At 35.5% G+C, this 58410-nt stretch overlaps 1 protein-coding gene and 1 non-coding gene across 2 annotated transcripts; both read right to left on the bottom strand.

Annotated features, from left to right (window-relative positions):
• Positions 1-2220: 2220 nt before the first annotated feature.
• On the bottom strand, positions 2221-52850 carry LOC126977926 (tyrosine-protein kinase receptor torso-like). Its single transcript, XM_050826618.1, has 16 exons — positions 52342-52850; positions 33988-34021; positions 33100-33236; positions 31393-31654; positions 29755-29831; positions 28305-28443; positions 27301-27455; positions 24023-24137; positions 19307-19443; positions 17673-17865; positions 14928-15093; positions 13896-14303; positions 12641-12778; positions 5424-5600; positions 3684-3780; positions 2221-2319 (listed from the first exon to the last, which is right to left on the bottom strand). Exons 1-15 carry the CDS (start codon positions 52492-52494, stop codon positions 3708-3710), a joined length of 2364 nt encoding a protein of 787 aa, XP_050682575.1. The 5' UTR covers positions 52495-52850; the 3' UTR covers positions 2221-2319; positions 3684-3707.
• Trnai-gau (transfer RNA isoleucine (anticodon GAU)) lies at positions 19509-19582 on the bottom strand. Its single transcript has one exon. It is a non-coding gene; the product is annotated as a tRNA-Ile (tRNA).
• Positions 52851-58410: the final 5560 nt, after the last annotated feature.

The raw sequence follows: 58410 nt of genomic DNA, 5'->3' as shown, positions 1-58410 counted from the left end.
ATTCTAATTAGAGGATCCGATGGCTGTCAAACTTAACAGGATCACTACCTGGGCTGGATTCGGAATCCACAGCGTGACGTCATAATATCGCGTGTAGGTATAAAATGCTATAGAGACGTGTAGTGAGGTCACAATGAACAGTAAAAAGAGACAGATATATAAATTCATAAGAATTAACGTAGGAGAAAATGAGATAGGAAGCATTATCCATTGTTTTGGTATCAGGCGATCATAGTTGAAGTTGAGATTGTGTTATGACGCGAGTATACCTTAATATATTCTGACGTCATGCGCACGACGTATTACAACATAGAGATCAGGAGAACATAAATATGGTAGCTATGATAGTAATGTCTTTCATAGCGGTTGAAATCATGTGTCATCATAGCAACATGTACCAGGATTTCATAGTATGCTGTTTAAAGGTTCATGCACAATGCAGGTTTCACTTCCGACATGTGTACTTTGTACGCACGCAATTTTTTACCTGTTCATTTTAGATTTAATGGTATTAATCATTGCACTTAAAATAATCTCGGTTTGTGAATCAATGTTTGAAGTTAGTCCACAGGACCTGATTAATTGGTCGAGGTGACTAGCTGCTTGTGTTTACGAGCGATGATGTTACCACACACACACGTTATACATCGAAATGAGGCAAAGCTTTTTATGGAAAACGAGGACAAACGAGCGTACGGGTCACCTGGTGTTAAGTGATCACCGCCGCCCACATTCTCTTGCAACACCAGAGTAATCACAGGAGCGTTGCCGGCCTTCAAGGCGTTCTTAAGCAAGGTGAACGCGCTTTTTTTGTAGGTACCCATGTCGAATCGTCCCGAAAAACCCCACACAAGGCAGCTATTTTGTGCGTGGGTCCTTGAAAACTGCAATGGAGGATATGTATTGTAGAGTATTATTATTTGTTTCTTGTCATATGAAATTGTTATGATTTCAAGGAAAAGAAAAAAAAAATATGTTGTCATCTTTAATTTATTAAACTTAAATTAGCATTACATGTTAGCTATGTACAAAATAAACTTACATATTTTTATCATTATATATACAATCAAATCAAATAATACATAAGAGCAGTGTCTGTCACTATCTTCACACTTGATGTTACAATCGATTCAAGTTTATTTAATTCTTATACCAATGTCGTCGTCTTATACTCGGCATTTAATTGTACTGAACAATCAATATGAATCATCAATAGTACTCATATCAGCTGGGCACTCTTTCTCTTCAGGCTGCTTATATTCTCTTTGTTATTTGCTAGTACGTTCAAATCATATCCGATATATCCGTCAAGATACCCAACTGTCATAGTTTTATATAGCACGATCTTTAAAGTAATACCAACTTAACTGTGAAGTGGCAAATAAGGAACTACGGTCGGTCATTTTGAAATGTCATTCGACTGTCAGTGTGTTTTATTGCGATACTTCTGAATTTTAAGCGTTAAATATGCCCCGACTTTTGTGCACATTGGAATTAATTAGCAACACTGAAACGACGATGGCAACACCCATCAGTTAAGTTGGTGACACTGTACTTGCCTTCTTAATGCAATACGTGCCACCATATTGGAAAAATTACAATCATATTTTGGAATTCATATTTGAAAAGGCAAAAATAATGTCTACTCTGTCTCCTTTGGCGATAAAATAATATCATTTAAAAACTATTTAGATTAAATAAAAACTACAAATAAACAATAATTGAAATGAAATCAACGGATAGCTTTTCTCATATCCTTAAATGTGACTTACAAATGTAGAAATTACAATAATTAAATTACTTATAGGATTACAATAACGCTTGAGGTAGATTTCAAGTTCGTCGATTGCACAGCTCAAATAATAAAATTCTCATGGCTGTATCAGACGATTCAGGAACCCTATGTATTAACGATGGATATATTATGTTCTCATAGAGAACATCAAAAAATAAAATGGACTTATTGCAATACATATAATAAAATTTTATATTTTGGACCCTTTACAGTGATGGTTTTAATTATTTTTTTAATTTTATTTTCAATTAGAATAAGCTAACTAGGGGCTGAAATAACTTGAAGTAAAGAATTCATATTATTATTTAGGGATAAAGTCAATGCGACTTCCGCAGAACACGTCAAAATTTCCACTAATTAAAGTAATATATCAGTTTATCACCGTAATATTCGCTGGGGAATTTAATAATCGCCGATATGTCCAAGATCAGTCCGTCGCTACTGTGTTTGCAAGTTTGTACTGTGTGTTGCTTAAGCAGTCGGTCGTGTGTGAACGATTGCGTCGCGACCATGGCCATTTTCCTCTGAAAAAAAGAAAAAATATGAACAATCTTATTACAAGGACACTATATAAAGTTTAATAATAATAAATAAATCGAATAAATTTGAAATTAAACAAATGAAAGAAAAATAATAAAAACGTAGGTACATATATGATCAATTATGTATTATCCCCTGCAAAACCCTTGCGGGTGAAATTTTGAAGATCCGATCTTAACTGACTTAACTCGATGAAAATAATATATAATCGATAGACCTACAGTATTTGAAACTGTATTCTACACAACCATAGCCATTGTCTCATCTGTCGCTATTTTTTTCACATTGTGAGTTGTGACATCATTGTTGAACTTGACAGTCTGCCTAATGAAAGATGTCTCTGAGAAACGGCGGCAATTTCATACAATCTGCTGCTGGAAATAATAAACGAAGTTGATGCTGTTAATTTTGGGAACACCCAAATACTCCGAAACAATTTATTCCGATTTTCAAAAGCCGGAATTTAATAATACTCAGGTACCTAAGAATGACAATGTTAATTATTAAAATTATGATGATTTCCGATGTTCATAAGTTTGAGAAGCAAATGTTCGATGGGTTCTCGGTCCAAAAAGCGACACTGCAATTTTCAATACGAATAAGATTTTTTTTCTAATAATAAAGGTTTAAATACATGGGACGTGTGTGAAATCATCCTGACTTATGAACGTATGCCCATAATAAATTATATTAGGTACATGTAATATGAATCAAAATAAAAGAGTTTTTAGACACGGACGAGTAAAAAAATAAGGACTCCGTGTCACCTTACATAACAGTGAGGCACCAAAACAAGCCGGTAAACGTGTAAATACAACGCATACATTTACACTAATACAAGCCGATCGGCCGCCATTATGAGATTTGCCATCGTCTGTGACAGATCAGTTTGCGTCGCAATAAAATATTTTTAAAATACTGTCGTGCGTTGTGAAGAAGGGTAAAAACAATAATATAAAAGTATTTGTGAATATATGATTATTTAACGGAGAAAAAATTGTGTATCTGGTATACCCCGTAACCGCACAGACACTAGCATAAAGGTGCTTCACTTGCTAATATCACGGTGCGGAGTCCTTTTTTTACTCGTCCGTGTTTTAGGTAAAGAAAGGTCAATTCGGACATACTTGTGAGAAATTATCCAAACAAAATGGTCATACTAAACAATCACGATATTGTTTGTCAAATTATCCATAACGTTGCATTAGAGATGTCAAAAGATTGTAAGTAATTCCCACTTCCACGGCCAACTTTCGCTTGCCAGACTCTAACAACACCTGTTATATTATAATATGTAAGGTATTTAAGTAATTAAAAATTTCGTGAGACACTATTAAATTTCACTCACGATTTATCTCCGTTGGTAGGTTTACTACTTTCGGCTCATTCGGAGAGCCTTCGTCAGTATACGTGTAGCATGTTCTATGTTCACGGTCCCGTCCCGTCTAGCAATGAAATGGGAAATTGACGTTGATATTTGCATTTAGTAATTACCATGTAAAAATATTTCTTATTTCTGGTAATAATAAAGGTATAAATACATTGAATGTGTGCGAAGAGGATGACTGGTAATAATCGTGATATAGAGATAATATGAAAATAGTTTTTAGGTAAAAAAGACAATAATACGGACATACTTGTAACAAAGTATCAAAACAAAACGGTCAAACTAAACAATCCTGACATTGTTTGTCACATTATCCTTGACGTTGCATTAGAGATGCCATGTCAAAAGTTGGTAAATATTTCCAGGGCCAACTTTCTGAAACCAGACTTAGAACAGAGTTTTTCTCGGATGTAAATTGATTTTCGTGATGAAGCACCATGATAGATGGCTAATATTATGTGTCTATATATTGAAACTTGAATTTCTTTGTTTTGGCCTTGAACAGACGTTCACTGCGTGTTCACTGGAGTGCTTCTGTTATAACGGAACCTACTTTTAGTTAACAAAATACCTAAATGATGAATTCATTAGATTCAAAGACAGAGTTCACTTAGATGTACCTTCATACTCCCAACTTTAAGGCCAACAACGCAACTTTTGACCCCTGGTGTTGCGGACGTCCATAGGCGGTTGCCTCTCCACGTTCCATCACGTGAGCCTCGTGTCCTTTTTCCCCCTTTTATATTAGGTCACATTTAGGTACGTAGGTACAGATCAGCCAGTAGCAGACCAGCCAACTCAGCCATCTTGCTTCATCACAAAAATCAATTTCAAGCCGAGCAAAAGTCTGCTCTAAGTCTGGCTTTCAAAAGTTTGCCCTGGAAATATTTACAGCCTTTTGACATGGCATTTACTAATGCAACGTCAAGGATAATTTGACAAGCAATGTCATGATTGTTTAGCATGACCATTTTGTTTTGATACTTTGTTACAAGTATTTGCGTGCATATTATTGTCTTTTTACCTAAAAACTGTTTTCATATAAATTCCATTTCACAATTGGAAGTAGTTCCTAAAAAAACGTTCCAAGCCACAAACATCACATTTTAAGGAATTCGTGTTTAAAGTTTAATAAATATTAGTGTATTCCATACATGTGGGTTGGACTACTAAGTCATGATGCCATTTAAAGAGTGACTGTAGGGCTGCCATTTTTTGTATTCATATTATGAATCACGTGACCAGTTTTGTCTTCTAACTCAATTTCGATGTGGTTGTGGTTTGGAACGTTTTTCTAGAATTACGGCGAATTTATAAAACAGCTGGCTGACCCGGCAAACGTTGTTTTGCCATATAAATTATATTTAGAATTAAACCGTTTCTTGGATATTGCAATATTAGGAACTTTATTTTTCTAAAATAAAAGATTTTTTCTGAAATAAACGTAGCCTAAGTTACTCTTTATTACATCAGCTACCTGCCAATAAAAGTACCGTCAAAATCGGTCCAGCCATTTCAGAGATTAGCCGGAACAAACAGACAATGTAAATATGATATTTTGGTGTATGTACCTTATATATATTGATATACATGTAGTAAAAAACGGTTATTTTAATATTACAAACAGACACTCCAATTTTATTTATATATATAGATGAGAGGTTGAATAGAGCAGTTCACCTGATCAGCATGCGCACGTACCGCTGCGAGCGCGAGTCGTACGGGGCGTGGTACAATCGCTCGCACTCGTCGGGCAGCAACAAGTCGAGGTAGTGGTGAGCACTGGCACACAGCATCTCGTCTAGCGCGCGGTGAAGCGCCGTGAAGGTGGGCCGAGAGCTGGGCCGCGCGTTCCAGCACGAGGACATGACCTCGTATCTGAGGGCACCATCATATTAGTATGATCAGTCTATCTTGACTTGAGCCACACATTAAGGCGCGGACTGACTAGGATTGTAAACGCTACAAACAACCCTACATTATTTGTGTTGGTCATATGGCTAAGCTAAGCAAATGGGCATTTATTTTACTGGTTTTCTTTTGTTTATTCAAAATTTATATACTTAATAAATTGAAAAATTGTTTGGTTTAAGTTTTAGAAAAGTACTAATTCTATTCAATTCTTTAAAAAAAGAATATTGTTATCGCTTAAAATTCGGAGTTTTTTGACTCCAAAGTTTTATTTTTGGGAAGCAACTTCCAAATTTTTTATTGGATATTTCAAATTATATATAAATATTCTATTCGGTTAAAAATTATCAGTGAATCCTTCTTTGTGCACTGTATTTTTTGCGTCGGAATATTTTCATTGCGTTATGTTGTAATCGACTCCCTAAGAAACCAATTTTTGTTGATATTAAGGTATGACCGCGCCTTAAGCATCTCTCATCTTTTCGATCCCATAGCTTGAACCCTAACAATAGCAACGTATAGATTTATTTATTTATTAAGGAAACAAACAGATACATCACTATAGTACAAATAAAGTTAAATAAATATACAAATTACAATATTAGATATATCCTAGAACAGTTTCACTGAGAACACAAAAGAATACAATTTTACATACATGACAACGAACGATAGGATAAGTAAACAATAGAATATTTAGGCGAATACACAGTATTATATAAATAAAGACACAGACAGGGATATAATAATGAATAAAGATACAAGGTTTAAGGTAAGGATAGTAATTGTTGTTTTAACTTAGTCTTAAATGCAGCAGTAGAGGAGTGCGAAAACAGGTCGACATTAATGTGAGAATCCAATGATGAACACATTTTGTAAAGAGGCGCGCGAAACCCAATATTGGTTCTAGGAGTCGGTAGTTTGAAAGTTCTGTGCGTGCGTAAAGACCTGGCAGGAACATTGAATGGCAAAATCTCGAGAAGTTCAGGACAAGCTAGTTCATTCACACATATTTTTCTTAAGGTGACACAGTCTATTAAGTGATGTCTTTGGCTAAGTGAAAGTAAATTGTATGTTTTTAAAAGTTCATTGTAGTTAGCCCTACCACAATTCATACGATAGTTTAAAAATGCGTAAGAATTTCTTTTGTACAGCCTCCAGCTGCGTAACATATATAGCATAATGGGGATTCCAGATTGGACAGGCATATTCCAACTGAGACTGTACGAGCGTTTTATAAAGATAAATATATGTGGCTTTATCTTTGAAAGGTCTGGTGACACGGGTTATGAAGCCTAACATTCGGTAAGCTTTATTAATAATTATGCCCACATGCTTGTCCAAGGTTAGTTTAGGGTCAAGTTTAAGGTCAAAGAAAAGTTTAGGGTCAATTCCAACATAGAATGGAGGAGGTACTATCAAAATTTAGCAAAACTAGCAAGTCAATTATAGTGTGTGGAGATTTTAATATAAACTTGCTTGAACCTTCGGCCAATTGTACTAGCCTTAAAAATTTATTTCAAAGTTTTAATTTGTTCAATGTATTTTGGGAACCTACTAGAATCACTTCTACAACAGCAACCTGTTTAGATAATATTTTTACAGATGTTACTATTACTAGTAAACTCATAATTAATAATCTTCAGTCCGACCATAGTGGGCAACTTATAAAAGTAAATACAAGATTGGACAATGTCAGACCAAAAAAGGTGACGATTATACCAGTTACGGGTAGCCGTCTTGAGGGGCTTAGAAATAATTTGGTAAATACGATACCATTTTTACACTGTGGTGAAACTGCTAATTTTCACTATAACTTAGTGTTCAATTCCTTCTGTGAGGAATTTGACAAGATTTTTACTCCAGTAACGGTGACAGTAAACAACAAACATAGTTTTAATGATTGGGCAACAATGGGTATCCACAAAAGTCGTAAACGCTTATATGACCTTTATTATGAGAAACATTACAATAATAGTGAAGAATTTAAAATATATGCAAAAAAATACTCCAAGCTCTTTAAAATAGTTTGTCATGAAGCGAAAACACGTTTCATTGCAGATAAAATTAAAAACAGTAATAATAAAGTAAAAGCGACTTGGAGTGTAATTAACAGTGAAACTGGTAGATCGAATTGCCGTAACACCTCTATCTGCTTAAATATTAATAATCGCGTTATAAATTCGGAAATAGAAATTGCAAATGAATTTGATAAATACTTCTCCGAAATCCCGATTGTCACGACCAAATACCTTAACTCTTCGCCAAAAGCAGCATATGATATGCTTAAATTACACGTACCAGTATCTTCTACTGACTTGAAATTTAAGTATGTTACAGGTAGCGATATAATAAAAATCTCCAAATTAATTAACCTAAAAAATACAAAAGACCTATGGGGCCATTCGACTAATATTGTTAAATACATACTTGACATTATAGCACCTGAATTAGCAATAATATTTAATGAATGCATAGATGAGGGTGTGTTCCCTGACCTCATGAAATAAAGCAAAGTTATACCTTTGTTTAAATCGGGCAGTTCTTTTGACCCTGCTAATTTCAGACCTATTTCAGTGCTGCCTGTTTTTAGTAAAATTTTTGAAAAATTTTTGCTTCAACAGCTACAAATGCATTTTTGTAAATTAATGAACAAAAATCAGTTTGGTTTCACTAGGGGTTTATCAACAATTAATGCGGGTACTAGACTCATTGAGCACATCTTTGACGCCTGGGAAGAGTCACAGGATGCATTGGGCATTTTTTGTGATTTGTCAAAAGCATTTGACTGCGTCCACCATGAAACTTTACTCCTCAAACTAAAGCATTATGGAGTGAAAAATAGAGCCCTAAATCTGTTAAAATCATATTTAAGCGAAAGAGTTCAGATAGTCGATGTAAATGGCAAACGGTCTTCGGGTAAACCTGTGGGAATAGGTGTTCCACAGGGTTCTATTCTCGGTCCTTTCTTGTTTCCTATATATATTAACGATCTACCGTTTGTGGTAGATGATAGCCATGAGATTGTATTGTTTGCTGATGATACTTCACTTATTTTTAAAGTGAAGCGACGTGCGGATATTGATGACGAGGTAAGCAATGCACTCAAAGATAGTGCGTTGGTTTGAGACGAATAATCTGCACTTAAACAGTAAAAAAACAAAGTGTTTACGGTTCATTACACCAAACACAGCGGAGGTACAAACCAACGTACTTATAAATGACCAGAGATTGGAACTTGTGGACACTACGGTCTTCCTGGGTATCACGTTAGATAAAAAGCTTCAGTGGGGTCCACATATTACCCATCTAGCAGATAGACTCAGCTCTGCGGCATATGCAGTTAGAAAGATTAGAGAGTACACGAATGTTGCGACCGCTAGATTAGTATACTTTAGTTATTTTCACAGCATCATGACGTACGGTATATTACTATGGGGTCATGCTGCTGACATTGATATAGTGTTTGCACTGCAAAAGAGAGCTGTTCGTGCTATATATCAGCTTGGTTATAGACAGTCTCTCAAAGAAAAATTTAAAGAAATAAATATTATGACTGTTTATTGTCAGTACATTTATGAAAATTTAATATATGTTCACAAAAATCGTCACCTTTTTGCTCTTAATAGTGATTTTCATTATTATAACACTAGAAATAAGGGATTGCTTGTAACTAATTCTAGTAGGCTTCATAAGATACATAATAGCTTTAAGGGTAAATGTATACACTTCTACAATAAAGTCCCAGCCACTGTTCAGGCATTATCTATAAATAAATTTAAATGCTTTATAAAAAAATGGCTCTGTCGTAAATCCTATTACTCCACTGCTGAATATCTAAATGATCGGACAGCCTGGGACTAGATTGTGATTATTTTATAGCAACTGTACAATATTGTATATTTTTATTGAAAAGAGCGCAAAAAAAAGAATGCTGGGAGAGTTTCTTGCGCCGCTTCTTCTCTCTCAGAGCGCCATTTGTTTCCGAAGCGGTAGTAGTATCTAGTAGTATAAGAAATGACATCAAAAAGAATTCTAAAGGAATCAATTTTGAGAAAATAAATGCCTTTTATGCCTTTTTATGCCTTTTATGCCTTTTATGCCTTTTTATGCCTTTATGCCTTTAAGAAGGACCCCAAGATCCCAAGACAGAGTGAACAGATTCAAGGGCATGGTCTCCAAGGGTGAGGTTGGACGTGATTATATTATGGGTGTTTCTAGTAAAGATGACATGCTGACACTTATTATAATTTAGAAATAATTTGTTTATTTTGCTATATATATTTATTAACTCGTAATCTGCAGTAAAGAAATTTTTTCGATTGATAGTAGCTGATGACATGATAGTTGTCTTATCAAAAGAACATAGAAAATCTAAAGGCATCAATGGAGAAATCTACTTTTCCGGGAAGTGTTGACAGTACTAGGTCTAAAAGCCTCGCATTGTTATTGTAAACAGCATTAATCTGTTTTAAATTCATAAAGGGCATGGTATGCAGCAATAATTTAGATGACTCAGTATTTGCAGACTGTAATAAAATTTCTGGAGTGGATGACCATATGAGATTGGGTAAATTAAAATTGCCCATAATTATGTAATTAGAAAAACGTGAGCTAGCATATATGTCATGTAATTTATCAAAGAATTTTAAGTATGCAGAGTAGTGAGAGGCAGGTGTAAAGTAACGAGTATTGAGAAGCAGACCAGAGTGAGATGGCAAATTAATATATATTTCCTCCAAATCCGGGGCTTCAAACTCAGTCAACCGTATAGCTATAATTTCTCTCCTCGCCATGACCATGACCCCACCGCCACCTTTTTTACGAGAGAGTTCAAGGTTTCTGTCTCATCGAAATATGTCATAATCCCCCGAATGCAGCTCTCCATCAAAAATAGAATCAACTAACCAGGTCTCTACCAGCACAATAATATCGTAGTTGCTAGAAAGAACACTTTGTCTGAATTTGTCAAGCTTACTCTTCATGCCTCCACAGTTTTGATAGTAAACAGATAAGGCATGTTGAACCATTAATCGTAGTCAAAAAAGATGAATAAGAAAAATATAGAAATTATAGTTAAAACCAGTTTCGCGCTCCGTACTGCAATAATAGAGTATAAATACAAAATTAAAATAATATGACATAAGTAAAAAAGACGAGTATTAGATATAGCAAAAACAGTTAAATGCCTGTTAAGGTAACAATAATAAATAACAAGTAATAAATATAGGTAATTTGGCTATAATATAATATACAAACAAATGGCAATATAGTCATACTAGTTTAGCTATATCATCATTGGATCTCACTTGAATGACTTTAGCTTCATCAGTTTTTCTAACAAAAATACTACAATTTTTTATCCATACATACTTATATCCTTTTTCCTTTGCAAGAAGCCTGACTTTACTGAAGAGTATTTTATTTTTCAGAGCTAGGTGCTCATTGACGTAGAATCGATTATTGTCATTAACACCAGGAGCAACTGCAGACCCGCTGAGCAATTGATCAATTTTCAGAGAGCCACGCACACGTGCGGCAGCAATAAAATCATCACGTTTTCTGCGAGTTGTTAATTGCAATATAATATTTTTCGGGTGATATGTGGGTACACCTGGCGCAACGCGATGAACAGTTTTTATGTCAGAGTCCTTTAGTTCAACGTTTAAGATCCTGCTAAGTGTATAAGAAAGCTGTATTAGTTTTTACCTTTTCTTTCGGGCACATTTTGGATCTCAATGTTGCAGGTTCTGGAGGCTTGATCGACGTCGTCGAATTTGTTGCGTAGGATTTCCAGCTCCTTACGCAGTGCCGCATTTTCCTCGAGAAAGTTGGACGGCAGGGAAGGGGAGTTTGTGACATTCGCCGATTCCACTTGAGCCAACCTTTCTTCCCATGTGCTCATGCGATTTTCTAGGGCACATATATCGTTCCTAAGTGTTCGTGAGACCTCCAAGATAGCAAAATTGAGATTATCACGCCACTGCTGCCTCAAGTCTGCAAGTTTTGTATCCATATATCTAGTTAAGGCCTCAGTATCTACGTTTAAGGATGCGGCTAAGTTAAGTGTGGGCGAGGTGGTCGTTGAATTTATAGCTTTCTTTTTTGCCTTACATGCAGATCACCTCCACTTTATTCTGTTCATAGGTAAAAATTTTTTAATGTCTGTTTCCGTCAAATCAGCACAGTAAAAATACAACCATGCTAAGCAAGAGGTACATTTAATGCCCTCTACATCAGATATACTTTTTAAACATTTACGGCAGTCCATTATTATAATTATCCCAATCAGAGTTTAATATAAGAACAATCCAAAGAGTATATTGTAGATTAGGCCAAAATCCTTGTATCCGTACCATATAGGTAAAGATCTTGATTCCAAAAAACCTAGGTAGAGCTTCCTGGTCAGGAAGTCAGTATCCTTAGCTATTTCTTGTAGGTGTATTCGTCGGGGCCAGAAATTTCCCAATATTGTTTCAAATTTGTTGACAAATAAATTTCTTGTGAGTCCTCTTTTCAGGTCCATGGTATTGGTATTTTGACTCTTAACCTTCGGCATGATAGTCATCCTTGCGTTAAAACTTTTTCAAATTCCATCACTTTGGCAAGAAATAATGACCGCAGAAAATACCATTGTAGAGTCAATACTGTCAATATTTGAATGCAGTCATTTAATACTGGTAAAGTGGGAGGCTCCTTTGCACTCGATGCCTAGATCATGGGTACCACAACGGCGCCTATTTCTGCCGTGAAGCAGTAATGTGTAAACATTACTGTTTCGGTCTGAAGGGCGCCGTGGCTAATGAAATTACTGGGCAAATGAGACTTAACTCAACTAAATCTTTTGTCTCAAGGTGACGAGCGCAATTGTAGTGTCGCTCAGAATTTTTGAGCTTTTCAAGAATCCGGAGCGGCACTGCATTTTAATGTTCAAGGCGTATCAATTACCATCAGCTGAACGTCCTGAAAAAGAACTGGGTGCGCGGAAATACTATATGTGTACTAACAGAGCGGGTGTGCAGTTGGCTGGCCGGGGCATGCGATACCCGGCGCGTAGAAGTCGTGGTAGTCTCGACACTCCTACCGCTGGGTAAGGGGTCGCACCAACAGTAACCACCTCCCACATGACCACGCCGAACGACCATCTGAATAAATGGAAAAATAGATTGAATTCAATAAACTGTGACAACTTTTATGTACTTGTTTGTGCATCATTTGAAATTAAGTCAATATTGTAATTAGTTCCGCCGCGCACACGATTCATGCAATTGGATCGAAATTTCGGCACCAAATTAATAAAATATATATCATGAGTATTCATCATAATAATTACAATGTTAAAGTTCCGCCATGATAAAAGTTTAAAAACTTATAAGTCAATATTTCTCATAATAAATAGGTAATCTAAAGTACACAAAAAGCCAATTTTATTGTATGCTTAACGATGTAAAAATTGTTTAACAGTCTGGACTATTTAGTGACACAAACTAGCTATTAGATACTATTTAATAGTTAACATTGTAAAGCTCGCAAGTTCAGGAATAGAGTTTTTTGGAAATAGGTTACACGATTTTTTGGGTTTTGATCAACATTATTATACAAATGTTTGTTTTCTTTAGTGTTACTCCCGCCAATATTTGTTTGTATTTTATGGGACGAGTCACGAGGGTATAAAAGAGCGGCTTCCGGCTCATTCAGTCTCGTGCCAGATTTTTGCGAGACAACACGTCCTGAGGATGCCTCGTATAGAGGCGAAACACGTGTCGAATTGTTTAAAAACAAATATTGGCGGAATTAACACTAAAGAAAACTTAAATTATTTGTATAATTATGGATTTCCGCAAAGTAACGCCTACTTCAATAAATTTTCAACATTATTATGACATTCAGTTAGTAAACTATTTAATCCGTTCGAGTGACGTATCGTCATAAAATCTTGTACGCTTTGTTAAAATCTTTAAACTCTCAGGTTGTGGCTTCATCTACAGGATCTATTTTACAGTTGATAACCTGCTCAACCCCAATATTTGCATATTAGGAAATTGACATGAGATGTCGCTCTTGTAAATCTAAACAATTTGTTATGTTTTAAAAGTGATAACCTTCACTTCTAGGATCGATTTTATGTCCCTAATCGTTCATAAAAATTTTTTTTGAATTTTTATTTGCGTATTAATCCTAGTAGTGAGGGATATCAGATTAAAAATATAAAAATTGTGTATCTAGTTGGTAAGCCTAAATAAATGAATACATATTACTCACACATCACTCTGCGTTGTATATATCCTGTGTGTCAGAGACTCCAAGGCCATCCACTTGACAGGCATCTTCCCATTACCCCTCTGCTTGTAGTGGTTCTCTTGGTAAATGTCTCTTGACAGTCCGAAGTCTGCGATCTTCAACGTGCCATCAGTGGACACGAGGACGTTTCTAGCGGCGAGGTCTCTGTGGACCACCCTGTTAGAAGCCAGGAACTCCATGCCCATAGCTATCTGTCTGCAGTACGACAGCAAGTCTAACAGCGTAAGTTCTGTGTCGCATACACCGTGAAGATCGTACAGTCTGTTTATGACCAAGGAGCCTTGATATTTGAGTTCATCACTGCTCTCTTCTTTATTATTGTTGTAATATCTGGCGTTACGACGAGATGCCATCAGATCCCATGAGGATCTGAAACAATTTAAGGGGATGTTTTAGTCACTCATGGATACTATATTATTCATTTATTTATATACAAGTTGATCAAAGGACCTTAAAAACATTTTGAGGCGTAAAGGTGCTTATGTACGGAAAAATTGTTGTTATATAATCATTATTATAGAAATAGAAGGTTATTTTATCAAATTACAATAACAACTTTACATGAAGCAAAAAAAAACTAAATTACAATTAAAATATTCTAATTATAAAAAAAGCGGCCAAGTGCGAATGAAATTAAGTTGGTTTTTAAACTACTTGTTCTTTTCTATTTGTAATGTTCATATGTTTTAGGTTTCGGAAACAAGTCGCTGTGACATACAGACAGACAGACAGACATGACGAATCCATAAGTGTTCTGTTTTTTGCCATTTGGCTACGGAACCCTAAAAACGCTATTTTATATAATAAATTAATAATTACAGAGATACCTACGTCTGCATTTACAGCATAATATTCAAATAAATCAATATGACTGTTTATTTACAATATGAAGTGGAGAATAGACGTACTTGTGTTTCACCAATATTGCTTATAAAAATAGCAAAAGATCGTAATAAATGGAATGTCCAAAAATAAGACATTTAACTAAGTTACCTCAGATAGGATAGTAGATCTCCTTTGCTGCAATACTCAGCCACTATGAGAGGTTTCCTGCCGCTGCAGCAGCCCACCAAACTGACAATATGCGGATGTGCTCCAACACTCTTCATCATTTCCATCTCCGCTCTAAACGCCCTGATCTCTTCCACTGAAGGAAAATCTGATAACGAATGATATATTTTTTATATTTCAATTAGGGACGAGACGAACAGGAGGTTCAGCTAATGGTAATTGTTACGCCTTGCCCATTACCATGCAGTGCCGCTCAGGGTTCTGGAAAAACCCAAAAAATCCGTACGTCTGCACTACAAATGGCCTCGTCACCTTGAGGCACGGTGTTAAGTCTCATTTGCCCAGTAATTTCACTCACTACGGCGCCCTTCAGACCGAAACAAAATAATGTTTACACTTTACTGCTTCACGGCAGTAATAGGCGCCGTTGTGGTACCCATAATCTAGCCGGCATCCTGTGCAAAGGAGCCTCCCACTACGTTACCAGTTACAACCACAATTAGGCTTCCGGTCGCTCAGCATTAGTGTTATAATAAACCATAGAATATAAGATCATTTATACGTCTAGATAGTTTGTCAGCTGTGAAAACGGCTAAAAAAATTGGGTTGGACTGTTAACCTCTATTTTGAGCAACGCACGCACACATAAATTATTACACACTAACATAAATTGATATACAAATCGCGAATGTAAACGTAGCTTATTACGCACAGTAAAGTAATAAACCTGGCCTGTTTTCATCAGTTGTCTAGCAGCAAGAGGCTCTATCTAGACGTATAAATTATGTAACCCATAGACTTATATAAACTAGCGTATAGATAAACAAACCGTGCGTGAGAGAAGAACCTCTATAGCGGAGATACAGATGTTGTTTAATATTGTTATAATTATTTAAATTAAGTATATATCTACCAGTTGGGGGCTCCTTTGCACAGGCTGCCGTTTAGGTTGTGGGTACCACAACGGCGCCTATTTCCGTCGTGAAGCAGTAATGTGTAAACATTACTGTGTTTCGGTCTGAAGGGTGCTGTAGCTGGTGAAATTACTGGGCAAATGAGACTTAACATCTTATGTCTCAAGGTGACGAGCGCATTTGTAGTGTCGCTCAGAAAATGTAGGTCACGGAAATGACACTTATGAATGTCAAAAAATAAAAATATTTTTTCTTATTTAATTTACCGCTACTTCGTAAAGGGTTGAGCTAATGAGAAGAAGTAGCAATAAACTCATTGCCACTCTTTTAAATCAAGATTTACATTTTAATTGTTTTACAAATCATTTCAATTACAATATGTATATGCAAAGTGACGCAACAAAAACACTCAAATGTCGAAAACTGAAAGGCTTACACGAGTAAGTCAAAAAAGAAAAAAAAAAAGTAAATTAATACTTATAAACACAAGAGTTATTGAGTATAGTAGATGCATATTGATGCATCCTTGACGCTATGTGTGGATTGCCACACATACCGTAAATAAATAGAGGAAATAGATTTTATATCTTCTATCCACCTTTTCCTAGGACGTCCTTTCCTCCTTTTTCCTATTGGCACTTCCCACATAGTTGAGATCGGTCAAATAGTTTAGGAGTTATTAGGGAACATACAAACAAACATTCTCTTTTATATATATAGATTTACGGTGTGTGTAGATGGAGCAGCTACTGTACTCAACAGTTTCTGTTTTGTATTAATTTACTTTTTTGACTTATGTACTTTCGTGTAAGGTATTGACTCTTTGACGTTTGAGTATCTATTTTGTATCACTTTACATATATTGTAATTGAAATGATTTGTAAAACGATACAGGTGAAAATGTTCATCTATTAAAGTAGCAATGAGCTTCTTGCCACTTCTTCTCATTAAAACTGAACCTCTTACGAAGGGGCGGTAAATTTAAAAAGAAAAGTAAACTTTTGACATTCAAAAGTGTCAATTCCGTGATAGGTCACGGAATTGACACTTTGCAAATAAAATCACTTTATGAATAAAGTGATTTTATTTGCTATATGCAGGGGCATATCATATAGGCAATTAGGCAGTGCCTACCTCCTTATATACCTAAATAAATATAGCACTAGTGTTAAAGTTAATTTACTACCTAAGGTAGGCAGTCTACATATTGCATATACGAAGGAAGCAGCGTTTCATAACTTATGTCGTACTGTCAGATCAAAGCTCAACTACAACTGGTTAGATCTACAGTGCCTACCTTGCTGGAAAACCAATGCACGCCCATGGCTATATGTCCAATTATAGGAATGTTAGAGACCCCGCAAACTGCAGACTTTTGATCGGCCGATAGTTTGGTTGGTTTCTTAATCAGTATGAAGATGTATGAGAGTGCGCATATTATAACGATTCGATTTTCGAAAAAGTTTGATGGGCTACACAATTGCCTTCAAACTGAACCGTCAGCAAACTATCGGCCGACTGTTAAATCAGTACAGCGCTCTTCTAGGCGCGCACACCACCGATTGTTTAGTCGGCCAGACTCATCAATAGCCGATTTAAAACTAATTGCGAATCGTCCCTAAAACTGTCGGCCGATAGTTGTCTAGTGTGCGCACTCATCACAGACCCAACTGTTTAGTCGGGCCAGTGTGCGCACTTAACAGCCGAACTCAACCAAACTGTCGGCCGATCGAAAGTCAGCAGTTTGCGGGCTCTCTTAAAGTTATGAAAATTGAATTTTATAACGATATCTTATAATAAAGGTTTATGTTACCTTTCAACATTTTTACAGCGACGTATTTGTTCAATGGCGCGAGTGTTCCTCTTCTAACGACACCGAAAGCTCCCTCCCCGATGATCTCATGCAGCAGCAGTCGTTCAGGTTTCACCTCCCATTGGTCCTCCGAGGCGGAATCCACGCTGCATATATCCATTTCACCATCCTTTGAAAACTTTTGTCCCATTTCCTAGAAAAATTAAAATTTCATCTTTATTATCAACACAAGTTGTCTATTAATTGAAAAAAATATTCCCCATATATAAATAACTCGACACGACTTTGTCCGCGACTTTGTACGCGTGAAGTAGTTTGGGAAGTATTTTTAAATTTTTTGACACACTGCGAATAATACACATTTAAAGCGCTCTTTCCGCTTCTGGCGGCGCTCTTTTTCTATAGAGCAAATATCCCTTGTCATTGTGGATAGTTTCTTTAGTATTTCCCTGTGAACTTTAATCTCCTATTTCATCCCCATGTAGGTCATAATTTCAAAAATTCTCGAACAAATACTTATGAATTACTTCTTATCAAATGCCTAAATACAAAGTTTTATAGTGTTATCTACGATAATGACGAACTTCCATCCCCTATCTCAACGCCTTCACTTATTTTTTCGCAACAAAAAGTAGTCTATGTCGTTTTCCAAGCTCTAGTCTATCCCTGTACTAAATTTCATCAAAATCGGTTCAGTTGTTTAAACGTGAAAGCGTAACAAACAAACTTACATTCACATTTATAATATTAGTAATGATTTACTGATATGATTGAAGTATTCACAGATTTTTTGAATATTAAAACGATTAGAATATACACTTTAAAGATTATAGACGGCGTGGCAGTCCGATAATTTATTTATTTATTAAGATTTACCAGTGGTCAAGAAAAGCAATGGTCAAAAACCACAGTATTACAATAATGCGTGACAAATATTGATTTGTCAGTGTGTCCAAGCGCGGCCGACTGTTAACGACTTGTCAAATCAAAATAGGTTACAGTAGATTCGGTTTCCTTTTCTATCTTGATTAGAGATGTTCCTCTGTGTCACGCTGTTTACATGCTTTTTATCAGCTTCACCTGTATGTATGTTTGTTTGTAACCGACTCATTTGGACGCGATTTTAACTCACTATAAACGGCCAGATTTCTTAGATTTATCGAAGTTATTCCATTTTTCAATTTGAAAAATAAGATTTTTGGTATTTTATGTATTTTTTTCATTTATCGTAGATACGGCAGGAATTGATGTTCATTTTAAATTTCAACCATTATCTTTTACGCTAGTTATAAAAATATAATAAAAATAGCTTGTAAAAATTGGAAGATAGTTGCCAAAGACAAATGGAAAAGTCTGGAGGAGGCTTTCACCCTAACATAAGAGGGGTTTTTGCATGTTAAATTTTAGGTACCATTCTAAATCGTATATCATATAATTTCTGTTTTCATATATAAACTAAGATTATACACATAACTATACTACCCAAAATCTAAATGTAAATAATCTAAGAAAATATGTCTGTATTTTTTATTTTTTTTTAATGCGAGAAATAAAGGACTTTTTATCATTATTATTTTTTGTTTTATTGTAATTCTATGATTTAAATTTTAAATACTATGACAAAGTCCGGTTACCGGAAAGAAGAGGTTCGGCCTGTCTTCATTGAGGCGTCTCCACCAGATGAACATAGCCGCCAGTACCACAACCACCACTGAAGCTAATACCCACAGCACGAGGTACGCAATCCTGAGTGACGTCATTTCCGAGCGCTCTGCACAGATACATAGGTAATTATTTGTTTTTATTACACAAATAAAACTTGAAAACAAAATTTTGTGATCGATGCGGGACTCGAACCCGCGACCTCTCGCGTATCCTGCGAGCGCTCTTACCAACTGAGCCAAACGTTCGAGTGACGTATCGTTTACAAAATCTTGTATGCTTTGTTCAACATTCAGGATGCTCGCACGGAACGCGCAGAGGTAGTGGTAGCTAGAGGTAGCTCGAGACTCGCATCGTTCAAAAAAATTTGTTTCCAAATTTTATTTGTGTAATAAATTTAATCTCAGAAGTGTGGGTTATCACTTTGATACATAACAAATTATTCATTATTTATTTTATTTATATTTAAACTAAAGTGAAAAAGAAATAGATGTGACAGTTGTGATGTGCGAAGTGAACGATGGCTGGTCCATGCGTCAATTCGTAAACGGGTGCTGCTTGTGGTGCCAGGTCAACCTGTTATAGATAATAAATAGTATTTGTTGGATGTTGTTACTAATTGGACGTAGTTCCAAAAAAACGTTCCAAACCACAGACATGCCGGAATTGAGTTAAGAACACAAAACTGGTCACGTGATTCATATTAACGGTCTGACAAAAAATGGCATCCCTACTGTCACTCTTTAAATGACATCATGACTTAGTAGCCCAGCCCACATGTATGGAATACACTAATATTTATTTAACTTCGAAACACGAATTCCTTAAAACATGTTTGTGGATTGGAACGTTTTTCAGGAACTATATCCAATTATGACCCTAATCACGACCATCATGTTCACGAAGCACTTAAACAAACAGAATTTTAACTCTAAAGGTTGATGCATCCAATATACGATAATTTATATTATTACAGTTTATTCCTTAGTACTTTTAATTGAATATCAGATATTTACTTTTAACACGATTACAGCATCTTACGAACTTATTTGTTATGCATATCAGAGTCATTGTAAAATACTCTATTTGATTGAAAAGAGTGGCTGTTGAGTTTCTTACATGTTCTTCTCCCGAGCTTTACTTTATCCTACTAGTAGCTGACCCGACAGACGTTGTTCTGTTCGGAATAAAAAAAACTCTTGCGGATGGAATTTTGGAAAATCCGTTCTTAGCTGACCTCTACTCGGTGAAAAGAATATTCCATATTTATACCAAATTTCAAGTCTTTAGCTCTAGTGGTTCCAGAGATATCGTGATGAGTGGAAATACGTGGAAATTTCTTATATATATATAGATTGAACTTCGGAAATGGATTGTCTTGATTCATACCACAAACTTTCAAGGATTGGCCTTAAGATTTGAATGGTTAGGGCGAATGCGAGACGGATCGGAAATTAAAGATTTGCGGGCTAACTCGTCATACAAAATGTTCATTAAGTAGTTGCTGCAGATCTGAAGAATTGCTATTATCATTGCTGCATTGATCTCTTGACATCGATCAAGTTATTTGTCCATGTTGCCCATGAAGTATAATTGTAAAAATTTAAACTGTGCATCTTCGAGAGGTTGCAGTGATCCAATACGATGGTGAATCTTTCCTTATATCTACAATATCAAAAGCAAAACCCGTATACTGATTTATAAACACTTTTTTTAGAATTAGCATACACAATACATAGGATTAAGTATAGTACGTATGTCATTCTTTTACTGTATTGTGTGTAAGTATGTAAATAAATAAATACCTTGAATGTCGAATTAAATCCTCGTTCTTAGATGTCTGCCTCAAACGAGGTCATTTAGAAACAAACATTGTATTTTTGAGTGTTTTCTAGAACATGGCAGCACAATTCTTGCGTTTCTCCGCAGAATACTCGCAAACAACGTCCATTGGCCCACTGCGAAAGCTAGTATGCAAGCAGTACTACAGTACAGTAAAGTACTGCAATCGTATCGAAACGCTGCTCGATTCAAATCAGTACTTCATAAACTTCTGCTTGTGCGTCGAAAATTATCTATAAGTTGTTGGTCTCTGAGGTTTTACTGGATGATATCGTATTGCCAGCCGATCCGTTTTACTGGCAGCTACGCTTTGCTCTTGTGATTCATAGCACAAAGACGATCCATACTAACGCGGTTCTTTTCACCTGCAATTTCTTGTTCTTCTTCAGTCCTTTCATTCGCAATATTTCGAATCCTAGTTGCATTACGTCTTTGTCGGGAATAATTTGATCGTCTTGGTCGTGACATTGTTAAAGATTATATCGGCACAATAAGCTAATAGAAACTCGAAACAAACACACCAACCGGTCAACTTGAATAACATGACGTGCACTGTCAGTTGTATTTTATAACTCATGTAGCGTGAAACTAACAAAAAACTTTATTGAATTATTTCTATTCTCGAGATGTCATCAAAATGTCAATCCATACAAAATGTATCAGAAAATATTTTTTTTTATAATAATATTTTATCGTAATTTTTTTGATATTTTATGACTTATTATATCCTATGTCCGTCTCCTGGCTCTAAGCTACCTCCTCACCAATTTTCAGACATATAGGTAAAGCCGTTCTTTATAAATAGTGTAACTAACACGACTTTCTTTTATATATACCTATAGATTAGATTCACAAATTCGAATTACTCAAATACTTTTATGACGATTCAGAAGCACTCAGCTTAAGCCAATTGAATAAATTTTTAAATTTATTTCACTTGACTTGCTGGTAAGTAGGTTGTCTTGAAAAAGAATTATTTTTATTTTTTGGTATGTATTTGTGAAAAAACATCCGGGTGTTTTTCACTTTTAATCCTTTAAAAAACACTCGGCATTTCTCTCTAATATAAAACTGTTTACCAAGGCTAACAATTATAGAGTTAAATCTTATTTTTTGACGAAATTCTTTGTCCACAGACTGTAATTTTTTGGATAGGATATAATTATGGATGAACTATTATGGATCAAGGTCGGGGTGGTCTAGACTCTAGCTGTTCAAGTATGGCCTTTGGTGAGATGTGAAAGGGTTCATTGTCTTAGTGTAAAAGAACTTTTTCCAGAAAATATGGTCGTTTTCTGTTATTCACCTTCACCTTTTGAAATAGCGATGCATGACATGCTTTGTTCTGTTGCTGAACAATCCGTTAAGGCTTAACTACATGACTAACATATAAAAACATTCTTCGAATATTTGCTAGCTGATATAATTGAAATATTTGCCTTTTCTTAAACCGACACCCATTCGAAGTTCCACTGTTTTGACTGAATTTTAGGTTGGGGCGTTTATTGGTGTGTCAATGATTCACTCCATCTGACATCCAGAAGTTTCTATGACAAAAGCAGAGGCTTGTAGTTTAGCACCACAGAGTCCTCAACAAGCAAAATGTTGAATCCCTTTTCCGCAATTTAAAATCCGGCGAAAAACTTAACGTCTTTTAAGTACCTAAAGGATAAGAAACGCTCTTGTGATTACTTTGGTGTTGCAAAAGAGTATGGGCCATTTCACACATTTGTCTCCGTGTTTAATAGGAATACGAATTGTTAGACTTAATATGAAGGCTTCCCTTCAAAAATGTAATAATCATTAGCAATATATAAAAGCCTTAGAAAAAGTGTTAAATAATTCTGTACTTTACCTATATTGTGGCGTATATTATTATCAAGTAGTGAGAACGAATAAATACTGATTTTCAGGAAATAAGCACATTAAGAAAAAGTGAAAAAAAAAAATAGTAGGTACCCAATTACTAAAGTTGAGGACCTCTGCCTGCGGCCATTTTCATTTTTCTCTGCCCACACACCCATTTCGTTCATGTACCCTGCGAAGGGCGTGCGAGCAGCGGGCGGGCGGCGGCAGTAACGAAAGTTTTGTATTAATAATAAACATCACCCGCCTTATTCGTATGAGCCGCCGCGCCGCGCAGCCGATATACGCCCTTGAACCGAGGTCAGGGTGATAACTTTAATTTACTGGTAGAGTAAATAAGTCAGGAGGAAATGTTCTTTTTACTGTAACATTTAATCTACTGGCTTTTGATTTTTATTTTAGATTTAGTGGTGTCCTCGCGTTCAACTTCATATCCGTGTCAATAATCGTAGAGGACTTTCTTAACATAGTGTATATTGTTATATTTAACAATAATTGAATCATCATCATTAGCCGGAAGACGTCCACTGCTGGACAAAGGCCTCCCCAAAGATTTCCACGACGACCGGTCCTGCGCTGCCCTCATCCAACGTATTCCGGCGATCTTGACCAGATCGTCGGTCCATCATGTGGGGGGCCTACCAACACTGCGTCTTCCGGTACGTGGTCGCCATTCGAGGAGTTTACTGCCCCAATGGCCATCTGTCCGTCGAACTATGTGCCCTGCCCACTGCCACTTCAGTTTCGCAATCTTTTAGACTATGTCGGTTACTTTGGTTCTCCTACGGATCTCCTCATTTCAGATAATAACAATAATTCAATAGCTGATGAAAAATATAATTTAATTCAATTCAATTCATACGAGTATGTAGATTACTCGTAGGTTGTTACGTAAAGTATTTTTAGTAAATTTTCAGCTATTTACGGTAAAGTCGATGTAAACTGATTATGTCATCTAATATTATTAACATTTACTTCACCTGGAAAAAATTCTGTCTCGCTAGAGACGGCCCTGCCGCGAGGGTTGATGGCGTCCACAGACACGCTGTACATGTCTGTACCGCGCACGCCATTGAATATGACTTCCGTAGAATTCTGTAAATATGTTTGTATATAATAGGTGGTACTACGGAACAGAAAAAAAGGCCGGCCACATATGGAGTATTGCTATCATCTCTGGTCTGGCGCATTCCAGTATCAGCTCGATCCATTTAACCGCGTGCAACGAAGAGCAGTTCGAATTGTCGTGAACCCAGTGCTCTGTGAACGGCTGGATCATTTGGCGTTACGAAAAGATGTCGTTTCATTGTGTGTCATGCATTTATCAGCTGATTCCTGCCGCCGAATTCCACCTTCGCACGACACGCAAAAACGGTAGGTACACAAATTAGGTAGCATCCCCACCATCTGGATGTGTGGCGGTCCTCCACAGTACGCTTTTCAAGGAGCTTTCTTCAACGTATTACAAAGCTGTGGAATGAGCTTCCTTAGCGGTGTTTCTGGGACTATACGACATGGGTTCCTTCAAAAAAAGCGGGTACCTTCCTCAGAGGCCAGCAACGCTCACGTGATTCCCCTTCTGTTGCTAGAGAATGTGGGTGCCGGTGATCTCTTAATACCAGGTGACCCGTACGCACGTTTGTCCTCCTTTTTCCATAAAAAAGAGGTTGGTTAGTCTTAGATATACTAGCCTAAAAACCACGTGACAGCCCCATAATGAGTGAACAGTTTTGATTGTGAATTAATATTTAAAATACAGGGTGGCGCAATAGAACGTGCATATTTAAAATATTGATTAAAAAATAAATACAAAAGGTATAGTTAAAATAAAACTGAGGTATTATTAAGAAATAACTGAAGTTTATTTTTTAAAAATAACATCGTCTATGTGATGACCCTCTCTACGACGACACTCCTCTAATCGCAAACGGAATTTATTGAAAACTTTCTTCAGTAATGCTGGTGTAATTACTGCCATTTCACCACGAATATTCTCCTTGAGCTGATCGATGTTTTTCGGATTATTGCTGTAGACTTTGTTCTTGAGGTATCCCCACAAAAAAAAGCCAGAAGGCGTCACGTCTGGACTACGTGGAGGCCATGGAATATCACCTCTTTTCAAAATCAGTCTGCCAGGGAACAACTGTTTCACAACCGCCATGGAGTCATCTAATGTGTGACAGGTAGCTCCGTCTTGTTGAAACCAAGTCCTAGAATTCACTATTCTTGAATTTTCAAGCTCTGGAGCCAAAAAACCTTCCAACATCGCAACATAGCGTTCTGTATTAACAGTGACGTTTTGCCCCCGCGCATTTTCAAAGAAAAACGGTCCAATTATTCTTCTACCAGAGATTGCTGCCCATACTGTCACTTTAGGACTATGCAGTGGTTTCTGGTGCTTGAGTTTGGGATTCTCACTGTTCCAGTAACGACAATTTTGACGTTTTACGAACCCATTGATATGTAAGTGGGCCTCATCTGAGAAAAGGATATTGTCAAAATTGGAAAATCGATTAAGCATTTCATTAGCAAATGCGAGCCTTGCTCCGAAGTCAGACTCTTTCAATTCTTGTGTTAACTGCAGCTTGTAAGGATGCAGTTTAAGATCCAAGTTTAAAATTCGTTGCAAACTTCGTCTCGATAAGTGTAAGACAGACGATCTCTTGCGAGTAGACATTTGTGGATCTCCTCGTACAGACTGCATAACTCTCTCAATATTGTCGTCGGTCCTAGATGTTCTTGGATGACCTTTTGCTTGTGGTTTAAACGTTGAACCAGTCTCTTCAAAACGCTGTACCCATATTTTAATTAAATTAGCACTTGGAGCTTCACTAATTTGCCGTAGTCCATATTAGAACAATATAAACGCCTAGTAACGATGTATGAACGAGAGTTCTCGTAAAATGCACGCACGCAAAATGCGCGACGCTTCCCGTCAAAGTGACTCATAGTGACTAAAACTCCATGAGCCCGCCTACCCAACGATGCAGACTCTTCCCGCCCGCGCACTTTCTACCCCGCGAAAAAAGATGATGCAATATGCACGTTCTATTGCGCCACCCTGTATTAAGTAGGTAATGCCAAGCATGGCTGACAATTTACGACTTGTCAATCAGAATCGGTTACAGTGACAAAAGATCCTTGCCTCTCCTATTTTGCTGTATCTCGTTAACATATATTCTTCTCTCTCGTGCGCTTTGTCTGTCTATACCCTAGAATATAGTAATCTATGGTCGGTACTAACTAACAACACAATATTTTGGGAAAGTTAATGGTTCCAAAGATTAAAAATGAAAAATTAATCATAAAATTGAATGAATATGTGGTGCCAGTCATATATAACGAGATAACGTGGCTGAGGAGTGTAACCAAACTAAATAAAAATTCAGTTAAATTTAAAATGAAAAATGCGCTGTTGAATAGCATTCTCAGCTCACTAAACGTTGTTCAATGTTATTCAACAATGCTATATGCTAATTTGGTATAGATTAGGTAAATCTTTTCTTTTGTATAATATTAATAATTCTAATAATGTTTAGTTGTAAGTGCTAATAGTTTAGTTTAAAGTAACTAGTAATTAAGTATGTACACCTAATTAAATGTTTTTTAAGCGCATTAACTTGCCAACAAACTGTTAAAGTTTGTCAAGATATATTAATAAGTTAAAAGTGTACTTATTTAATTAAAAAAAAAAAATAAAAATATTAGGTCTGGACTACAGAAGGCCTTGTTCACATACAACGAACAACGTCAAACGGTAGGATTTCATTATCTTTCATATTTTACCATGAGAATTTATGCTCTTTAATGTACTGAATACAAACACCAAAATCAGAAAAGTCTGGAACTGAGATTGATGCGTTACAGATTCATTTATTTCAAACAGTTTACCAACTACCAGTGAGAGGCTCCTTTGCACAGGATCCTGTCTAGATTATGGGTACCAAACGGCGCCTATTTCTGCCGTGAAGCAGTAATCTGTAAACATCCTTGTGTTTCGATCTGAAGGGCGCCGTAACTAGTGAAATTACTGGGTAAATGAGACTTAACTCCTTATGTCTCAAGGTGACGAGCGCAATTGTAGTGCCGCTAAGAATGTTTGGGTTTTTCAAGAATCCTGAGCGGCACTGCATTGTAATGGGCAGGGCGTAGCTTATTCTCATAAAAAAAACCGTATCATAAAAATCTCAAACCAGCAGTTTTTCTACTCGTTTCTTCCGATATGCCTTACTATTTATAACTATTCCTTTGCTCTTACCCCAGTTATGTTGGCAGTATAAAACTGGTCTGCATAAAGAGTGACGTTGTAATAGCTTGGTGGATGTTTGGGGTAGCTCCATCTCACTCGCACAGACCAAGAGTCCGGACTGTCTTCTATTGCCTCCAATGTCAACGGCTTCACGAGATCTGGTGCTGCAACAGATATACAACAGATTTCAACTGGCAAGTTAAGGTTCCATTTGGCCAAGTGATTCTACTTTAGCTTTTCAACAAAAAATTATTTGTACGAGTACCAATATTTTATTCATTAAGGCCGCTTTCGCAAGTAATCGCCAAAATAGCGCATAATGAAACCTTTCCTTAACGGCTTATATTAAGCTTTTATTTAAAAAAAAAAGACGTGTGGCACTCGGGGACTGCCGCGGTAAAGCTATTGCATAGCATTTTTTATCAACTTATGCAATTATAATTATTTATTTTATTTATTTATGCAGTATTTTTTTTGATAAAATTAATTTAAAAAAAGCAAACGGGAAGTGAGTAAAATTCAACTTGCAAGATTTGATTACAGACAGACAACGGGACAGGTGAAATTAAATAAAAATGCTTGTCATAATAATAAAAATTAAAAAACGTGATAAAAAAATAAAGAAATTAAAAAAAATCAAGACGTACCCCAGGCTCGAACCTGAGACCTTCTGCACAAAAAGACATAGAAATATATATATAGATCTAGTAAGTAAGTGTTAGGTTATTTTCGTTACGGAATTTCTGGATTCGGTCTCCACGCTCAAGGCCCGCGATAGAATCTATGCAATAGCTTAAAAATAATAATGTATCTATAGAATATGATAAGATTTTTTTTCCACCTCTTTTTCAGCACTTTTTCCAAGTAAAATATGGAACAAGATTCTTTTATTGATATGTCTCATTTATTTATTTATACTCTCATTTTAGGACGACGATGCCTTTGTACCTGAGTTACTGTGGTGCTGATTTAACCACAAGCTTAGTTCTACAGTGTCGTAAATAAATACTCACATGGTTCGCAGCCTGGCAAATCATCGCAAGATGGAGTCTTATACGGAAATTCAGTAATGCCAAACTTTCCAACAACTGTTGCGATGCAATTGTCGTCCAATGGCAAGTCCCTTACGATCACCCGCCGGTTCTGATTGGGCTAAGCATAAAATAGATGCCTTAGTTTAAAATTTCAAAAGAGAACAATTCAGAAAAGGGTTCCAAAAGAGTCCAACTCGAGTTGTTACTGCATGAAACGAAAATGTTCTAGAGTTATGAAGAAATATTGGAAATAACAAATAAGCTGTATTCACTTATCGACTTGTTTCTCTGTGGTATAGTGGTATTTTATCGTTTATGGAACAAATTCTCATACTTATATCTAAAACTTACTGAATTTCATACTTGTTACACTTTGGAACTAAGATATCGATATGGTTAGCAAAGACGAAGTTATCTACAGTAACTAATCTTGGAATAGGACTCAATGCAGTTTATTGGCATATAAAAACGAATTGAGCTATTCAAAAAATATTCAACTTCATGTAAATTCAAATGTAAGTCTTAATTCAGAATGACTATATCATTCATACTATTTATATATTTTTTATTCAAACAAAACATATCTTATAACTCTATTTATACTTAATACTATGATTAGGTACCTATATTCAATTAAAAATATAATTACGGGGAAGTGTACCAAGAATACTGGCAGCATTTCCGCGTTCGACAGCTAGGCCGATATGTTGACCGAAATAGCTGCCAGCGCTTGGGTTTCCAGCGCCCTATTGAGGCGCGAAGATAGTACTTTGTACATTGTTCGCGCCACTGGGCCCCACGGGCCAAGTATCTCGTCACCAAACAATACGAAGTTGTAAGACTCACTGAGACCGTCATATTTGCGACGCTTGCTGTCTTCGGCAGTCGAAGCAGCAACCCCAACACCAACTGACGTAACTTGGACAACAGATGGTGCCAGTGTCGACGCAAGTAACGTTTCACACCAGTGCCCTACCTCGTGCCCAAGCCACTAGGGTCATTCCATCAGGAAGCTTACCATCGCGGCAGGTAATATTTGGCTCTAAAACAGCGCGGCAAATGCCCTGCGGATGACTTCATTAATGCTGGAGTGACGACTGGTACGGCCTGACGATTTTAGGCAGAATAGCCCGTGACGCCCAGGCCTATCTACCTGAACGCCAAATCGGCATTGATGTGGTTCATTCAATTTAATACCTAGCCGGAGTGATATTTGTAAATTGTATTTATGTATACAAACCATTACTTTTTCTGATTAAGGTATATTGTGCTACCGGTCTAAAATGATATAAAACTATTCATTGCATTGTGGGTCAAACCACAGAACATATAAAATCTCTTTTAGCTCTTCTTTGGGTCAAACTAACATTTAAGATAGTATATTCAATAAAAGTATTGCGTGTACTTATTTAAAGTAAAATTTACTCACATAAACTTTCTTTCTAAACACAGTTCCAAGTGTATTGTCACTGCAACGATTGAAGATACTGAAGCAAGAATCCGTGGCTGAAATAAAAATAAAAATTTTAATTTTCCTGTTTTTGTTATTGTTGTTTGTTTGAAAAATATTTTTTAAGTTATACCTCTTATGGCGCGTTTTGGAAAAAATAGGAGTTATTTGTTTATTAAATCTAGAAGTGAGGGTTATCACTCTAAAAACAACAAACTGTTTAGATTTACAAGAGCGACATCTCAAGTCAATTTCCTAATATGCAAATTAATAAGGTTGAGCAGTTTTTCAACTGTAAAGTAGATCCTGTAGATGTAGCCAAAACCTGAGAGTTGAACAAAGCATACAAGATTGTATAACGATACGACACTCGAACGGTTAGCTGAGTTTTTTAGAGCACCGGCACGGATTGCCGGAGGTCTTGGATTCGAGTCCCGCATCGTTCATAAAAATTTTTGTTGGTTTTCAAATTTTATTTGTGTAAAAATAGGAGTGTGATTTAGACACGCGAAATTGGTAGATAAATTTCTCTCTAGTATCAAAGAGGATGTAAATACTGCGTAATAAGCGGCGGGACTGCCTTAGTAAAAATTGAAATTTAGTTTAGTATGAAACGTGCAGTCATTTGACATAAGTATAATTCGGCTAAGTTTGAAAGCGAACAGTTGCATAAAACGTAGTAGATTTCGGCTATCTCCGTTTTTTTACAAGATTATAGCCGTCATCTGTCAATCTATCAATGACTGCACGTTTCATACAATCGAGTGAATCGCTTTTTTCTTAGAGAGGTTCGCTAGGCTGGAATGAAGTGATATTATATTTACTTAGCAAGTGACACTGTCAATACATAACAACAGAAAATTACGGCAGCTAAGACGTCAGAGTACTGCAGAGTTTCGTATTCGAAATAGTTGTAACTTTTTATACTGGGGCCTCATTTTTGCGATAAGGCGAAGACTTGCTTTATCGTGACACGTCCTAGACAAACAATTCGTTGTATCACTTTTGTATAAAAGTTTTGGAGTTGTTTTTGATGTGAAAGGCTATGATGCACGTAAAACAGATTTATGGCGTGGCGACGCATGCCGTGGCGACGCGTCGCCTTGTCACAGTAATACCGTCCTCAGAGGCAACATCGAATATAACTATTACCGAAGTCACTGATTAAACGAATTAAGTAGTCACGATTTGAAATAAATTCGTAAATTTTTGTATTTAATGAAAATAAATGTTTATTCAATAAATAGTCATCGTTATCTGGAAAAAAATCGTAATATTTTATTTTATCATTATGACATATTTAGTTCCTATCACAATATGTTCTTTTCTGCATATTACTTTTACAAAATAATGTCGATGTTTCACATCTGCCAGGCGTCCCGTGAAGGCTCACATTTTTTTTGTTGTATGACAATGAAGTAGGTATAACTTGGTACTAAGTGCACAAACTTTATAGTTACATGTTACTTACCTACTATTTTTGGACACTTGGCTAGGATTAAACAACTTTATCACACTTAGGGTAAATTCTTATTATTGTTTCTCAATTAAAATCTAACTTATTGTTTTTCTTGAGCACATTGCCTCATACTGATATTAGGTATATGAAAAACTTACAATCAAAATTGTTCCACGATAGTTCCGCACTTATATAGTACGTCCCAATTGTATAGTTTTCTATCAAAAATATTGGATTCACAATATATTCTCTGTGCTCCAGGTTTTTCTTAATTTCCTCCCAAGGATGGATCTCTGGCCCCTTTTCCCAGCCGTTTATGCTTCCATCTTTACTCAAAGCTGTTGACCAAAATGTAAAATTCCCTGGAGGGATGAAAATAGTTCCAATCTCTTCAGACGGCTCCATGAGGTTGTAATTGACCTGTAATTAAATAAGGCATCATAAGGGAATGAGAAACAGGCATGCTGCCGCGCTATGTCGATGATTTAAATATCCCCAGATTCCAATATTCAGTCTGGTGCTGAAGGCAACGAGAAACCGATGCAAGTATCTTGCCCAAGAGAATTGTCACGTTAGGTTGAGAACAGTACACTCCGTGGCAGGAGCAAACTGATCTTGGAATTTTCCACGAATGATCGAAAATCCTAACAAAATATTTTCAACTTAACTAACAGCCGTTCTCTGTAGTATGTCCTTATTACTGTCAGTAATTAGCTGCCAATAATCTGAAGCTGTCCCAATATACCCGATAAGTCATTCTTATCGCCTTATATTGGGACGCGTGAATTACAATTTCCATACAAACTTCTATCGCTGGTAAGCTATACGTGCTCCCATTGACAGACAGCGTGTACGGATAAGGTGAGTTACCGTCGCTGAGTTTATTGGGACAGAAAAGTCAACGATAGTTACGATTTTTATCTCACGTAGGCCACAACCAGAGATAGACTGAATATTGGGAACGGCCGCAAATTGATGCAATCCCACTTGTTCAACATAGATACTTATCTATGTTGTAATTATTGCTCATCTACAATGAGAAAAAAAAACATCAAAAAAAAACAAAGCTTAAATCAAGTACCGTAATAATAATAAAAAGGATAATTATGTCAAAATAAGTATTTAATCAATTTCTTTTCATCATCATCATCATCAGCCGGAAGACGTCCACTGCTGGACAAAGGCCTCCCCCAAAGATCTCCACGACAATCAGTCCTGCGCTGCCCTTATTCAACGTATTCCGGCGATCTTGACCAGATCATCGGTCGATCTTGTGGCCTACCAACACTGCGTTTTCCGGTACGTGGTCGCTATTCGCCATAAATTTCTTTATAAAGTATATAAATTGAGTAAATACCGGAAAAGGAGATGGTCCACGCGAGGTTTAAAGCTACACACAATACAACACTGGAGATGCACGACGGTTTCGTGTCAGTTCTACTGAGCCGTATTTTTTTAGTAAAATAGAAACATATCTCTCAGAAGATTTATAAGAAATACGTTGAATATGGTATCAATTTAACCAGTGTTTTCTCATACTTTAAACTAATCTCTATGTTGTAACCAATTTTGCGTGGTTCTATCCCTTAACATTTTTGCTTACGATATACAAACGTCTGTAGGTATGTATACCTTACTAATTAACCATCATCAACTTGAAGACGTCCATTGGTGGACAAAGATCTCCCCCAAAGATTTCCACGACCAAACTCCCAGGCATCACAAGCAGCATCCGTTCCCGAGTTGACGCATTGGAAAAGCCTTCGTCCCGTCCCACATATTTGAGGGAAGAAGACGAATGCCATAGACATCAGACATAGATAATATGTTTGAATGATTAATAAACTATTAATTGGAAAACTTACACTATTTTGGCTCCGTTCATTACCAAGCACAACAATCAGCTTCCATAGTTGTGAAGGCGGCACCGCAAATGTAACTGATCTCTCCGACTGACATTTTATTTCAACGGCTGGAGACTTTATTCGTGGTTCACCAAGACCTGTATCAGAGAGTGCATACTTAGGTCACAGATTACTGGAATATTCCAGAAACAAATCTTAGAAGCCTTTAAGCTCTGTTCAAACTGACGCGACTTCCCGCGTGTCATTTTATAAGAGATTTATATTGCAAAACAGATATTTAATTTTATTTCATATAGAATTTCATCTATAATATAGATTAACGCATGTCGCAGAACAATCGAGCGCAGTTATATGGAAAAATTCGTAAAATTTTGTAGTTTCTTTTTGTTTGTAAATTATAAAGTTTTTTTTTATTTAAAAAATGCTCTCTAATACTTAAAATTCCGTATAGGGAATGACGCAAATTTTATTCCTAAATAATTGTCCAGTATAGAGGTAGCTTAAATTAAAAAAAAATTGAAAGATTTGTTTCACTATGAACATTTTTTCATGGTGACCACTGGAAATTTTAAAAGCTTGCTTAAGTTTCATTTAATACTAACTAGTTTTGAATAAAAAAATCCCAAATATGTACAAATCACAACAAACTAAAGTTATGTTTGAAATTTAAAAAAAATATAACAATTTTCGTTTAATAAAGAGCCCTCTTAATATCGAAGGCATACTATTTCCAATGGGTGGTAGTTTTTAACGTGCAATAAGTGATTTTAAATCCTATTTTCAATATTTGAATTTGATTACAGTAAGATTCCTAGATACTATAAACTATACAGATAAATTGAAGTTGGTTGTATAAGAAGCTTATGAAATAAGAAAACTATTACTTACTATAAAACAATTCCTTGCACCTGGTTACCATCGCCTGAAACAAAACAAGAAAAAAACTCAATACAGAATAACATATGAAGACAAAGTTCATGAATAAAATTTTAAATGTGTTTTTGCGGCCTATCAAATATTGTCGTCAGTTTTACATGTTTATTGATGTAACCTCCGCATGTATACCGTTTCCATGTCACTTTTATTTGCTCAAAATATTTGCCTTTATTGAAACAAAACAAATCTTATAACTGTATTTACAATACTATGATTTAAACCATAGTTTCTCAACCTTATTTTGCTCACCGCCCACTTTGAAAATATGTTTTTTTTAGAGTATTTTCGTGTATTTTTTTCCCTTTTTGACTATATTTTTTAATCTACCCACGCCCCATCTGCGCAATCTCAATGCCCCCTAAATTTCTCTGGGTCTTCTACTGCCCCCCCCCGAAAGTTTCAAACGCCCACAAGGGGGCGTTATCGCCCACGTTGAGAACCTATGATTTAAACAATATGTTATGTTTTTAAAGTGATAAACCTCACTACTAGGATTCTGAGAGTTGAACAAAGCAAACAAGATTTTATAACGATACGTAACTCGAACGGTTGGCTCAGTTGGTAAGAGCACCGGCATAGTAACGCCGGAGGTCGTGGGTTCGAGTACCGCATCGCTCATAAAAATTTTATGTGTGAGTGCTTTTCGTTTGACAGATTGATTCTTGTCAGTGAAATTAGTGACATTATGCAAAATTAAGTGACAGTGCAATATCCCTCCCGCCGCCTGAGTGATATGTTAAACAATATATCCTATTACGTGACACTATATAAATTCATCAAAAATACAGTTGGGAAATTAAAATAAACCGAATAAAAATACTCAAGATTTGGCCTAAGATACCAGGCTATAAACTCCAAAAAAAAAAATAGATAGACTGATCCGTTGACCGAAATAGCTGCCAGCGCTTGGGCAGTAGCCTTATTGAGGCGCGAAGATTTGTACATTCTCTGCGCATCTGGGACCCACGGGCCAAGTGTTTCGACACCAAACAGCACAAAGATGTAAGATGTAAACAAATGTCACAAATTTGCTCAAATATATTTAAACTGGAAATCATGCATACATTGTAATTCATCCATAGTTCATTAATATTTATAAAGATTTTCGTTATTGATTTTTTGAAGTTATACTTCTTTTGGCGCGATGGAGAAAAATTATGACAGTGAATTTTTACGATGTATATATTTGTATACTTGTATATACTTGTATATATTACCTTAAATGCTGAGTGTTTATACTATCTTTGATCTTAACTATTTGTAAAAATTTGATTTATAATTTAACCAATATTATAAAATAGTTAAAATGTTCATGTGATATTTTTAAATCTAAAATATGCAATTTGTAGAGCAATATATTTTTTTTAAATAGGAAAGTTTAAAAATAAGATAATGTCAATGTTTTCATCTATATTAAAAATACTATAATATAATTGTAAGATTTGCTCGCTTAAATGTCACTGCTTGTGGCGGCGACATGGAAAGGGCCGTCCCCTTCCCTAAAATATGGTTGAGGTAGGCGATGGCTGGCTCATGCGTCATGCTCGTGAACGGGCGCTGCTTGTGGTGGCAGGATGATCCTGTTGCCGGAGACTCGGTTTCAAATTCTTAAAAGTTATTATATATTTTATTTTATTTATAATCGCTTATAAAATGCTCACAGAATACCTTCATTTATTTATGGTGTATGTGGATGATGCAGCTACTGTACTCAATAACTTTTGTATTCATTTACATTTACTTTTTTGACTTACTCGTGTGAGACATTGACTATTTGACGTTTGAGTGTGTTTGTTGTATCATTTTGCATATTATATTGTAATTGAAATGATTTGTAAATCGATGGAAATGTAATCTTGATATAAAAGAATGGCAATGAGTTTCTTGCTACTTCTTCTCATTAGCTCAACTCTTTACGAAGTAGCGGTAGATTCACGAATAAAGTTATTTTGATTTGATTTGATTTGATTAGCTGGGAGAGTTTAAGTAATAATTACTGTGGTGGAAAGAGAAACTTGTATTAAATTAAATTGTTTCGTCCATGTATCGCATGCTGCGTACAGCCGGCCGCATCAAGAGGTGAATTTGAATCGTTAACTTCAACTGGTGTTTTTGGTGCGAGATTTAAGCTCTGGTACCTGAGAGGGAGCGTGAGTTCGAAACCCACACCTGATAAAGATTTTTTATTACATTATATTTACACAATCAAAACTGAATTCAAAATTTTATGAACGATGCGGGAGTCGAACCCGCGACCTCTCGCGTTCCGTGCGAGCGCTCTTCCTGAGCCAACTGTTAGAGTGACGTATCGTTGATAAAAATCTTGTTGCTTTGTTCAACCCTCAGGTTGTGGCTTCATCGTTCATAAAATTTTGTTTTATTTGTGTAATTAATCCCAGAAGTGAGAGTTATCACTTTAAAAACATAACAAATTGTTTAGATTATACTTTAATTACATGAATAAGTAAAGCATAATGTATTTTTCGATTACTATGTTGATATTAATATGTTATTTGTGAAGAAACATTTTACATTACATCGTGGCTTAATCCACACAAGTGCGTCTTTGTTACCTTAGGTGCCGATCATATTATTATATGAAATGCTTACTCTAAAATCACAAGATACATCAAAACACAATATCAAGCATTATTAGGCCAAAAATTTCACACCCACCCAAATATAATAATTTTATCTGTTACTATTTCTCTGGGGAAAAAAAAAACCCAACCAAGAGTGTTGATATAGACCTCTGACCTATATTACACTGGACTGGCGGCTGTCAAAGTGCTTTTGTGCCTGTTTGATATTCGCCATTTTGGCGCTGTTGGCCATAGCGAGGGTCTGCGGTACTAAAACTACTGATGACAACCTCAGCAAACATCGATAGGTGTTGGGAAACTATTAACAAAAAAAAAATTGTGTACTTTATTACGTTGATTCTTGAAGTATAAATAACACTAAAAACGAACGAAATTAATTCATAATGCAAAAATACTTCAGAGTATTGTACGTTCCTTCGCAGCCATTTGTATTATACGTCAAAATTAGTTCTCTGGACGCTCACGAGTGCGCTTCAAATAGGCACAAAAAATTTGCCGTAAAACATATGGAATATGGAGCCTGTCCAGTAGTATTTATACAGGTCAGTGATATAGACTGAAGTGCATTTTAACCGAACACATTCGAAGTCGACAGCACCCTCATTTCATGACTGACAACGTCTCATAAAAGACTGACACCATTTGTGACACAAACAAACGCATACAAATGCAATGTTTTAACACGGCCGAGTTTTTTCTCTTCCGTGTATGATGTTTTACGGTAAATGAGAAAAGTTTTGCATAAAATGTTAAAATTATTGTCAATGCACTTGTATACTTGTGTAAAAAACACATGGATGAGCTGTTTATTAAAATATTTAAGCAGGTAACGGTTTTTTGGTGGCATTTTTATTGAGCTTAAATTTAGTGCCGTGATAAAATATTATCAGCGTCTTGGTTTTGGTAAATCATGACTTCTTGTGAGTCTGTGGAAGAATTTCAACTATGGTTGTAAACATAGATACCTAAATAGAGCAAACATTTTTTTTGACATTCAGCCCAAAAAAATTCATAATTTTTTTTTTTAAATCTGTGTCTGAGATAAATGTACAGCAACCCTATCTTAAAAAAAATAATGTAGAGCTACTAACCGCATATCGAAAGATGACATTTAAAAAAAAATAATGTAATCGTATAAGTACCTACATCAGATTATTCTTGATGCGTGAGTAGCTTATCATCTTGAAATTATACGAGGGTCACCCTTAAAGTTTTAACAATGCGTCAGTAAGGAAATTTGCTCATGAAAAATTCATTTGAATCTTGAACACTTGAAAATAAAATGGCAAAATGACTTTTCTGACACGGTTGAATTGCGTCGTTAGGCAGGGTGGTATGACGTCATCAATACTGTTTAACCTTTTTTTTTATGAAAATAAGGGACGAGACTAGCAGGACGTTAAGCTGATAGTAATTGATACGCCCTAGCCATTACAATGAAGTGCCACTCAGGATTCTTGATAAAATCCAAAAATTCTGAGCGGCACTACAATTGCTGTTATGTTAAGTCTCATGTGCCCAGTAATTTCACTAGCTACGGCGCCCTTCAGAACGAAACACAGTAATGCTTACAAATTACTGCTTCACGGCAGTAATAGGCGCCGTTGTGGTACTTATAATCTAGCCGGCTTCCTGTGCAAAGGAGCCTCCCACTGGCTGAACTTTATGTAAATAAACTGATCGGGGAACTTAGGAGAGCTAGGCCAATCTGATTTACGCTGATGACATGTCTCTACTCAGTCCCTCGGTCTGACGCCTGCGTAGCCTAATTGACTTATTCGTCATTTCAAGTGACAATGAGTTTTTTGCCGTTTCTTCTCATTAAAACTCAACCCTTTCCGAAGTAGTGGTAAATGATAAAATGCATTCTTTTGACGTTGATAAGTATATATGACCTACTACCAATCAATATGATTTAATTTGTGTTTTGGTAGACTTGGAATTAACATTTAACGACGAAGCCACATCCCGTATTGCTGTATGTAACGGGTTTTATGAGTTTGAGCGTGGTCGAAGCTTTCCGCTTAGCCCATCGGTTTTTCTACAGTGACCACCGAGGATAAGTGCTGTTCGGCTAGTGACAATAACCGTATCGTCCTAAGAGCACTGAGCAATTCTTACATTTTTTTTTATGATAATAAGGGACGAGACGAGCAGGACGTTCAGCTGATGGTAATTGATACGCCATGCCCATTACAACGCAGTGCCGCTCAGGATTCTCAAAAACCCAAAAATTCTGAGCGGCACTACAATTGCGCTCGTCACCTTGAGACATAAGATGTTAAGCCTCATTTGCCCAGTAATTTCACTAGCTACCGCGCCCTTCAGACCGAAACACAGTAATGCTTACACATTACTGCTTCACGGCACCCATAATCTAGCCGGCATCCTGTGCAAAGGAGCCTCCAACTGGTGAAATAAAGGACATAGGATTAATTATAATTTATAACATTTGATTAATTTTTAGTAACCGCAGAGGGAAACTAAAATCATTTTTTTTTTATTAAATTACTTTAGCTTTTAAAATATACTTTTTATTCGTAAAGCTGATTGTGCTGAGAAGTGTGGTAAGAATTTAACAGAATAGGATGCTTAAGAATCATATCAATATTATACAATCACCGATTAATATTTATAATAATGTTTGATTTGATACCACAATATGTAATACATGTAATACCAGTGGGAGGCTCCTTTGCACAGGAAGCCGGCTAGATTATGGTACCACAACAGCGCCTATTTCTGTCGTGAAGCAGTAAAGTGTAAACATTACAGTGTTTCGGTCTGAAGGGCGCCGTAGCTAGTGAAATTACTGGGCAAATGAGACTTAACATCTTATGTCTCAAGGTGACGAGCACAAATGTAGTGCCGCTCAGAATTTTTGGGTTTTTTGAGAATCCTGAGCGGCACTGCATTGTAATGGGCATGGCGTATCAATTACCATCATCTGAACGTCCTGTTCGTCTCGTCCCTTATTATCATAAAAATAAATAAATGCAATACATCAAATCAAATCTAAATCACTTTGTTCATATAAGTCAAGGAATTGACACTTAAAAATGTCAAGTTTTCTTTACATTTTAAATTTACCGCAACTTCGCAAAAGGTTGAGCTTAACGAGAATAAGTTGCAAGAAATGGGGTACTATTTATTTATTTATTATTAAACCTGGCAAGTATTGAAGTATTGCTGGCTCACTCGACGAAATGTGAGACACCAGGGTTATAGAAATCTATAGGAGACGGCATTAGAAGTGATATAACCGCGTTAAACATGTGGCCTCATACCAGACCATAGACCAACAGCGGGTAAGTAGTGACTCCGCCTTTGATAGTTTATAGGTCTTCGATAGCTGTGAACACGTAGAAAAAATAAAAAAAAACTTTTTTTTATGACAATGAGAATAAGGGACGAGACGAGCAGGACGTTCAGCTGATGGAAAATACATACGAACCCATTACAATGCAGTGCCGCACTACAATTGCGCTCGTCACTAGCTTCAGACCGAAGCACAATAATGCTTACACATTATTGCTTCACGGCAGAAATAGGCGCCATTGTAGTACCCATAATCTAGCCCATAGTTTCTCAACCTTATTTTGCTCACCGCCCACTTTGAGAATATGTTTTTTCTCTAGAGTATTTTCGTGTATTTTTTTGCCTTTTTAGACTATATTTTTTAATCTACCCACGCCCCATCTGCGCCCGCCATCTCAATGCCCCCTAATTCTCTCTGGGTCTTCTACTGCCCCCCCGAAAGTCTCAAAGGGGGCGTTATCGCCCACGTTGAGAACCTATGATCTAGCCTGAGCACAGGAGCCTCCCACTGGTAAAGCTGGAGGCTCTATCTAGAAGTATACATTATCTAAGGACTCAACATTAATCAAAACGGCCGACGTGAAACATCGCGTAAATATATTTTAATTCAGTATATCTAATAGCTATAGCTATTCAATAGCCTCCAATCTAAATATTTCATTACATCGGTAACTCTTTAACATAATTACGGATGAAACGCAATAAAGTGACACGATACTGTGTAAGTAGAACATCTTCCCTACTAGCGGTATATCATACAGGTTAATCGCGCGGCTGCGAGTAAGTGTAACATCTTCCCTACTAGCGTTGTATCATTTACCATCACTAGTCATTACTAGTTGCTACATTTAGCATAATTGTTTTGTTTTTTTGAAGTTTGAAGAGCGGCGTAGTATCGGGTTCAATCAAAGCCCTAAGCAGCCCCCTGCATTGTTCCGGGCAAGGCGTATCACTTACCAATATGTTACTATCTTACTCATCTCGTCACTTTTTCTTATCAAAAAATCATATTTAGATTTCTACGTCAGGGTCGTTTTGGTCCAAGTAAAAAAAGTATTCTCACTTAGATTTTTTTTATGAAAATAAGGGAAGAGATGAGCCGGACGGTCAGCTGAAGGTTATTGATACGCCCTGCCATTACAATGCAGTGCCGCTCAGGATTCTTGAAAGACCCAAAAATTCTGGCGGCAAAGGAGCCTCCCACTGGTAAGCGTAGACAGCGTAAAGGCTCTTTTCAGACTACGCTATCATACGAGTATATTAATATCGCGAACCATACATTACTAAGGACACGTTCACACTTCAGTTTTCGATATATTATTGGCTTACTACATGCAATAAAATTGAGTATGTACTAAGTTTATTCTGTGCTATATCGTGGCCCGCCCTCTTCCTCCTTCTTCCAACTTCTAAAAGTTTGAAATCACCACGTTCTCCTCTTCTAATATATAAAATTCTCGTGTCATGGTGTGCGGGCTGGAACTCCTCCGAAACGGCTTGACCGATTCTCATTAAATTTTGAGTGCATATTGTGTAGGTCTGAAAATCGGACAACATCTATTTTTCATCCCCCTAAATGAATACACGAAATTTTTATTTTTTTTTGACATTTTTTTAAATTTGTTTGATTATGAGTCAGCATTAAAAATACATACAATTTCAAATTTTCAACCATCTACGATCAACACTTGTATCGCGATTTTAATATTATTCTAATCCATCCACAGACACGCAATAGAGTTGCAATATGGCAATCGAATATAATGATTATTGTAGTATCATAAATTTTATGTACGATATATTTGGTAGGTCTGAGAATCGGTCGTGATCTATTTTTATACCGTAAAATATTAATTATTGAATTTTTTTATTACTTTATATGGCAATACAACGTTTGCTGGGCCAGCTATATAACTATACTAATGAACGGATATTAATGGGAATTACTACATGGAGTGAAGTAATCAGACGGTTAACTGACATAGATACGGCGAGATTAGTATACTTTAGTTATTTTCATAGTATTATGTCCTATGGTATATTATGAAATATTATTGATAAAAAACAGTATTTTATTTATTATGTACAGAACAACGTCTGTCGGGTCAGCTAGTAACTCTATATGATTTGATGTCCATGCTCTGGCAGTTTTCTTCTTTCGTACCATTAATTACAAGATAGTGTCAAATTCCGCATTGTCAGTATTTCTCGATGAGTTTTCAAGACTATCAATTATTAAATCCATAGTGTCTATCGTGTGCACATTCTTCAAAAATGGCGGTCAACTGAGCTTGCCATCTATATATATAAAAATGAATTGCTGTTCGTTAGTCTCGCTAAAACTCGAGAACGGCTGGATCGATTTGGCTAATTTTGGTCTTGAATTATTTGCGGAATTCCAGAGAAGGTTTAAAAGGTGAATACATATGAAAATGTTCGAAATTAAATAAAAACAACAATTTTGTTTTTCCTTTGATGTGTCCTTTGATTTGAATCGAAAGAATAGTTTAAATTGAATAACTAATTAAGAATCTTTTTATTACTTTTATTACTTTATATGGCAATACAACGTTTGCTGGGTCAGCTAGTATACTATAAATAATTGCGATTAAATCGCGTCATGTGAACGCAATGCTATATAATACTTCATTAGCAGTAGCAGTAGATCCTTATTCGCTTTGCTATATATCACAATAGTTATATATCACAATAGTTATATATCACAATAGTCATATATCACAATAGTCATATATCACAATAGTCATATATCACAATAGTTATATATCACAATAGTTATATATCACAATAGTCATATATCACAATAGTTATATATCACAATAGTCATATATCACAATAGTTATATATCACAATAGTCATATATCACAATAGTTATATATCACAATAGTTATATATCACAATAGTCATATATCACAATAGTCATATATCACAATAGTCATATATCACAATAGTTATATATCACAATAGTCATATATCACAATAGTTATATATCACAATAGTTATATATCACAATAGTCATATATCACAATAGTCATATATCACAATAGTTATATATCACAATAGTTATATATCACAATAGTCATATATCACAATAGTTATATATCACAATAGTTATATATCACAATAGTCATATATCACAATATTTATATATCACAATAGTTATATATCACAATAGTTATATATCACAATAGTCATATATCACAATAGTTATATATCACAATAGTTATATATCACAATAGTCATATATCACAATAGTTATATATCACAATAGTTATATATCACAATAGTCATATATCACAATAGTCATATATCACAATAGTCATATATCACAATAGTTATATATCACAATAGTCATATATCACAATAGTTATATATCACAATAGTTATATATCACAATAGTCATATATCACAATAGTCATATATCACAATAGTCATATATCACAATAGTCATATATCACAATAGTTATATATCACAATAGTTATATATCACAATAGTCATATATCACAATAGTCATATATCACAATAGTTATATATCACAATAGTTATATATCACAATAGTCATATATCACAATAGTTATATATCACAATAGTTATATATCACAATAGTTATATATCACAATAGTCATATATCACAATAGTTATATATCACAATAGTTATATATCACAATAGTTATATATCACAATAGTCATATATCACAATGCTTTTACAACAGGATCCCAGAAAATGTTCAAAACAAAAGTATTACGTTATTCACAAGAATTGTTAAAAAACGTTTGTGTGGTAAAGGTTACTATAACATAAATGACTTTCTTAATGCACCCCAAATTGGGAATGGAGCGACCGCCATCAGGCTATTAAATAATAAGTTTAATTGTACAATGTTACTTTGTAAACATATTTTTTGATGAAAAAAAAGCCCGCTGAGTTTGTTGCGCCCGATCTTCTCAGGCCTGAGGCATTCATTTTGGAATGGGTGGTTTTTGACTTTCAATAAGTGATGCCACATCCTATTTTGAATAAAAATATTTGAATTTGAATTTATGTCTAGTCTGTGAAGACACCCACCAAAACACATTGAAAATCCCTTTTTATGCGACAATCTCTACTATAGTTTGGTATCATATTGACACGAGAGTGGGTCAGGGATTGGAAATAATACTCCGCTTATTTATAGAACGCGTCTTTATTTGCGTTCACTTTTCTGAACTTGCACTTCGCCGGTCTCCTCCTGTTCCCCTTGTCAGCGGCGATACCTTCAACTTCACTGAACACTAGCTAGTTCTCTTCTATCTTCTTCTTCTCATGGATCACTTTCTACTTTTCACTACTTCTTCTTTTCTTCCTTCTTTTCCTTTACTCTTTCGCGTCTGAACTAGAACTGCCGTAGGCCACGCTTAGTACGGCTTATATACCCCCGGATCTGTTCTTTTTTCAAAATGTTTCTCTTCCATTCAATCTTTCAATTTAAACTGTACTAGAAATTTCTTATAACGATTTTTATCCTGCTTACACATTTTACATCCTTTTTCTCTGTTCGATTTGATCCTGAACTTACTAGAAATTTCCATTAAGTGTACAAAACCCAAAGAATTCCATACACTCGTAGGTGTATCGAACCCGGGTCTACAGCGAATGAAGTAAACACTTTTCCGCTGAGCTAAAGAGAATTTTAACACTACGTTCACGCTGAGCTACGAGTATTGTTGACGATGCTGTCGAAATTATCTATTTTTGACAACTCTCGTCATGTACGTCGAAGCATTACTACAATATTAACATTATATTTATTTTTGTCAACCGAGTGACTTTAACCATGTTTGTTTACAAGCAATAACACCCGCCGTGTTCCGTGTGCTCGATTTATGATTGAGTCACCATCACAGCCCGTTACTTGTTTATCAACACGCGGAAATATCTTACTACGCACCTTAGCTTCGAGACCTTTAGGAATGTCTGCGCATTTACAAATATAGAGGATTTAAGTATGTAGTTGATAACAATATTTTGTTTTGAATTCTTCAAAGATAAATCAGATATTAAGAGTAGTTTGTTTGAAAAAAAGAAAAATTATTTAATCACTTAAGCCAAAATTACTCTTAAGAATGTAGATTTTACCATCACTTCAGAAAAGTTGGATATGTCATCTGGATGTGTCCCCCACAGTGCGGTTTTCAAAGAGCTTTCTTCCACGTACTACAAAGCTGTAGAATGAGCTTCCTTATGCGGTGTTTCCGGGACGATACACCATGGGTAACTAACACCAGGTGATCCGTGCGGTCGTTTGTCCTCCTTTTCCATGAAAAACAGTTGAGCTTTATGAGAAGAAGTCACTCAACTAACTCATTGCATTATATTTTATACAAACAAAAAGTGATGCACCAAAATTACACCGACATTTTAACTTACTAGGATCAGTTAGAAAAAGAAATGAATATACATAAGTAAAACTCAAAAGAGTATTAATTATTATGCGAGCATTTATATATTGAAACGAATAACTTAGAATGGTATATTACTAATATAAAAATAAATATTCCCGAAGACAGGACCGAGCAGGCACTTTAAGCAGCGTCTGTTCACGAGCATGATGCATGGAAAGGCCATCGCCTCCCTCAAACCTATCGTAGGGAAGGTAACGGTAAAGGATTTATTTTTATTACGTACTCTTAAAGTATTTTACTTTATTTCCTTGGTAAATTTGTTCCGTCACACGCTATCTTCACACGGACACACGTTTTGCCGAATCTTTCTTTGCAAGAATTATATAATATAATTTTGATTTAATTTCAATTTATTATATAATATATTAATATTATATAACAAATTGCCTGAGGACTTGAAAATACTGTCAAAGAAAATGGTTGGTTGGTTGAAAATATATTTTACAGTATTAATGAATATTTAAATAAACCATAATATGTCAAAAAACAACACACCCCTTGAATACGAACAGAACTCTATATAACTTGGAATACAAATCAAGAAAATCAAGAACACAATTGACTTACACAAAATAGCCAGAAAAATTAACATGACCTGGAAATATATTGGAGTGAAAAAATCTATACTTTCAATAATATGAATATTTAAATAAGTTTTAAGATTTTGCATGCTTTTAATTTAAGCTGGATAGTGGCAACATTGTAATATTTAAGATTTGGACATACCCTATTCCAAGGGAAAATAAATAATTTCATTTCATTAAAGAATGCGCATCGTCCCTCATTGATGTGGAAGTAATAGAAATGAATAGTAATTGTTATGATATACTGGTAAAATCACCGTCAGCATCGTCGAAAAAGATTGTGGTTGGTGTATTCGCTTCCCAGATCCGGCAAATAATCGGTAGAGATAGAAATAGATCTAGATTTGCTTGTATCGTATGCGATAAGCCAACTAGATCCTACATTTCACAATACGGCTGGATCGGTTTGTAGTCGCCAAATCGGACGTGAACTTCAGCAAGATTCGAATTTTTTGTCTTATCTTGAAATGGAATGTATGTTGTGTGAACTGGTGTATTTTAAGCACTATTGCCACTAAACCGAATCCTGCAAAAAAACCAATTCGGAACTCACGACGTTTTTCAGTCTCTAGTTATTTTATTATGGCTTCCTTGCGTGGTATTTCCAGGAGTATAGGACATGGTTACTTTCAGGAAAACCACGTATATAAACCTTCCTAAAAGGCTAACGCTCCTGTGATTCCTCTAGTGTTGCAGGAATATGATCACTTAAAAACAGGTGAACTGTACGGTCGTAGGTTCCATGGCCCGTTGGTAACATGATATATATCAGCATTTTTGTGTGATCGTTTCTGGGTGGTGCGAAAGTTATAAAAACCGATTCCGACGGGTAAAACGTTTAATGGCCTCAGAGGGCAATGGAAAGAGCTATGCTCGGATATTCGGAAGTGGCAGTGGACAGGGCACATAGCTCGACGGACATCTGTTACTTGTTACTTCCCCACCGGACATCTGTCCGGTGGGGAAATAAAGTCCTCCAATGGCGACCACCTACCGGAAGACGTAGTATTGGAAGCCCAAGATGGACCGACGATCTGTTCAAGATCGCCGGAATACGTTGGGTGAGGGCAGCGTAGGACCGATCGTCGTCGTGGCGATCTTTGGGGGAGGCCTTTGTCCAGCAGTGGACGTCTCACGTCGAATTTAGGTTAGGTTAGGTTAGCAAATTTAAACTCCTTAGAACTTTTCAATCTACCCTTCAGTTGTTCATCACCAAAATTTGCCTCAATCAGTAATCAATTAACATTTCTCACGTGAACCCCGTCGTCACGCATTGACAGCTGACATATAAAGACTTTTCTCTATACTATTGCAACAGATGTTACTTCTATGCGAATTCCTTTTTTATTTGGCATTTCTAAATCAAACTGTATAAGTTAATTTAACAAAAAAAAAACAAAATCGCGAAAAAACGACCGGCAACAGACGAATCACGTAGTGCCTCAACTCTTGAGTAGCAAAAAATAACAGAAAACATTTAAAACAGAAGTTTTCAAAGCCCTCGAGGTTGAATAACCTTTGTATCAGACTGACAGACTTGGCAAAAAATGTGTCCAGTATTTTAATGTTGTCATGCTCCATTGATTCTAATATGTACTTCAATTTATGATTAGTCAATATATAGGCCTGTGGCCTGATGATATAGCATATTGTCTACAAAGGAGAGAAAGTTAGGGCCTCGACACACCCAAGTAGGGGATCGCAATTTCCCGCGAGAGAAAGACCTGAAAAGCGAGGAATATAAATTTAATTATATCGTCTCAAATATATTCGTCCATCGCGCATGTTGCATTTCAGCCGGCCGCGGAGCAGGAGTGAAGTTGAATTATTAATTTCAATTAATGGTTTCAAGTCAGGTCGGTCGATTTTTCTATTACATTATGAATAAGAAAATCATAATATATATAAATTTGTTTTTGTTTCTTTCGTTATGCAAATAATAATATATTATTTTATGAATAAAATTTACTTGCATCGTGGTTTCATAAAACTAAACAAATGCCATTTAATTTTAGCAAACACATTGCAAAAATCCATTTTACAAATAAAACGCTGAGAGAGGCATTTGAAGTATTTTTGGTAGTCTTTTTACAAAAAGACTTAGGCCTACCATAGTATGCATGTAAATTGTAAGTGTCCGGTATCGCTGTCTGTCAAAATAGTAAATATCCAAATAAAAAAAAACAATAAAGAACACATTAGAAATGGAATTCCATACACTATGTTAGATTTGAATTTACACTTTTTCCGAACGTAAAATGTCACATTACTAAGTCAGCACCTACGAGCAGGCAGTATAATAGTATCTTACGCACCTAGGGGGAAAAGTAGGTCATTCTTCGGGTGACAATGTCCTACTTATCTCACGTGGTGCGTATACGTATTATACCACCTGGATGAAAAGCTCACTTTTAGGGTACTAAAAGCCTTAGGTTAGCTATTGCTGGTTGAGATTGTTAGCAATTGCCGGGTGAGATTGTTAGCTATTGCTGGTTGAGATTGTTAGCTATTGCTGGGTGAGATTGTTAGCTATTTCTGGTTGACATTGTTAGCTATGGCTGGGTGAGATTGTGAGCCTACTAAAACCTCGTACCAGGGACAAAAGTAGTCATTCCGGGAGAGAATCGGCCACTTTTGTCCCTCCTAACAGGCACTAAAATTGAGCTTTTCATCAAGGTGGGAAAAAAAATATACTTTTGCTTCTTTTATCTGCTTACTCAGAATGTCTTCAATGGTGCTTTTCTTCATATTTTTTTTGTTGTTTTAGTACATGTACGTCGCTTTTGTGTGGCTGAAAGAGTTGGCTAGGCTTCAAATGGCCGGTAACGCTCCTGTAACTCTGTAACCTCTGGCGTTGCACTAGAAACTTAACTTTACATTAACTTAACATTAGTTATCAGGTGAGCTTGTTACTACTTCGCTTGTTGGTCCCCCTCTCTCATAAAAAATACATATTGAGAGATTCCTTAACAGACGCCGGTGATAGGGATTTTTAGAAATTTCACTTACGTTAAAATAAGGGACGAATATGGGTGTATGGAATTCCGTTGTTTTGAAAGTAAGATTTACAAAATTCCACGTACGACGTACCTACCTGTGTTTTCCTTCCACGAGTAAGATGTCCGAAGTTCGACATACCTGCGTCTTTCCTCCGCGGTTATTTGGCTTTACATAAAAATTTACGAGACTACTATTTTAAGAGATCGAAAATTCATATAGGCGCAATTCGTCAATTTTGAATTTTATTACTTTAAAATTTACGAACCTGCCGGCTTAGCTAGTATTAGAAGTATGCTTATAAGAAAATATTCTATTATTGGTACAAATGCTTACATAAATGTATACGAATGAAGCCGTTATGGCAGATATGCATTTGTTATCTTATTTTGCGACCTATCCTCAAAACACGATCGATCAATGACGTCATATCGCCTAATACGTGCACTTTTATGTAATATTCAATAAAGCTGATAATGAACCAGCTATTGATGTCAATATTTCGCGATAACGGATCATGGTGTCCCCGATAGCGGGCAAAGGTCAGCGCTCGGGATTAGACCCCACTTTATTAACATCCACGGCATAATACACCACATGGCTTATGACTTATTATTTGTAGATACGTCATTCTTAGCACAATTTTTGATGACGTAGTAGGAGCGTATGGACTTGATTTAATCTCAACGTTTATAATATTTATTACTTATACCGATGTTTCGTTAATTTTTCGCTTAGCATGATCCCAGTTGACTGAAACGGCGGGATTATAGAAATCTAAATCTGCTAGTAATAAGCCCACATATGTAAATATAATATCCCTACATGCGTTTGCAACGCAATGGATGGGCTTATGCAGCACCACCAATGGGAGGCTCCTTTGCAAAGGATGCCGGCTAGATTATAATAATAATAATAATATTGACACACTTTTTACACAAATTATCTTGCCCCAAGTTAGGCATATATAGCCTGTGTTATGGGTTACAAGACAACGATATATTTAATACAATATACTTACTTAAACATACATAAATTCATATAAACATACATATTAAACATACATAAATACATTTAAACATCCATGACTCGGTAACAAACATCCATATTCATCATATAAATGCTTGCACCTACCGGGATTCGAACCCGGGACCTCTAGCTTAGTAGGTAGGATCGCTAACCACTCGGCTATACAGGTCGCTATTATGGGTACATATTACTGTGTTTCAGTCTGAAGGGCGCCGTAGCTAGTCAAATTACTGGGCAAATGAGACTTAACATCTTATGTCTCAAGGTGACGAGCACAGTTACTACAACTCGCCGCTCAAAAAATTTTTGGGGTTTTTCAAGAATCCTGAGCGGCACTGCATTGTAATGGGCAGGACGTATCAATTACCATCAGCTGAACGTCCTACTCGTCTCGTCATTTTTTTTCATTAAAAAATAGCCATGCTGTGCGAAATATACAAATACGTTTTTTCATATTTTTAACCTCACTGCCTATAACTTGAGGTACTTCTATATATTATTTAATATTACTTTCTATATTATTTACAAATATTTTTATTTTATTAATTGAAATGTAATAATCGGTCGGGGAAAGTATTTTCGATTAAAGTATGTAAAAAAAATAGATTTTTCTGTCAAAATAGGTGGAATGAATGTTTCTGAAGTAAGATATCCTGTTTCACGTCCAACGATCCAAACAATGCTAAGTCACTACTTTCTCGATGGTAAACTTTAAGTCATTTGTGAGGCGACATGTTTTACGTGGCTTTATCACTTCCAGCACCTTTTTTTAACATTTCTATTGTATATGTAATTCAAATGTAAATACTACTACTATTACATATATCATGGAACTGTCTTTAAAATAATTCCTTTCAAGTTCCAAACGGGGTCAATATTGATATTTGTCTCTCTCCGGCAGTGGTTAAAGATCTAGTTTAAATAGCGGAATTCTAAAAGCACAAATCTATCATTTGTCATCCTGTAGCACTACAAACAATAAAACTATGCATTGTTACGAAAGACTTGGCTGTATGAGCTTTGATCATTGCCTCCTGAAAACGTCTTAGTAAACTATTTCTTTGCGCGACGTAATTAGAATTACTTGTGTTAAATGTAAATTTTATATGTATTGATGGATATTCTGCAAACTGTCAATTTTGATATTTCTCGCGACGCGGTTATGTCATATACATTAAGATAAAAATTATGTGAAGGCCGTACAGGACGTTCCATCACAGTGTCTTACCAGTATTCGATGACATCTAGTTAACAGGCAGAGTATTACTACAAAACAAAGTACCCGATATTACCAACTTGTCTAAATAAGATTGAAGTGTCTTTTTTTTTAAAACAGCAACTTAGTAAACGCATATTATTTTTAATTTTATCCACTGTTACTATTCATACCAGAAAACCGGTTAGTATTACGATGGACTGCCGGCTCCGAAACTGCTGAAGCGATTTTGTCATGTCTTACAGACTGGGTGCAACTTTGGCCACTTTTTTGTCAATTAAATAAGTAATAAATAAGAATAACAATTGATTTGTTTTTTTCTCGAGTTCTAAACTTTTATAAACTTATCATTCAGTAAGTATTTTTTAACTGTGAAATATGTTATGTAATGTTCATGATTCTGCAATTAAAACCTGTCAAAAGTTAAGGACAGCGAATCGTAAGCATAAATTTAAAAAAAAATTGACAGCTCGACATGATAAACGAAGTATTCACATTATAATGCTGTATTCTATTTAAACCAGCAAACAAGAATTTTGCTAAAATATTTCTCCCTTACACTCTTGACACGATGGAGAGAAAATGTGCTCCTGATTTAAGGAATTCGCCTTAACTCCTCATTTTATTTACCCTAGGGCAAAAACTGGTACAAAATCAATTTAATAATTACTGTTTCCTTCACCCAAGAACATAAAAACATTAGATATTATATATTAGTACCTAGTCACGCTACAGATACACATTTAAAAAAAATATACATTGAAAATATATTTTTGAATTGAAAATTTGATAAAGAATATGTTTATAATAGCCCGATGCTTTACTAAAATGCAACTAATAAAATGACTAATCAACAAACATACCTATATGCTATAGTGTATATAATAATTAAATTAATTAATAAATTCAAGAATATTAAATTCATGATCATTATATTCCTGTTTAAAAAATTGTTTATTAACAATAATTTATATATAAATTAACAATATTTTTTATAGTTAAATAAAATCTTTTTTCATTACTAAGTTTATGACGATATATTAATACGAATTTCATCATACATTTCTAAACACAAATCTCAAATCTGGGTGTACTTACATTTTTCGAAAACATATCTGAACACACGGAGCTCGCCAACTCGTTCAATTGTTCGGTGGATGCGGGTAGATTTAGAAAAGTGTCACTACGCACGCACAATACACAATTCATTATCAGTAAAATACTCAAATCAGCTCTGAATATAAAATGCATTTTATCAATGAGTTACTACGGAAATTGTTTACAATAAATTGTTATAAGTAGTAATTACTTATCGATAACTTTATTAACACTTACGCACTATCGTTACTTGTTACAAACTTGTTTGTACGACCTATCAATTATATTTGATGCATCTTATGACATTTTTTTAATCATTACTAACAATTGAAATTCGAACGGATTTATAGATCTTAATATTTTTTTAATACGAGATCACATAATTGGTTGTTGTTTATGATTAGACTATAATGCCCGATAATATTTAATTCACTTTTTAAAATATAATTATTTGAATTTAGAACAAAGTGCGTTCCGAAAGCTTGAGGACGTGTTTGCGTGACTTATTCGCGGTTATCGCGCGCGGTATGATTGGCCCTGCGTTCAAATTAAACTGGGACGCAGCAGCCAAGGGGGAGGTAACACCTCTTACCTTTTTAAAATTTTCGGCCTGACATCTAATAGTATGCCAAAACCAAACCTTTGTTAAGGTAAAAAAATATATTTTACTAGCAATCTCGCGGTTTAACTCGCTACCGATCTCGTAGTAGCGGAACGTTTATTAATTCGGATAATAGATTTATTTTTGTTTAACTTAAAAGTTTTAATCCACTTAGCTATTATTTTCTTTAGATTAACATTTTTAAATTCGTTATATCTTTTGAATGAAATGTCCTATTTGAATAATTTAAAAAGTATTTTACAGGTATTGAAACAGTCTTTAATAAAATATTATTTAATGTGATAAAGAATAATACAGAGATATGAATAATATGATTTGATTAATGTCGGCATTTTTATCAACATTTAAAATGTAAAAAAGTAGTTACAGTGTCATAACTACAGTATTTGGACATTGGTATCGCGGACTTTTTTGTAGATATTGATACGTTCTATAATACTGTAGAACATCTTTTTGTTCTATCATCAATAGATTCCGCAGCGCACGCGATAAAAGACTTTTTATGGCTAATTTTTAAACACCTATGGTTATATTGTAATATAGCCTAGTATGTCACTCAGTGAAGATGCAGCTATCTTATGGTGAAAGAATTTGTCTTGTGGTTTTTGTGTGAATACATAACAAACACACATACAAAAACATAATTGATATGAGTTTAGATATCATGCGTCTAATGTATATTAATAATATGATTAATCTGACAAATTTTTGTTGTGAAGGCCGCGTACGAGATTTCCGCTGTGAATTGGCTAGATAGAACATTTCTTCCGCCTGTTTGTAATAAACTGAATGTTGAGTGCAGAGTTATTATGGAGGTCACACATCATCACTCATCACTGCTGTTGATTGACTTATTATGTGTTTACTCATGGCCACGTGTCATTAAGATCTACAGATACAAAATCTTAATATACTTAGTCTGGCCATAAATACTGCTACAATTAAAAACAAACAAAACATTACATTTGAATTTGGAATCTGTCATTTTTATATTATGATTGTTCATTGAGTTTCCTCATTTTGGCGCCAATACATTGTAGAATATTTTGCGATATTAAAATGGACTGGGGTGACGCTTGTATAGGTATAAGTAAAATGTTTGTTTAGGTACCAGGCTAGGTACAATGAGACCTCCTCTGTTTGTGCCAGTAAAAGGTTTGGCTGTCCACGTAGTGTTCGTACGAAAAATGTGGTCAACGTCAACGATTTTATCTCGGGAGATGAAGATAGCTCGTAGAACCATGTCGCGTGTTTTAAAGATTAGGTACTTAGGACTTGCAGACTATAAGAGACCTACTGGTCATTTCTTAACTGATAATTTAAAAAAGAAAAGGGTATAAATACTGAAGCGGTACGCAAATGGTGGTCACAGAAAATATTTGTTTACGGATTTCGGAACAATTTCATAATAACAACAGGGAGCAAATCTTACGAAATAATTCTTGGTGTTATGAAATATTATAGACAAATTCATAAAAAAACAGTGTTTATTTATTATGTACGTACGTCTGTCTGGTCAGTTAGTATTATATTATAATTAAGCCTTAAGGTTTCGAATTTGTTTGTGTAAATCTGGAACCGCTATTAGAAGCTGGACGTGTCGTTGAGAAATCAATTCACCATAGCAATAGTACATTAGGAACTAGAAATAGACATAAGAGATTTATACTGTACACTAACAACGTAAGTTAAAACAGTTGGTAACTTTTTAAGTATATTTTGCCAAATTACATACTACGAACTGTACATGATTTGACATAGTTAAACTTTAGACAGAGACAAAAATTTATATCTACATTAATTGCACTAGATTAAATACAAAAGCGTTATAATATCTTCTCTTCCAAGTCGTTCACTCTCTGCTGAGGATCGTGCCTCATATTCAATCAGTCAACGAGCTGTCTCCATCGGCTTCGCTCCGTCGCGTCGCCAAGTGAAGTACGGAGCGTATGAGGATTTACAGATTTTCGGAAATTTGATCTAACCACCGTTTAGGACTATGACCTCTAGGTATTTAAACCCTCTCTTTTTCCCATCACCATCAAACGTTTAATGTGTGCTCCTCGTCGTGCAACAAGGCGAAAGTATCGCACTATGCACTGTAAGCAGACCGTGTACAGCAGCTGAGCATTCTATATTTTAAGATGCTTTAAGATGCCAACACCAGATCTTAAAGATATTGATTCTCTGTCTTTTTTTGCGCCCTTGAAAGTCCATATATCTGTGCCCTATAGAGCGCTGGCGAAGACAAATGTGGGAACCAGGAGTATTTTAGTCCGATTGCTGATATTTCTGTCTCTCTACACCTTACTAAGTTGAGTCATTCCGTTTTTGCCATACGTATTCGTCTTCGTATCTCTGGATCGTATTTACCGGTGTTATTGATTACCGATTCTAAGAATTGGAACTGGTCCATGGATTCTTACTCTTGTAACTGGTCCGTACGCTGAATGGTTGTGAAGCAATCAATCACCATGAGTTGATGCCGTGCGTGAATATATAGATCTCCAGACGTTTCAACAGCTCTGTCATTGCGCCTCAAATGATGCAGACAGTGGTGTCATCTGCATAGCGAAGATTAGATATGTTGACTCCATTTATCTTGATTCCACCCGCCGAGTTTCCTAGCCATTGGCGTATGATATACTCGTTAAAATATAGAAGCCTCTATGCATATGACATAAGTCATCTATGACATTAATAACTTGACCTGTTTGCCCATTTTTGACAAATGCCTCCAGCTTTTTTTCCGCTCTGTTCTGGTTGCATATTATAGATATGCATTGGACACCCATATTAAAATAAAATTAATTTATTCAATTTTCTTTTCTACTGGCACCATTGTATAGTGACTACGGTCTTTCTTACGACTTTATAACTTTAATACTCTAAAGTTATTAAGACCAGCGAAAGACCTTCGAGCTAATAGGTTAATATTATAATTATTTATTATTTAATATTACTTTGTCCTCCACTTCGTCGAACGATCCTAGGTACCAATTCCCCAGTCCCATGGTTACGTAAAATTTTAAATTCTTATAGCGTAGCTGATATTGACATATTTGCTGATTCCTTAGCCAAATTCCGCAAGACAATTTGCACCAACATTGGCAATCTTTAATAATGTTATAATATGAAAATTCATGTAACTGTCACTATGTAACCTTCTCATTTATTAATTTAAAAAAAACTGTTTAATTCTTAACCTTAATTCTATAATTATAATACCTAAAATTAATTATTTCTGTGCATGCTGTGTTTATTTGTAAGTAATCACTACATTTAGTTTCTAGTTTTTAGTTCTAATTTTTATATTTATGTGTATTATTGTAGGTGATTGTAAATAAACAAAACAAAATTAAATAACTAAATAAATTCCCCCTAAATTGCTTTGGATGTATGCTCCAGAACTTTCTTCGGTTCCTATGCCTATGCCTCAGACCCGAGAAGAACGGGCGCAAGAAACTCAGCGGCCTTTTTTTCTTAATTTAATTATAATATAATATATTGTAGTATCGTACAATAAAATTATAATTAGAAAGCCTGAGGGTTTTCGCTCCATTCCCAGTCTTCCATCAGATCATTAAGTAAATCATTTATGTTATTCTAACATTTACCACACAGACCATTTTTAAAAATTCTTTTAAAGGAGATTGAAACGCTTCCATACATTCCTGGGCCCAAGTGATAAGAAGATGAAAGTAGCACCATTTAAAAGATAACATTTAAATAATCCATAATTGAAAATTTAGCAACATTTGTCAATCTAGGAGCTGAGTAATCGAAGATATAAAAATAAGGTTATATCTTCAACTATATGTTAACATCTCATCTATTCTAGGTTTATTAAATGCCTAGCTGCTAAGGATTTATCACATACTTATATTAGGTGTGTACCAACCTTGTTTTTTGTTTTAGATAAAAATTCCCATTCTCCTTTAGTAACACATTTGTTCTGTACTTTTTTGCGACCATGGTGTAAAAGCATAAACATCGCCCAACAAAAGCCTTACTAACCTGACTGAACCGAGTATCACTATATTGCTTCATGCTGTTTTTACCAATGGATAGCGTGATTCTCGAGGAAGGTTTTTGTATATAATTTGTTAAGTTTTTATCGACGTTTGTGTGTGCTTCAACGATATTTGTTGGAGATGTCGGAAGAAAATAAGCCGCGAGGGAGCTTTCATCGAAAACGCTGTCTAAACCCTTTGAGATATAACAAAATAATGTATGGTGGAATTGTGTATCTTATATAGGTCTACAGAAAAGTCCTGGAGGCATATATCTATCTCTTGAGGATAACATACTATATCCATTTTATTCCTTTAATAAATTGGCAATAATAAATCAGTATTGTAATAGCTGTTTTCACAAACACGATATTAATGGAAATTGACTTCAGATGTCGATTGTGATGAGTTTTGTGAGCGTCACAGGTAGAGCGCTCGCACGGAACGCGGAGGTCGCTGGTTCGAGTCCCGCATCGTTCACAAAATTTTGTTATCTAATTTTATTTGTGTAATTAAAAACAGAAATGAGATCACTTTAAAAAAACATAAAATATTGTTTAGTATAGTACAAACTAAAATTAAATAACAATTTTAAGTTGTTTTTAGAACTTTATATTTTTAAATAATAAATTTATAAAAAATCAAAATGGATTGTTATTACGTTTCCGTGTGTTACGTTTATATTCCTATAGAGTAGTGGAGAATACTAAGAATAACCTTACTTCTCTGTTTTTCTATTCATCTCATTGTAATGTCTAAGCAGTCTTTGTACTGCTGATAACGAGCCTAAGTTTATTTTTTTTAAATTGCGTTACACGTGATTTAGCTACTCAACACAACTGTAGTACTAGTAAATAATTATCACATGCACCTCGTAAGGCATAGGAATGAACAACAGAGGGGCAGACATTCAAATATCTTTTTTCCTCTGAGTATTCATTAATAGAATAGTTATTTTTTTCCAAAAGTACCTTTTTCTAAGAGCTTTCGGCTTTTAAGTGTTCTGGTAACTTATTATGAATTTTATCTGACATTGGGTAGGGACCGGAACAGTGTAATGTTGTTTTGATTAAGTTTGCCAAAGATTAGTTTATAGCGAGTTTTTTCGATATTCTTAAATATATATTCTTCCAAAATCAAAATAATTATATTATTTTAGGATCTTAACTATACTAGATCTTATATATATTTTAAACTGGAATTTTTACCATAACATCCTATAACATTTCCAGTTTACTAGATCACACTAGTATTTTATTCATAATCAAGATCTCTCTTCTAGAAGAGTAAGCTGGACGTAAGGAGTCCTAAAACCTCCTTAGGGTTTAGTTATAACCATCTTTTTTTTATTTAAATAAAGGACGAGACGAGGAGGACGTTCAGCTGATAGTAATTGATACGCCCTGCCCATTACAATGTATATTTCTTGCAAAA

This window comes from Leptidea sinapis, chromosome 46 (assembly GCF_905404315.1).
Source record: "Leptidea sinapis chromosome 46, ilLepSina1.1, whole genome shotgun sequence".
NCBI lineage: Eukaryota > Metazoa > Arthropoda > Insecta > Lepidoptera > Pieridae > Leptidea > Leptidea sinapis.
Note: the sequence above shows the minus strand (reverse complement) of the source record. Positions and strands in the feature narration are given on the sequence as shown.

Excerpts from the sequence above, each read along its gene's own strand:
- LOC126977926 (XM_050826618.1), bottom strand. The coding sequence starts at position 52,494 with ATGCATTTTATATTCAGAGCTGATTTGAGTATTTTACTGATAATGAAT. Across the intron at positions 15,094-17,672 it reads CGCTGTAAAAATGTTGAAAG|ATTTTCCTTCAGTGGAAGAG; the intron begins GTAACATAAACC and ends ATTCGTTATCAG. Across the intron at positions 12,779-13,895 it reads TATACAACGCAGAGTGATGT|ATGGTCGTTCGGCGTGGTCA; the intron begins GTGAGTAATATG and ends CCATTTATTCAG.